This window comes from Hordeum vulgare, chromosome 7H (assembly GCF_904849725.1).
Source record: "Hordeum vulgare subsp. vulgare chromosome 7H, MorexV3_pseudomolecules_assembly, whole genome shotgun sequence".
In the NCBI taxonomy this organism is placed as follows: domain Eukaryota; kingdom Viridiplantae; phylum Streptophyta; class Magnoliopsida; order Poales; family Poaceae; genus Hordeum; species Hordeum vulgare.
The window spans coordinates 54,149,346-54,221,434 of NC_058524.1; the positions used below are offsets into that span (position 1 = coordinate 54,149,346).

Here is a 72,089-nt window from a genome sequence, read left to right on the forward strand (position 1 = left end):
CAACTTCTTGGAAATCATGTATATTGCCACTGAGGGCAAGAAATACATTGAGGAGTTGGAAGCTCATCTTGAGGAGCATGAGGCCACCATTGAGACAATGCAAGGTCATGAGCGTGATTACGCTAATGAGATCGCAGAGCTATCTCAAGCTCTTGATAATGAACAAACCACCAAGGAATCTCTTGAGGAAACCTTTGCTCTAGAATTATCTAGATTAAAGGGATCCTATGATAGAGCTCTCGTGGTGGCTAATGGTTTTCGAACTAAAAATGATAAGCTTCAAGTTGCACATGCTAAACTCCTTGAGGACTATGAGCACCTCGGAAATGGCTCAAGGGCTATTAAGAGCTCGCTCATCGAACTCATCGAGTCTCATGCTCAACTTGAAGCTTCATATGCTAAAGAGCTTGCCAAGGTGCCTTCTCCTCTTATTGCTATTAATGATGCTTGTGCTACTAACTCTACTTCTTGTGAAGCATCCATTTTAAAGGAGAATGTTGAGCTAAGGGCTCAACTTGAGTTGCTATCTAGCAATTATGGGAAATTGGAAGAAAGCCATGTAATGCTCACAAGCTCTCATGATGATCTTCTAGCATCCCATAATGTGCTAAAATTAGCTCATGAGGCTATTACTACCAAGGTAACATCGAGTGAGCCTCATGTGGACATTAGCACTACTTCTAGTCAAAAAGCTATATTGCCATGTGCTAGTCCTTGTAATTCATCTACTCATAATGTTGCTACATCTTGTGATGAATTACTTTCCATGCCTTGTTGCTCTAACAATGAAGCTTATACTTCCTCTAGTACTTGTGTTGATACTAACCATGTAGAGGAAATCAAAGAGCTCAAGGCGCAAGTCACTTCCTTGAAGAAAGACTTGGAAAAGAGTCATGAAGGGATGTCCGCACTCAACAATACTTCCTCTAGTCATGAAGGGTTATCTCTTACCCGAACCCTTTACTTATGCACTTTACTTTGTGATAGACATATTGTTTATTGTAATATATCTTGCTATCACTTAGTTGTTTATCTTGCTTAGCATAAGTTGTTGGTGCACATAGGTGAGCCTAGTTGTTTGTAGGTTTTGTGCTTGACATATTAAACGTTAGTTTTATTCCGCATTTGTTCAAGCCTAAACCTTAACTATTTTAAAGCGCCTATTCACCCCCCCCCTAGGCGACATCCACGTCCTTTTCATTGATGCTAGTTGGATTATTTGGTGGAAGAGTTTATGTTCAGATCCTTGATGCTACTCATTACCTCTCTGGTGATGAATATGATTATGCTTTGTGAGTAGTTACTTTTGTTCCTGAGAACATGGGATAAGACATGCTAATAGTAGTCATGTGAATTTGGTATTCGTTCGATATTTTGATATGTTGTATGTTGTTTTTCCTCTAGTGGTGTTATGTGAACCTCGACTACATAACACTTCACCATTATTTTGGCCTAGAGGAAGGCATTGGGAAGTAGTAAGTAGATGATGGGTTGCTAGAGTGACAGAAGCTTAAACCCTAGTTTATGCGTTGCTTCGTAAGGGGCTGAATTGGATCCACTAGTTTAATGCTATGGTTAGACTTTGTCTTAATTCTTCTTTCGTAGTTGCGGATGCTTGCGAGAGGGGTTAATCATAAGTGGGATGCTTGTCCAAGTAAGGGCAGTACCCAAGTGCGGGTCCACCCACATATCAAACTATCAAAGTAACGGACACGAATCATCTGAATATGATGAAACTAGCATGACCAAAATTCCCGTGTGTCCTCGGGAGCGTTTTTCCTCCTATAAGACTTTGTCCAGGCTTGTCCCTTGCTACAAAAGGGATTGGGCCACTTTGCTGCACCGTTGCTACTTTTGTTACTTGTTGCTCGCTACAAATCATCTCACCACACAATCACTTGTTATCGACAATTTCAGTGCTTGCAGATATTTCCTTGCTGAAAACCACTTGTCAGATCCTTCTGCTCCTCGTTGGGTTCGACACTCTTACTTATCGAAAGGACTACGATTGGTCCCCTATACTTGTGGGTCATCAAACACTATGGCCCCCGGGTATATTTTACACATCATATATTCAGATCTACATACAAAAATTCCAAAAATACTTTGTTGCACTTTTATTTCTTTTCACCTTTTATCACCTTCAGATCTCACCTTGCAAGTAATCGTGAAGGGATTGACAACCCCTTTATCGCGTTGGGTGCAAGTTTGTTTGCTTTTGCGCAGGTTCATTGGTGTCTCATCTTGATACTCCTACTGGATTGATACCTTGGTTCTCAAACTGAGGGAAATACTTATCTCTACTTTGCTGCATCACCCTTTCCTCTTCAAGGGAAAAACCAACGCAAGCTCAAGAAGTAGCAGCGACCCACCCGGGACAGAACCAAAGAGGCCCAAGGGTGGCACACCAGCCCTTAGTGGGCTGGTGGCCAGCCCAAGGAAGCCTATTTCGGCCAAGGGAGAAAAGGAAAGGAGAGTGGGCCAAAACCGAATTGGGGAAGGAGGACTCCTCCTTCCAAGTTGTATTGGAGGATGACTCCTCCTCCTCCTCTTGGTTCGGCCGAACCCTAGGGCCTTGCACTAGGGCGCCACCCCTCCCCTCCCTGCTATATATAGTGGAGGTGAGAGAGGCTTTTGGCACCTCAAGCCAAGGTGCAACCCTCTCTCCCTTCACCACTTTGTGACACCCCGTAGCTAGTTCGGTACGACACGACGAAGCCCTGCCGGAGTAGCTCCACCACCATCGCCGCCACGCCGTCGTGTTGCTGGAGAATTCAGCTACCTCTTTGTCTCTCTTGCTGTGTCAAGAAGGTGAAGATCATCATCGAGTTGTACGTGTGCTGAACGTGGAGGTGCGTCTGTTCGGCACTAGATCGGGGAGGATCGTGATGAGATCGCGGGACGGGCTGCGATTTGGATCGCGAAGATGTTCCACTATATCAACCGCGTTATATACGCTTTCGCTTAGCGATCTACAAGGGTATGTAGATGCACTCTCTCCTCTCGTAGATGATCATCACCATGGATAGGTTTTGCGTGTGCGTAGGAATTTCTTACCCCGTGCGACGTTCCCCAATGGTGGTATCACAGCTAGGTCTATGCCTAGATGACATCTCGAGTAGAACACAAAGAAGTTTGTGGGCGTTGATATTTAGATTGCTGCCCTCCTTAGTCTTTTCTTAATTCGGCGGTATTGTTGGATTGAAGCGGCCCGGACCAACATTACTCGTACGCTTACAAGAGATCGGTTTCATCGACTAACATGCAACTTTTATTTGTTTACCCACCGTTTGCTATTATCTCGAGAGAAGTCACTAGTGAAACCTACGACCCCTGGGCCTACTTCACATCATCTATTTGCGATCTCTACTTTGCTATTCGCGTTTCTATTTTATTTTCTCTTTTATTTTTAGATCTGTATTATAAAAAAACAAAAATACATTGCTGCGTTTTATTTGCTATCACTCTTATTTGCATCTATCAATCTATCCTTACTTTACCCACGAGGGATTGACAACCCCTCCACGCGTGGGGTTGCAAACATTTTTTATTTGTGTGCAGGTGCCGCTTACATAGTCTCGTGGGTGTTCCTACTGGATTGATACCTTGGTTTCATAACTTAGGGAAATACTTGTCGTCGTTGTGCTACATCACCCTTTACACTTGGAGGGAAACCAACGCAATTAGCGAGGAGTCACACTACCTCGTGTGGCCTCCGGTCTCCCTCCGAAGCTTCCAGGTCTTCTTTTCATCCAGAAAAAATCATTGAAAAGTTTTGGGGTATTTGGACTTTGTTTGATACAATATTCCTGAAAGGCCAAAAACATGTAGAAAACAACAATTGGTGTTGGGCATTAGGTTAATAGGTTAGTGCTCAAAAATGGTATAAAAATCATGTAAATGCTTATAAAACATCCAAGATTGATAATATAATAGCATGAAATAATAAAAAATTATAGATATGTTGGAGACCTCAGTGTCCACTCCATTCTTTCCTTGAGAGGAATTAGGGATAGCGACACTAGCCAATTCCTTGTTGGAATCGGCATCCGTTTTCGTAGACAAGGAGTTAACCATATCCTTCGGACCAATGGGGAGTTTAAGATTCTCAAGGAATTTATTTAGTGTGTCCTTGACCCTTTTCGCCATGGATGATTAGAGAGAGGCTATGACCTCATTCATATCACCGTGGGTGACCACTGTCTCGATCGTGGCCGCAGAGTTATCACGTTCCTGAGTCTCGTCGTCAACCATACTCTTTGGGCGGTTAAGCCTTTAAAAGAGACAAAGCTCTAATACCAATTGAAAGGATCGATATGGTTGACTAGAGGGGGGCGTGAATAGGCAACTACCAATTTTTAGCTTTTCTTAACAAATTAGGTTTAGCAACAAATAAGTTGTCTAGATAATCGACTAGGTGAGCAACCTATATGATGCTTCTAACAACAACAATATAAGCAAGCAAAGGATACATCACAAATATAGCTTGCACAAAGTAAATGTAAGAAGTAACCACAAGTGGAGCCGGTGAACACGAGGATGTGTTATCTAAGTTACTTCCCTTTGAGAGGAAGTACGTCTCCGTTGGAGCGGTGTGGAGGCTCAATGCTCCCCAAGAAGCCATTAGGGCCACCGTATTCTTCTCACGCCCTCACACAATGCAAGATGCCGTGATTTCACTAGTGGTGCGCTTGAAGGTGGCAACCGGACCTTTACAAACAAGGCTGTGACATTCTCCACAACTTAATTGGAAGCTCCCAACACCACTACGAAGCTTCACCATAATGGATTGTGGCTTCGAGGTTACTTGTTCCGTCTACGGTGCTCAAACACCCAAGAGTAACAAGATCAACAAGGAATTAGTGGGGGAATCAAATTTCTCTTGGTGGAAGTGTAGATCGAGGCTTTCTCCTCCGAAGCCTAGAGCATCAACAAGATTCGATGGCTAGGGAGAGAGACCGGGGGAAAATGAGCTTCGGAGCAACAATGAAGCTTGGGGAAAAGGAGGTGAGCCAACTTGGGGAAGAAGACCCCCCTTTTATAGGGGGGGGGGGCTAAATATTTTCTGCCCACAAGTCACGCATAAGAGGTAGTACCATTCAGGGGAGCGGTACTACCACCCAACGCGGTAGTTCCGTGCTCAGCATGCAACTGACACAAGTCAGGGTCGTGGTAGTGCTGCCGGAGTGGTACTACCGCTCCTGCCAGCGTTGCTTCTGCTTGGCGCTGCATGAAAAGGGGAACCACCGGTAGTGGAGATAGGTAGGGCGGTAGTACCACAAGAAGCGATACTACCGTTGGCTACTACCGCTCCACTTCCGCTCGAGTGGCGAAGGATACGAGAAGCAAAATATAAGCGGTAGTAGGCACAAATGGGGAGGGCGGTAGTACTGCTCCACAACAACGGTACTTCCACTTAATGCTTTGATGCTTAGTGCTTCTGCAGGAGTGGAGCAGTGGACGGAGCCGCAGTATCGCACGAGGGGTAATGCCGCTCTATACTACAACTCAACAATGGCAAAAACACCAGAACCAAAACATAAGCAGCAGTGCCCTCAGCACTCGAGGGCGGCAGTACCGCTGGAGCGGTACTACCGCTGCCAATCATGATACTTCCTCTTAAGTGCTTGTGAAGAATCCTAAGCAGAAGATAGTAGCTTCAAAGTGCCGGGATGGAAGAAGGGTGCAAATGTGTACGTGTTGATTCCACCCTAACCTTTTCAAATGCGGATCCCTTTTGATAGTATGATTTCCTACGACTCAAAACCACCAAAATGAAATCATCGGAAAGTAACCGTCTTCTCTTAAACACTGAAGAGAAATAATCCGTCTCGTGCCATCTGATAATCTCTGAAATGTAAATGCACGCGGTTTGTCCACAAAGCACATTGTCATCAATCATCAAAACCACTTAGGAAAAAATATGCTTTAACACCGACATGGGCCAGGACAGAGCAGACCGACATAACGGTCACGTCCGGACGACCTTAAATTTGTTCCACATATGAAGGGAGTTTGAGGGCACCAGACAACCACAACAAATGAGTTGGGTTTGTGGATCTGGTTGAAGAGCTTTCTTTTTTGCCGAGCAGTGTCCGGACTGTACGTTTGGACAAATAAGGGCGGTTTAAAGGGTCCGGTCGAGATGCTCTAAGGGGTGCCAGGTCTACCCGGTGCCAGGTCTACCCAATGTGGATTGACCAACAATTATGAGTAGCCAGTAAACTGCACTGTCTAAATTTTCCCTTATCATTCCCTTTTTCACATTTATTTGTTCCCAAATGGTTCCGAAGCATTGTTTTCATTGGACAATGATAGGTTGGCTTACACACAAGGTGAGTGCCAAACGATGACGTGCTTGAAATATACATCATCACAAAATTGGCACGTTTAGTTAGTTAAGCTGGGGCATCAATGTTTCAAGAGCCAACTCATTTCCCTTCGAAACTTGAGTGATCCGCTTGCTATTTCATCGCCCCGCGAACCATATAATTGCACACCCTCTGTTTCTATATGTATTTAAATTGTCGAAGCGTCTTATATTTAGGAACGAGCGGGGCCTCTGGCTTTTACATTGGCATACGTAAAAACCTCAAATTTGTGTACCACTAGCAAACAATGCTTGAAGAAAGCGCAATGCTCCTCCTCCTTGTGACAGACGCCTTCGCCGGCTTCCAAAAGACCTGGCGCCTCAAATTTGTCTCCCCTCTGTTGCACTTTGGCACATTTTTCTTTTCAAAAAGGAGAGAGCCCCCAGGCCTCTTTTGGTTCTTTTCTGGTACACATAATGGCGAGCTTTTGTGTTAGCTGGTACACGCAACGTCCAAGAGGAAAACAGCACGGCTTGTTCTGCTCTCGGCTGGTTGGTTCAGTGTCCCTGGCATGTCCTTCAAATTGACCAGAATGCTGATTTGGTTTTTTTGTTTCTCTGTAGTTATGCTCAAGTTAAGCATGTCTCAACCTTCAAATTTGTGTTGTGAAATGTGGTTGGCATGTTCCACTTCTGTTTTGTTGGGTTTCAGGTTTGTTTGTTGTAATCATGTTTCACGTGCTAAGAGCAACTTCAACGGACCGATCCAAACGGACAGCGAATTTGTCCGCTTTTTGTCCGTTTGAGTCGGCCAGCGTTCGCCCTGTTTTAGATTTGGGTCGGCAGTGCGCCCAACGCGTCGATCTATTTCATGTCCGCAATCAATATTTAAAAAGAAAAGGCCCGCGGCCGATCATGCCAGCGGTCATGTCTCATGCCGGCACCATGTCAGCGCCGGCATCCAATGTCGGCTTCAAAAAAATAGCACCACGGTTCATGCTGCGCACTCGCCAGCCGGCCGGCACACATGTCAGCAAACAAAAAGGGCAGGACTTGAGTTCGACCACGCCATCGCGGCCCCGTGGTCATGCCAGCACACCTGTCGGCATCCAAAAAAGATGGCGCTCGCCGCCATAGATCACTCCTCGTCGAACTTGAGCATGTCGGCCTGCATCTTCTCGAACCACAGCCTCTTCTTGGCGACACGGAGTTGAGATCCACCTTCATGATCTCCACCCCGGTCATCATGCTCGCGGGAGCCACTTCTTTGGCATTGGTCTTGGCATTGGCGGCCTCGATCTCTAACATCTTGGCTTGCTTCTCCACCTCCATCTCAAGCATCCGTGCTTGCTTCTCCGCCTCCATGTCAAGCCTCCTCCTTTGTATCTCCAAGAAGGCGTTAATTTGCTCTTCTCTTTCTTGTCGACGCTTCTCCTCCCTTGAGTCCTTCTTGGTGATCAAGCCCTCCACGATTGCGATCAAGGCGATCGATGCCGCATACCGCTTGTCCCCCTTCTTAGAGTTGGTCTTCCCCCGCGGCCGAGCCTTCTCGCCGTCCCCAACCTCCTCCACGGCTTTCTTTCCACCACGCGACTTGAGGGCGGCATATTGCGCCTTGAACTTCTCCTCGTCTTTGATCACCCTAAAGCAATATGGGAGAGGTTGAAGTACTTGCCATTGTGTTGGACCACGAATGCCTCCAAAGCTTGAAATGCCTAAAAATGTATCTCATGCAAGCATATTGGCAAAATGATATGCAAATGAACACCCAAAGCATAAACTTGATGACACAAAAAGAGGGTGGCTTGCTAGCATACCATGTCTTGCACGCCGATGCCGCTCACGGTGCGGGCCTTGACGCTCTCAAGAGTGGCACAAAACTTGTTGCACTCTTGTTGGATCACCCTCCAACGCTTCGAAATGGACACCCACCCGCGCGCGCTTACTATTTGGTACGGCGAAACTTCTCGCGTTCATGGAACTCACGGTGAACACGAATCCAAAAGGTTGAATGCTTTTTTTCGGCGCCCGTCTTGGGGTCTTGCCCAATGTCTCTCCAACACTCGCAAAGAAGCTTGTCCTCGGCCGCCATGTATGCCTTGGTCCACTTGCTCTTGCGCTTCGGCTTCGTCCCGTCGGCTTGGTTGGCGAGCTCGTCCTTAAACAAAGGCTCTGCTTCGATATCGCACTCGTCCTCTTCCTCTAGCCCGTAGTCATCCGGGAACTCATGGTCGAGAGGGAAGTCATTCAGGTCCAGGCCGACCTGATCACGCATGAAGGCGGTCTGATCTTCATTGTAGCCAGCGGACGGCGTGAACGCCCCTCGGCCATCCTGGATTTATGTGCCATCGGGATCGAAGCCAGCGGCCTGCGCACCACCCTCGAAGATCATGTTCTGCATGTAGTCGTCGTCGCCGGTGGCCGGCATTTCGTCGAACAGGTTGCACGCGCCCGGCAGCTAGTCGATTGGCGTCTGCAGCGCGCGTTTCCTCGCGTCTCCGGCTGACGAGCGAGCGGCCACCGGTGTGGCGTTGAGGTCGATGGTCGCGGGCGCGGGCGTGGAAGGCGCGACCATGCTCACCTCGGGCGAGCACTTCCCCGTGAGGCGGGAGGCCTGCAGGTAGACGTGGAAGTCGGGCAACGGGTTGCAAGCCGACGCGCTGGGCGAGTCGGGCAGCATCGTCCGAGGGAAGGCGGATGAGCCGGTGCTGACCGCGGCGGCCACGACGGCGTTGACGAGGCCGTGTTGGCTAGGGTTTAACCCCAGCATGCAGAGCGCCTCCCTCGTTGCCGCCGCAACGCGGGCATTGGTGACCTCCTGCTGCGCGGCGGCCGCCGCGATGGCTTCATCCCTCACGTCCGCCGCGTGCCTTCTTCGGCTTCGGCGCGGCAACCTTCCGGGGGGCGCGAGGCTTGCCTTTGTCGGACAAGGTGAGGCCGGCGGTGGCGTCGAGGTCGAGGTCGTCGTCCATGGTGGGCGTGGGGCGGGAGCGCGCGCGGGCGGAAGGGTTTTGGGGGAGGGGAATGGTGGTGGATGCCACCGACTGACGGGCCCGGGAAGAGGAGTAGGCGGGCGTCTCGTGTCCGCTTCGACGCAAATCCGGCTCAAAATTGAACCGGGAATGGGTCGCGGACGGACACCAAGCGGACGTGCGTCCATTTGGGTCAGTGCGTTGGGCCGACTTTTGTGTCCACGTCGACCCAAACGGACGACGGTGGTCGAAATGGATCGTCTCATTGAAGTTGCTTTAAGCAAACCAGCCATACTTTTTGCGAGTGACTTTGGGAGTTTGGGTGTTTGATGCAGGAGAATTTATGCGCAAAATACATATACTCCCTTCGTCCCAAAATAACTGTCTCAACTTTATACTAGCGCTAGTATAAAATTGTACTAAGCTTAAGACACTTATTTTGGGACGGAGGGAGTACATTTCAAGAAACAAGTACCTATCCAGTGTATGGATACATTTTTCCATCTGCACACTATTTCATTGTGTTAACACTCGTTTGATTGAGTAGTGAGTACAATCCATAGAGCCAAGCCTTTATGGATGGAAATGGACTATATCCGCTGTTTCAGGGAACGTATCTCCACGACGCCTTCCTGCCAAGCATTCCCAGATGAGTTGGTGAAGCGTAACCATCGGCTATCGAAATCGCAACACAAGACAAACTGTATCAGTCCCGTCTCACGGCCCACGGAAATCAGGTCATGCCCTAAGCAGATGTGTGGAGCAAACCGAAAACACAGTGGTCCCTCAAATAGGATAACACTCTAAGCACATGTATTGGTTAAGAAGATACAGTCGTCCTCATTTCCCATATTATCCATAGCACTGTGTCTGTGTGGTTCCATATTTCTGGTGGGAGAATGTTGATGTATAGCACATCCTAAGAAGTACTCCCTCTGTTATAAGAGTGTTTGGATTACTAGAATAATGATCTAAACGCTCTTATATTAGTTTACGAAGGGAATAGTACATGAGAACTAACCAAGTAAAGCCCCTGCAAAAAAAAATCACTATGTAAAACTCACAACATACCGACTCCGCACGAAACCACGAAACAACCAGTGTTCAGAAATGGCATGCTCTTGCACGCTGCTCGGAGTGGCAAATTGAAGTTCACGCAAAATTACAGGCATGCGTTGGAGGACACGACATGTTCATATACCCTGTTATTCATGTACGGGAAGATTATACAACAACTGTATGTACCGTTCCATGTGCAAAAGTCAGTCCCCAACCAAAAAAGAAAAAATTGACCATAGTTATGCTCGGCTGGAGGAATTCTGAAACTGCGGACGGTGCACCGTGGTGATTGGTGAACTTTACGACAGGCACCAATGTGTACGGAACATAGCTTACACTGTGCAGATCACGTTCCAGCAATACCATACGCTGCACAATCAAAATGCACCAATTTTAGATAGAAGCACCACCAGCCACTGCTAAATGCTAATGATGGCCAAAGCCTTTTTCACATTTCTTCTAAGAAAGGTTGCACCGTGTTGATAGCTAATTTTGTCTAGCTGTGTTGGATAGCTAAGTTTTACATGTACCGCTCAGATACATACATATGTAGAGACAGATTGTTACTATCCTTTTTTGATGGCTGCATGCATCGATTGATGCAGAGGCCGGGGGTTTGACCTCCTTTTCTAAAAAAAATCTAACATCTTTCTACGGCATGAATCCCCCTAATTTATCAAAGATGAAGTACTAGACAATATGACAGGTTGGACATTAGGGTGTTTATGGAAAGGATAAATGAGGTACAACTACAGAGTAGTACATCGAGAAAACTGACCCGGATGCTGGATTAAGGCACTACAATGCCGCTCGGCAACTCATTTAAAGCAGGAGAAATCTCTGAAATCCCCATATTACTGAATGCTGGGTTCAGTCGATCATTTGAACTTTCTGCTTCTGCTTCTGCTTCATCACCAGATTTGAGCAACACAATTTTTGGACCATTCGGGTGCTCTTCGGCGGCCTTCTCAAATAGTTTCTGGGTTTCTAGGCTAACTTTAGGATGAAGGATGACCTCCTCAAGGTGTTCGAAACATTCAATATTGATGCCAGAAAAGCCATTTATATCTTTACAAAGAAGCTGAAGCGTGACCAGAAAACACATAGCTCCTTGTTTGATTGTTGGGAATGTCGGATTTTGCAGCTCAAAACAAAGGCATAGAAGCCTGGGCAGTGCCTGAACTTCTATGACGAAGTCCTCAATATCACGGGCAATCAGTTTCAAATACTGCAGGTAGCTCAAATTACTCAGAGCTTCAAGAACACTGGTTGTAAGTTTAGTAGTAGTAGAAAGACACAGCTCCCTGAGACCCCGAAGTGATACAAAAAACTTCGGCAAAGCAGTTAAGCTGCCATGTAGTTTCAGAGAACTGAGGTAGCAGGGTCCTCTTACCAAATCTAGGAAATTTTTAGAGCATTCATCAAAATTAAGGGATAAAGAACGTGTAGTGTCCTTATTTTCATCCTTCTTGTCCTGAATGAACTGTTGAATGGCCCTCGTAAGATCAGTCCAGTCAGTGCTACTTGCAGATGGCTTACACCAAATCTTCACCTTTCTCAATCTATTCATATGACCCATAAGATGAAGAAACCCATCACTCCCATCGGTGACAAATCCTGCTAGAGTTTCGATGTTACTTTTTCCTTCTGAGAGAAACTTCTGTACTTCATTTCCTGTCTTCTTTTTGAGGAAAACACTCTTTTTGTAGACTTTGCCTGAAAGCCTAAACTCTCCCAATATGTGCACTAAACAGGGCAACAAGAAAACCTCCACCGGCAGTATATTTACCTTCGTTCTCCTCACATCAAGTGCCTCCAAATGCTCCAGTTTTACAATATCCTCTGGAAGTTCAGTAACACTGCCCCCAAGGCTCAGATACTTCAGCAGAAGCAGGTTGCATATGCCTTTGATATGATCATCCTTCAAGTCGTCACATTTTTCAAGATCCAGGACTCGCAGCAGTTCATACTTGCTGAAGTCTAGTACAGTTTTACATGCCTTCCCGAAGATTGTTAGAGATCGAACAAGTGATAAATCAATATTCTTGAAACTGTCACCATCTTTAGCATTTTTATGATGGAGAGAAAGCCGACGGACATATTTTTCCTCTTTCTTGTCATCACAAAACAAAGTCACGAAGTTCTGAGAGATGGACAACTGCAAAATGAACTCACGCATCATGCCGTAGGTTTGGCAAGTCTTCACGTTATTGTTATTGCTTACATCGATGGGTTCAATGAAGTTCTGGTCCACAAGTTTGTTGAAATTTTTAGCTGCTAGAGTCAAGGCATCACATGAATCTTGTGTTTCTATGATTCCCTCAGCTGACCATCGCCTCAACAAACTTTTCCTCCTGACAGGATTATCACTCGGGAATATACCGAAATATAGCAAGCATGCTTTGAGTGCATGACCAGGCAGATTGGCGTAGTTACGCATCAGCACACGACGCATTTTTTCAAATGTCTCTTCGGTCTCGAGATGATAGCCGATATTGTTGCATACATCTTCACAGGCAGGTCCTCTCGGCCAACCATTTGATTGCAAGAATTCGCCTATTGTGACAAGAGCAAGGGGCTGGCCGTCACATTTCTTCAGGATTGCTGTCGGATCAGGCTGTTTGTATTGTGAATATTTCTCTGGGCAAGCTTTCTTGGAGAATAATTCCTTTGAGCATTTCTCATCAAGTCTACTCATTTTGTGCACATAACCGTTATCAGAGCTGCATGCATTAGCAACTGACTGAATAGTCGTCGTCACCACAACTCTGCTGCTACCATCATTGTCATCTGGGAACGCTGATTTGATGATCTTCCACTGATTTTGTGTTTGAAGGTCATCGATAACAATGAAATATCTGAAACACAAATCAAGAAGAGAAAAATATTATTAATGTGTTTATGACGCCAACCATATATAATCTGAGTTGACTACACATTGCATCTGTGTTCACAGGACAGCAAATTCCCACACCATTTATGTACTATTGCAAAGAGAATCCTCTCTTTTTCAACCAATAATGGTGATTTTGCACCTAATAAAACAGTTGAGGCATTTGGTAATTCACTGGATGCACCTATATAAAAAAAATGGTACATCTTTCCTTTTTGGAAGATTAGAAGCCCTAGATCAATTCATGCTGAAGAATAAATCTCAGAAACTTCCTCGTTTGTTTTTTGCTTTGAGGTTGCTCATCACATACGCCATGTGGTCAGAAACTCCGTCATTAATCAAAATAACAGATAAAAGTGTGGTAGACTTATTTTTGGGGAGCTTGTTTACAATACGGCGGAGTAATTAAATAATAAATTTCAGATATCATCATTGTACAGAAAACAAACTACGCTATTTAGCAGTGGTGGATAAAAAATTAAGATCTTTCATTGTTAGTGGTCTAAAAGATCTTATATTAGTTTACAGAGGGAGTAAAGAAAATATCCTTACGTTCTTTTAGACCACTACTTTAGTGGTCTAAAAGATCTTATATTAGTTTACAGAGCGAGTATATGTTATTACAGTTGTAAATAAAATAAAATTACTCTGTGCTGTTGGATTAAAATGTACTCCCTCCATAAAGAAATATAATAGTGTTTAAATCACTAAAGTACAGTATAATGTATAAGAGCATCTCCAACGGCCGCGTCAAAAGACGCGCGCGCGGTAAACCCAGCTTTTAGCGCGCGCGGGAGGTTTTGGCGCTCTCTAGCGGTGGCGGGAAAGTCGCACGCGCGGAAACCGCTTGCCCGCGCGCGAAAAGGCGGCAGCTCACGCATCATTTTTGCCGCGCCGCGTCCGGCGCGCCTATAAAATGCGGCGCTCGCCACGCGCGCCTCCACCGCTCCTACATCGGTCCTCTTCCTCTTCCTCTACCTCCCGTGCCTCCACCGCTCGAGCGCCCCGCCACCGACGCGCCAACGTGCCGCCGCACCGCCGAGGAGCGTCGGGCTACCGTGGTGTCCGTCTGCGCCCCAACGGCGGGTACTACTCCGAGATACGCTCCGGCGATCTCCGGCTCAGCCTCGGCACCTACGAGACGGCGCATGAGGCCGCCCGTGCGTTCGACGCGGCGGCGTGGCGCCTAGGCAGGCCGCGCCGGCAGATGAACTTCCAGGACGTCTACACGCTCCAGCAGGCGCTAGACGTCGCCCCGCCGCCTCGTCTTAACTCAGCACAAGACCGTGCGGAGCACACTGCGCGGCAGCGCCGCCTCCTCGTCGCCCAGGAGGACGAGCGGGTCATGACGGAGTGACGCCGGCGCCACCCGGAGGACGTCGCATGCGAGCAAGACTACTGGGCAAGGCGCCGCGAGGAGGACACGCGAAGGCGCCGCGAGGAGCGGTTGGACAGGCGTCGGCGGAAGGCATTGACGAGTGCGCAGGCCGATCTCGTTGCAGCAGGCGGGAGGTCGTTCTTCACTGAAAACGACGATCGTTGGTTGGACATATGGCTGTCAACCTCCGACGACACCAACGACGATGATGATGGTGATGATTGGAGCGACTGGGAGTAGTTTCTAAGTTTTCGAACTACCTATCTACTTGCACCGTACTTTTATCTATGTTTTTGAACTATCTATCTAGTCGCACCAACGTAAAATAACTTTGTATCGTTTTTTATTTTATGCAATCTATTTTATTTTGCCGATTTTGCAATCTATCTGTAGTTGTAAAATGTTGTGCGCGTGCGCTGCATTTTTGCGCGTTGCTGGAGCGGCGCGCGCGCTGCATTTTAACGCGGCCGTTGGAGCCAGCGCCTATCCACACGTTAAACCAGCCGAAGCGCGTGCGGCAAACACATTTTTAAGCGCTTCGCGCCTGTTGGAGATGCTCTAACATATAGAAAATATCCTTATGTTGTTGTCATGGAATTACAAGGGAGAATCCGCAACTCATCAGTACTTGGACCCCAATTCAGTAGATTAGCTCTTTCTAAGTAGACATAGGAACTTGAGCAAGGTATAATACTAGCAAATTGATACGTTCGTGCTCAAAACATTCTGGATCTAAAAGGCAAGCGCAAAATGAATCAGGTACAGCTAAGTTCTTCTTACCTCTTCTTCACCAACTTTTCTCTGACTTGTACGCAGAGCTGCCCGACATTGGAGGTATTCAGCACATTTCCCAGACAAGAGTGGTCGTCGGAGCTAAATCCTCTGAGAAGGTCCATTAGCACCTCCCCCGGGCTCCTGAGGGCGGCACAAACCCACGCGTGCTTGTCGAATCTCTCGCTGCCGGCCTGGATCCTGTACACATCCGCGGCAAGAGCGGTCTTCCCCGAACCCCAACACCCTACGATGGAGACCACCTTCAGCTGCATCGGCTGCCCCTCGGCCGCCGCCGCCAGCTGCTCCAGGAGCTTGGCCCGGGTCTCGTCGACTCCGACCAGATCCGCATCCGTGAGGCGCGGATCGAAAGAAGCAGAGGAGGGTGACCCGTCCGCCTGGGCAGCAGAGGCGGCCTGGCTGGGCCTGGGGACAGGGTACCTCTGCCTCCGCTCGTGCGCTTCCGCCACCAGCTGCTTCATCCTCTGCAGCTTCTCGGCGAACTGCAGCCCGGTGAGGAGCGCCTTGGGGGACTGTAGCCGCCGGCGGAGCAAGGAGGACTGCTGCTTCCAGCTCGCGCGATACACGAGGCGGTCGATGCAGTCCTCTATCCCGTGCGCCAGTTCGCGCAATTCTTCCATCGACAGGAGCAGTACGGCTCCACGATCCTCGTTCGCCGCGCCCGCGCTGAGCTCAGCGTCGATGGAACGGAGAATCATGCCGAGCTCCTTCTCGAGGAACTTGATGTCCCTCTTGATGCCCTTGTGCAGATTCCAGCTCTTCTCAACCAGCGAGAAGAGCTTCGGCAGCATAACTTTCATGGTGCCGCTCAGAAGAGCGGCCTCCATCTCCGCGTCCAGCTCCTGCCTACGCGCTCGGCCGGCGATCGACCGGCTTCACCAGTCTGCCCGTTGTATCGGCCGTGGTTGACCTGAAAAGAGGATACCGGCGCCGGCGAGAGGACACCAATCCGTAGCCTTTCTCTATAGTACATCTCTTTTCCATTTCAAAATACTCCTACTATTTTCCGTCCGAAAATAACCGTTGAAGAAACAATATATATATATATACTATTAAACAAACAAACGACAACTTTTTTACGTGCACCCAGCAATTAGTATAACAAAATAAACAAAGCAATCAGCACCACACAATTAATCCCATAAATCATAATCCAACAGCCAGCATTTACCTAATACATCTATGTGTGCACTTAGCAAATTTCCATGACTGACCGTGCTCCACCTTCACCACCCATCCTGCAGCACGTAATCCCACTCCAAAATTAACGCGCATCGTGACCGCATCGGGGTGTCGCTCCGCTCCTGTCTCACCTCGCCGTCGCTGCCGGCCAAGCCGTCGTCGCCCCCGCCGGCCATCGCTCCTCAGGTCCGCCCCGCCCCGCCCCGTCAGTCCCTCCCCACCCCGCAGTTTGCCCCGCCCCACCCCACGACGTCGTCGCCGGCCTCGGCGGTGCTGGAGCTGCTGCCCTTGGTGCCCTCCAGCGGGCCGTCGACGTAGGCCAGCGAGTCGTTGCCCTGGCACCGCGGGGGCACCTTCCCTCTGAGCCGGAGACGGGCAGACCCCCGGCCAGCTGGGACGGCGTAGAAGAGGCCGATTGAGCCACGGAGGGCCGAGGCGACCATGAGGTTCCCGACCCCGCCGCCGCTGTGGCGGGGTCGCCGCAGCGAGCAAGCCCCCCTGAAGGAGGCGGCGCCGATCTGCTGCAAGCCCGGGGGCCGCGGAGACACGAACCCGGACAAATCCATCCCCTCCTGCACCTGCACCTGCACCTGCACCTGGCGTATCAGAGAAGAGAAGAGACGCAACCTAAAATTAGGATTCAGGATAGGCGGGCGGCATTATTAGATACTGTAGATAGATAGACACGGAGCACCGCCGGGTGGCCGGGAATGGCGCTCTTTGAATCAGGCGGTGGCGGGTTCTAGACGCAGGAAAACAAAATCCCCCCAAAGCAAATGTCGGGCGGCCGTGGATTGGAGCCGAGCAGCGCCCCCGATGGGCGGGCGGGGCGATGAATCCGGGGAACCGACCAACGGGGGGAGAGAGGAGGAGCGGCGACGCGCTTACCGGTGGAGCACCAGGGGCCGGAGGCGGCCGTGGGGTTGGAGATGGGCGGAAGAACCAAGGGGGAGGGGAGGAGGTTTGTCAGGAGAGGGGGCGCCTCATTTCGACTGTGGCTCTGGTTGTGGGTCTCACTCGCTCTTTGGGGGCTGGGAGGGCCGGCCGCCTCCTGTCTTGCCGATTGATTTTCTCAGTCTCGCTCGCTGCCTTTGCCTTTGGTTGGAGCGGAGGAGACGAGGGTGCCTGCTGCTGTGTGCACTTCAGCAGATTAGCCTACCGTGCGTGCGGGTTGCGACCTTCTCCGATTCCTGTGGGCCACCAAGCCAGTAAGTTTCCTCTGTTCGTCGCTCACCTTGATGCATGTGCACCGGCCACGACACAGGTGCCAATGGAGCTTCACGCTACGGTCTAGACAACACCAAGGTACTAACTGAACCGGATAACCCGTCTTTATTGAAAACTAGTCGCAAGTCTGCTATCATCCTCGCGTTTTGGCGCCTCCGCACAACTGATCTCTGTATCCACAAAGCTGCAACATGTAGCAAGCCTGCAGGCAATCACTTATTCAATTTGGTCCAGCTGATTAAGTAAGATGGCTGCTCGCTTGCTTCTTTTGCCTACAATTTTTATAACAGCATGATCTAAGGGTCGGATTGTGGTTCTTCTAACTGATTCAGGTAGCTGCTTGTTTGCTTTTTTTATGCTCGTTCAGTTGCTTTTTTTTATCTCACGATGCAAGCTTTGTGTGTACCAAGTTGTGAATTAAGAGGACTGAATTCTTTGGGCATGATTTAGTTACAGTGGTAAATAGAGGACCATGTAAAACGTAAATGGGCAATGGAACAAGTAGGACACATACACCAGATTGTATGCAGACTTGCAGAGCAGAGTTTCGACGTGCTTCTTTAATTATTTTGGAATTGGAATGGATAGAACGGATACGTGACGACATAGAACATATATAAAAAGCTTCAACGTTAAATTCTGAAGCAACTAATTTTTCAGTTTGATGTACTATCAATAGCATTTTGAAGTCCATATTCACTGTTCGATCAACTATGTAGTTAGGACTTTAGAGTTTCTATTGACTTGATGGAGTTCGAGTTTAGGGTTTTTATTGATAGAACTTTAGATGGAGTTGAAGGAACATAAGCATTGCACAACAATCGTTATGAACAAAGCATGCTTCCATGTGTCATTTCTCACCTGGCTCACGACCTAGGGTTCTGCATGGTTAATCATGGCCCGGCTCCGTTAGTGTCTTGCAGCCGACCCCTAAAGCTCGACGTAATCTTTGAGCTCGATTTGAAGAGACCACGACAAAAGATCGATTATAATTAGTTCAGTGTTCTGACAGATATGTGTAGTTAGTCTTCAGAAGTTGGCCTCTAACTTGTTTTATAATTATAAGAATTGATTGCACCTACGTCCATACCTCTATAATTACATGCTCGATGCCCTGGGTTGCTAATTCTAATGTTTGGTTGTGCAGATTTTTTATCAACCTTTTTTATGTAACTCCAAGCAAACTGCAGATTCGTTTGTTTGTGCAGATTTTCTTATGTCCACAAGGTATTTGATGACAATCGAACTAGAATGCGGATGAAATGGAGTATATGGAAAATTCTGGTACAATATAAGATTGTTTTTTTCTCTAATTTCTATGTGAATATCTAAGGAGAACCCGATAGTCATATTTAAAGTTATTTATCACTACCTTGATCCTGTCATATAACGTGTCGTATTTTCTGGTCATGGAATGAGAGATTGCATTGCTTGTACAGGAGATCTTGGAAGCGTTGGAATATTATTGACATGTTTTATAAATCGTTTATAGGTAGATACAATTTTCACTAACATATTCTAAAGATATTTGGATCGGACTATTGCTGCCTTTTGATTTTATTTTTAGACAAATGTCCATCTGTAATGTTAGAGCAATTTCTTTGGTACTAAATCAATCCCAATAAGTGGCACTAATGTGTGAAAATAAAATGTGATTCTGATATTTTAATTTTCTTTTGAACATGATTATTATGCCATTTTCTAAGTTGTTGACATTCTATCCTATCACATGTAGACTGGGAGACTTCACTTTTTTATGGACTCTAGATCTAAAGAAGCATAAGCATGTAGAGAGGAACTGGTTCGTCCACCTTACCGGTACAAATGTATTACCCTATTTTATACATGGGTTTGATTAGGTGATATTTGATGATTTGAGCATTGTGCTGGTGGGATTTTCACAACACTACTTATGATCTAAACATTGACTGACAATATTTATCAGAGTATTCGTTTCAAACAATTAATTTTGCAAAATATGGTGTGGAAATTCAACATTGATGTCGTCTATGCATTCTCACATTGCAAATTCAACATTGATGTTGCCTTGTTAGGCATATATTTGTAAATTCTCTTGGAATTAAAGTATAAATTGCAATTTGCTATATTGTCCCCAAAATACATGAGTTTCAGACATATAGTTATCTATTTCTGACGTTTGTGATCAACCAAAATGCTCAGAGTTTTTGAAATACCAACAATGATCTGTATTTATATAGATATAAGTAATGAAAAAATCACATTCAACAACTTTAAACCTAACTCTGAGTGGACGTAAGTGCTTGAAGATATGGTCTTTGACCTCCATGCTAACTTGGAAAGTATGGTACCATGTCATCTGATGAATGTATTGTTTTTTGTTGTTATTTTCTTACACTAGCATCACGAACTATAAGCATGTGGTAGTATGCATGAGACCCACTGGCAAGATGTATTTTATTGGGAGTAGATCTATCTATGAAAAATGTATTTGTTAAGACGTGCGTTGCACGTGCAAGCTTACTAGTATATAATTAAAATACATCTTGATGCGTTTGTTTTTTAATAGGAAAAAGATTATCTTCTACCGGTTGATCGTACGCGGCCATCCACCGGCTCCACGGCCGTTCGATCATTTTCCTGCAACTCGCGTCTTGTTTTAAGATAGGTATTCCTGATACTGGATATAAGTATAGGTGTTTCGGGGTTCGTTTGGCTGTGAGGGCAAGCGACTAGATTTGGAATTTTTTTCCTGCAACATCCTCCTTGTTGCAAGAAAAAATTCTGCAACATTAGTTATGTTGCAGAACACTTTCGGTAACACCAATATAAAGTTGAAAATAAAATCTACAACATTAGCTTTGTTGTAGAAAAATTCCTGCAACAATATCTATGTTGCAAAAGTTCCGCAACACGGTCCCTGTTGCAAACATCCGAACACAACATTATGCTTGTTTGCAAAAGTTGTCTGCTCAATCTGTTGATCACCCCGTATTAAATCTTTATGACAGAACAACTTATATAGTCGTCTGTAGCTCTATTGAGGCCGAAACAGAGCGATTGTTTCCGCAACTGATTTGTTGTTTCAGGAATTAATGTGTTGAGGGAGATGACCGAGTCACGTGTGAGGACTTAGATCGGATGGCTGCGGACTACTGCGCGCGCGGAGATCCAGCGGTTATCGTGACAGTGGATGTTTATTATACATCTACCGATGGATGCGTAGCACTCCCCTTTTTAATAAGTACTATTTCCGAACGAATGAAATACTCACTCCATAAATAAATATAAAAGTGTTTACATCACTACTTTAGTGATGTAAACATTTTTACATTAATTTACACAATGAGTACATTATTACCTTGACCAAATGATTATGATTATTACATCTTCCATTTTTATTTATTTCTATATATTAGCTTTGATTTGGACCGAGTTTGCAGAAAATCCAGAAATAAGAATCGTGGAAGAACTGCAAGCTCCTCAGAGCTCAAACAATTTTGGTCGTCCGATCGTCTCCTTGATGCGTTCCTGGCCGTTGGATCTCAATCCCGGACGATCTGGACCGCCAGATCGAACAACCGTGTGTAGTGCCCTCTCGTTCGTGCCACCACGCGTAATTCCAGTGACCCGCCGAGGGCATTTCCATCTTTTCACGCGTAGGCATATAAAAAGCAGTCGCTCCCATGGAGATGACCTAGCAATCGCCTCCTCCCACACTCCCTCGCTCGCACGTGCCACCTCCTCGTCTACGCCGCCTCCTCCCATTCCCTAACCCTAGCTACTCCCATCGTCGTCGTCGTATCCTTCGCCCGGATCCCCGCTGTCCACTTCCTCGGGAGCATCGTCGTCGTCCTCGCGTGCACACATCAGGAAGAGTCGGTGGCCTAGGGTTGGAGGAGCTTTCCTTCTGATTCGTCTCGTCACCGCCGCCGCCACATACCAGTCCTCCACCTCGTCGGCGCACCACCACTACCACATCTCCTTAAGCTGCCACATCATCTCATTGCGCCACCGCGATCATAGCCAGATTCACTCCACCCCGCCCACGCCTGGCCTCCCCACCAACACTTACCGGGAGGAGCATGAGGCGTTTCATTTTTGATGCACTCTGCTCAGCTCCGGTGCCGAGCTTGCCTCTCGCCATCCCTTGGAGGAGAGTGACGGACGACACCATCGTCGTCGCCCCGCTAGGCACCATCGAAGGACTGCTCTTCCATGTTGTCTACTGCTACTGCAACAAAAGACCTTCCAACGACGCCAAAAATAGGAGTGTTGCTTGATACTCCTCAGCAACGGCACCAGGAATCCTTCAGCTTCGGCTACGCCTTAAGGGACTTCCTAGGCAAGTACGCAAAGGATTTCCCCCGTGGCCTTGGAGCCTTGCGTTGGTGTTCCCTCGAAGCGGAAAGGGTGATGTAGCGTAGCGGTGGTAAGTATTTCCCTCAGTTTGAGAACCAAGGTATCAATCCAGTGGAGGAGTATCTCAAGATCCTGCACAAACACAAAAGCTTGCACCCAACGCTATGAAGGGGTTGTCAATCCCTTATAGATTGTTTGCCAAGTGAGAAGTGAAAGCAACAAAGTAACAAAGCAAAGTAAAAGCGGAGGTGTAAACGATGGTTGTGAATAGACTCGGGGGCCGTAGTGTTTACTAGTGGCTTCTCTCATGAAAGCAAGTAGACGATGGGTGAACAAATTACTGTCGAGAAATTGATAGAACCATGCAAAGTCGTGACGATATCTATGGCAATGATAATATCTATAGGCATCACGTCCAAAACAAGTAGACCGATACTTTCTGCATCTACTACTATTACTCCACACGTCGACCGCTATCCAGCATGCATCTAGTGTATTAAGTCCAAAAGAACAGAGTAACGCCTTAAGCAAGATGACATGATGTAGAGGGATAATCTCAAACCAATGATGAAAACCCTATCTTTTTACCCTTGATGACAACTACTTAATGTGTGCCTTGCTGCCCCTATTGTCACTTGGAAAGGTCAGCACGTGGTAGAACCCAAAACCAAGCACTTCCCCATCGCAAGAATCATAGATCTAGTTGGCCAAACAAAACCCAAGACTCGGAGAGACTTACAAGGATATCAAATCATGCATATAAGAAATCAACAAAGACTCAAATATATAACATAGATAATCTGATCACAAATCCACAATTCATCGGATCTCGACAAACACACCGCCAAAGAAGATTACATCGGATAGATCTCCACGAAGATCATGGAGAACTTTGTATTGAAGATCCAAGAGAGAGAAGAAGTCATCTAGCTACTAACTACGGACCCGTAGGTCTGAAGTGAACTACTCACGAGTCATTGGAGGGGCGATGATGATGATGAAGAAGCCCTCCAACTCCAAAGTCCCCTCCGGCATGGTGCCGGGAAGGGTCTCCAGATGAGATCTCGCGGAAACAGAAGCTTGCGGCGGCGGAAAAGTATTTTCGAGGCTCCCCTCATTTTTTGCTGAATTTTTGGGAATATATAGGCCAAGGATCTAGGTCAGGGGGCGGCCAGGGAGGCCACAAGCCCTGACACTGCCGCCTCCCCCTGGTGGCGGAGTGGGAGCTTGTGGGCTCCCTGGAGCCCACCTGGCTTGGCCCAGAGGCCCCCTGATCTTTTTCCTTTCGGGAAAAAATCATTTCGGGATTTTTATTCCGTTTGGACTCCGTTCCAAAATCAGATCTGAAAAGAGTCAAAAACACAGAAAAACAGGAACTGGCACTTGGCACTGAATTAATAAGTTAGTCCCAAAAAAAGATATCAAAGGTACATAAAACATCCAAAGAAGACAAGATAACAACGTGAAACCATCAAAAATTATAGATACGTTTGAGATGTATCATCTACCACGGCGTGCACACTACGCCGAGGCCACCGCGGTCCTCGCTGGCCGGGAGCACCAACCTCTTGTTGCCTTCAGGGTGGAGCACTAGTAGATCTCGCCGGTCGCGGCGCTGGAAGGGATTCAGTGGGTGGTAAAGCCCCTAACGTGAGGGAACCCATTGTGCTAGCTTGCCGGCAGCTACGGCTACGCTGCCGACGGTGAGCTCGGGTATGACATGGCGTACGAGTATGACCCTCTGTTCGAAGAGTTGTTCTTGAATCTACCCGCGGTGTTCACCATCGATGGGAGGAGGCCAGACGGAGCGTGTCGTCGTTGTGGTCGCTTATTCGTGCCTCCTCCTCCTGCTCCCCCACCAGATCGATAGGAGGAGGCCACAGAGAGGCGCATCGTCGCTACCGACTGACGCTTCATTGGGAGGAGGCTAGACGATGTGTGTTGGAAATATGCCCTAGAGGCAATAATAAAGTGGTTATTATTATATTTCCTGGTTCATGATAATTGTCTATTATTCATGCTATAATTGTATTAACCGGAAACCATAATACATGTGTGAATATATAGATCACAATGTGTCCCTAGTGAGCCTCTAGTTGGCTAGCTCGTTGATCAATAGATGATCATGGTTTCCTGATCATAGACATTGGATGTCATTGATAACGGGATCACATCATTGGGGAATGATGTGATGGACAAGACCCAATCCTAAGCATAGCACTAGGTCGTATTGTTCGCCTGCTAAAGCTTTTCTAAATGGCAAGTATCATTTCCTTAGACCATGAGATTGTGCAACTCCCGGATACCGTCGGAGTTCATTGGGTGCATCAAACGTCACAACGTAACTGGGTGATTATAAAGGTGCACTACAGGTATCTCCGAAAGTATCTTTTGGGTTGTACGAATCGAGCCTAGGATTTGTCACTCCGTGTGACGGAGAGGTATCTCTGGGCCCACTCGGTAATCCATCATCATATTGAGCTCAGTGTGACTAAGGAGTTAGCGACGGGATGATGTGTTACGGAACCTGAGTGATTGAAAGTGCGTTATATCGACTAGAGGGGGGGTGAATAGGAGATTTTTAGAATTTCATCACTGAGGAAATTCCTTTTGAGGAAATTCCTCACTGATGACTAACTTACAGCGGAAACAGTAAAGGATCAGACGTGCAAACGTTCACATCAGCAGTATTTCAGAGTGAAGAATGTGAAAAAAGATTGCACAATAAGCAGGCAAGCGGAATACATATGATGATTAACTATTGTGAAGAATTTGGGATTGAGGAAATTTAGAGAAAGTCTTCACCAAATTCTTCAAACAGTCACAGTGAAAGTCATCAACACATAATACAGAGAAAGTAAGGAGTTGAGGAATTAGAACCCGATTCTCAGAGACGACAGTCGTTGATGACCCAGTTCCAACTGCTGTGACAGTTGTACATCTGGTTTGGAGCGGCTTGGCATTGAAACCAAAGGACACCCAGTCCCGGAACACACAGTCCCTACCGTATTCTCCTTGAGCTAAGGACACACAGTCCTCGCCCAACACTCGTGGTAAGTCTTCAGGGCAGACTTCCAAACCCTCACAAACTCGGTCACCCGGCGATCCACAATTGACTGCTGGATTGCTCTAGACCATGACGCCTAACCGTCTGGAGAATGCACAGTCCTCAAAGGTAAAAGGCTTCAGTCCCACACAGGAACAACTTCTTCAGTGATGCTCAATCACTAGGTTTGGTTTGTGGTTTCGGTGGGTGGTGTATTTCCTCACTGATGCTTTACTCTCATAGGCTCTGAGGAATTTGGGTTGCTCTTATGACAAGTGTCAGTTTCTAACGGAGCAGCCAACCAGCTAGTGGTTGTGGGGGGCGGCTATTTATAGCCTGGGAGCATCCCGACATGATTTGACATTAATGCCCTTAAATAATATGACTGTTGGAGTGGATAAGACCAGTGACTTGGCGTGGCTATCGAAACGGTCGGGACCCTCAACTGTGAGAGTCCTCATGTCACTCATATTCCTCACTTGAGGATTTTGGTAGGATTTGGCTTGGGTTGAGCATCATGAGGAAATCCATTCCATAGTGTTACTTTGACCCCCTTTAACAGTACGGTGTTCCTATTCATCAAATACGAAGAAAGTAAAATAGAAAACGTAAATCTTCACGCTTCAATTTCTTCAAAATGATTTTCTTCAAGAACCACCGATCTTCTCAATATCAATATCTTCATGAGGAATATCAATTTCATCGCAGATTCTTCGCGATTCATTTCTTCAGCTTCAGACCAATTTCTTCAACTGAAGACATATATTTTTAGGGGTCGATATTCTTCAAATATCTCAAACTCCTCAATGACTTATAGATCCTGTGTACACTTATAAACACATTAGATACTTAACCTATAAGTCTTCAAACCACCAAAATCACTAAGGGGCACTAGATGCACTTACAGTGATCCCTTCAATGCTTATTGAACCCGATCGATGCGAGCTAGACTCATATGCGTGTACGTAGTTTGTTGCCTCGATCGATCAATGTGTTGCACCAAGCCCCCCGCCTGCATATGCCATGTTTTTATTTGTCTTGATTGCTTTGATTGTTGTGAGCTTTGATACGTCTCAAACGTATCTATAATTTTTGATGGTTTCACGCTGTTATCTTGTCAACTTTGGATATTTTGTTTACCTTTTATATCTTTTTTGGGAATAACTTATTAACTCAGTGCCAAGTGCCAGTTCTTGTTTTTTCTGTGTTTTTGACTCTTTTCAGATCTGATTTTGGAACGGAGTCCAAACGGAATAAAATCCCCGAAATGATTTTTTCCAGAACGGAAAAAGATCGGGAGGCTTGAGGGCCAAGAAAATGGGCCCACAGGGGGCCCACAAGCCCTGTTGCCGCGGCCAGGGGAAGGCCGCGGCAACCAAGCTTGTGGCCCCCCTAGCGCTCCCCTACCCTAGGTCTTTGGCATGTAAATTCCCTAAAAATCCAGAAAAAATCAGGGCGTCCATGAAAACACTTTTTCACCGCCGCAAGCTTCCGTTTCCGCGAGATCTCATATGGAGACCCTTGTCGGTGCCCTGTCGGAGGGGACTTTGGAGTTGGAGGGCTTCTTCATCAACATCATCGCCCCTCCAATGACTCGTGAGTAGTTCACTTCAGACCTACGGGTCCGTAGTTAGTGGTTCGATGGCTTCTTCTCTCTCTTGGATCTTCAATACAAAGTTCTCCATGATCTTCATGGAGATCTATCCGATGTAATTCTCTTTGGCTGTGTGTTTGTCGAGATCCGATGAATTGTGGATTTGTGATCAGATTATCTATGATATATATTCGAGTCTTTGCTGATTTCTTATATGCATGATTTGATATCCTTGTAAGTCTTTCCGAGTCTTGGGTTTTGTTTGGCCAACTAGATCTATGATTCTTGCAATGGGAGAAGTGCTTGGTTTTGGGTTCATACCATGTGGTGACCTTTCTCAGTGACAGAAGGGGCAGCAAGGCACGCATCGTGTTGTTGCCATCAAGGGTAACAAGATGGGCTTTTATCGTAGATACGAGATTGTCCATCTACATCATGTCATCTTGCTTAAGGCGTTACTCTGTTCTTTTGGACTTAATACATTAGATGCATGCTGGATAGCGGTTGACGTGTGGAGTAATAGTAGTAGATGCAGAAAGTATCGGTCTACTTGTTTTGGACGTGATGCCTATAGATATAATCATTGCCTTAGATAACGTCACGACTTTGCGCGGTTCTATCAATTGCTCGACAGTAATTCGTTCACCCACCGTCTACTTGCTTTCATGAGAGAAGCCACTAGTGAACACTACGGCCCCCGGGTCTATTCACACCTATCATTTCCACTTTCGCTTTTACTTTGCTTGTTTACTTTGTTGCTTTCAGTTCTCACTTGGCAAACAATCTATAAGGGATTGACAACCCCTTCATAGTGTTGGGTGCAAGCTCTTTGTGTTTGTGCAGGTACTTGTGATACTCCTTCACTGGATCGATACCTTGGTTCTCAAAACTGAGGAAAATACTTACCACCGCTGTGCTACATCATCCTTTCCGCTTCGAGGGAACACCAACGCAAGGCTCCAAGGCCACGGGGGAATCCTTTGCATATTTGCTAAGGAAGTCCCTAAAGGCGTAGCCGTAGCAGAAGGATTCCTGGTGCCGTTGCTGAGGAGTATCAAGACAAGAATAGTCTCCCGTCAGCACGCTTGTTTCTGGCGTCGTTGGAAGGTCTTTTGTTGCAGTAGCAAGCTTTTGAGTACATTCAAAGTACTCACCTAGCTTATCATGCCAGATGCAGGAGAAGTTGTGCATGGAGATATCGACGACCCTTACTTCACGAACTAGGTGATGTCCAAGCAATGTCCCTATGAAATGGAGACCCATCTCTCCGTTGTTTCGCTGCCTTTTAGTATTCCACTAGTAGTATCGAGGCTCCCGAGTTGTTTCATAAATAATGTAGATATTTTCACTGCACGTGACGTGCCGTTTGGCCTCGCAATCTTATGTACCCCTGAACCTTTGTTCATGTATCATATTAATGAAATGTGATTGTTTCTATTCTAAGTTATTGTATGTTGTCAAAAGACATGATCTGATTGGTAATACAAGGTAACCGGTTGCTCTCACCTACGGTGCCACATGAAGTTCCTAATGCATTGGTGGTGAATCATCTGCAACCCCATCATGAAGTTTTGTACTGCAGTTCACCAAATGGAGACAAGGTGGCCATTTCGCTCGTCAACCATCAAGATTGTAGGTGTTGCTTCTTGTTATTCTACATGTTCATTAATTCATTCATTTCACACAATGTTGATGTACACATTGTATAGTCTACATGCCTAGTCATGACGTACTACATTACTGAGGGCAGACTATTCACGCACATATATTGTTGGATGAAGCTTAAGAGGCACTTTGCGTGGGACTACATGTCCAGGTTCTGACTCTAGTATCGCTGAATCTGTAATAGATGATTTCGAAAAACTTGTTGAACATCAAGTTATCTCATCGAATTTGAACTATTGTTGTACGAAGAGATATTTGCACAGAAGAATTGCACTGTTTTCTATAATTACTTTGAGTATTGCGGGCTTGGTTTAGTAGAACAAATGGAATGTCGTTTGTTTTATGCAAATTATGTCCGATCGTTACTTGAATTACTTCATGTTTGATAAAATCGTTTGATTTACTGAAATATTGGTTGAAATGCATGTGGATAAGTTTGGATAATTGACACCCACAACAATGTTCGCGGAATGGATCCATGGATCTACGGACAGATACAATGTTCGATTTGGGATGAGGGTTGGAAATCCCCTAACTCACTTTATGTGATTTCCAACCGAGAAAGAAAACGATCTTTTACATGTGTACTTTCTCTGTTTTTAAATATATTTTTTTACATTTTAATAGAAGACTACATATGATATAAAATAAATAAATTTATATTTTAAAATACAGTATATATACATCCGTATGTATCAATAGTAGAATTTTTTTAAAAAAAACTTATACTCAAAAACGAAGGAAGTATAAAGCACTCAAAATCAACGGTCCTATCAGGAGAATGACGTTTTGAAGGCCGAGCTTTATGAAGGCCTTTATTTTTGAAAAATTTAAATTCAAATTTTTATGGTTCAAAAAATTCTGAAAAAAATATGCATGTATGTAAGGATGTAACCGACGTGTGTGTAAAATTTCAGGTCAAAATACTTAAAACGTGATCTGTATAAAAAAGACAAATTTATGATCTGAAATGATGAATAGTAACATGTGTTAAAGAGCCTCAAATTTGTCTTTTTTGCACAGTCCTCATTTCAACGTATTTTGTTCTGAAAATTTACACACTTGTGTATTATACCTTCATTTATCTATGTAATTTTTTTTAGAATTTTTTGAAACATTAAAATACAAATTTTCATTGAATTTGAAGTTTGAGTTTAAAAGCCTCCAATGAACTCGGGAGCCAAAAGCAATATTCATCCTATCAGGGCTTATAAAGAAGAGGAGGAGAAGTAAAGGAATGGCATTGATTAATTTCATCCGCTCGTCGGGTCGTCTCCTCTCCAAAACGCAACGCACCAAACAACATCCCCTGCCGCGGCATTTGCTTCCACCCGAATCCGACGTAGAGGATGGACTCGGATGCCTCCGAGCTCTTCAGCGATTGCGGCAGCGATTACCGCGACTCCTCCACTTCCGATTCCGAGCCGTGCAGCAGCGACGTCGACGACCTCTCCGTCACGTCCGGTGCCGCCTCGGGCATCCACCGCCTGCTGCTCTCCTCCGGGGTCGAGTCGCCCGACGGCTCGATCTCGGCGCTCGTGGCGGTTCTCGACTCGCCGAAGGCGTCCGTGGACTCGCTCCGCCGCGCGGCCATGGAGCTCCGGCTGCTCGCCAGGCACAACCCGGACAACCGGATTCGCATCGCGGAGTCCGGGGCGGTGCGGCCGCTCGTCGCGCTGCTGTCGCACCCCGACCCGCTGGTGCAGGAGCACGGGGTCACCGCGCTGCTCAACCTGTCAATCTGCCACGAGAACAAGGTCATCGTGGTCGAGGCCGGCGCGATACCGCCGCTCGTGCGCGCGCTCAAGTCCGCCACGTCGCTCGCGGCCAGGGAGAACGCCGCGTGCGCGCTTCTCCGCCTCTCCCAGCTCGACGGCGCCGCTGCCGCCGCCGTCGGCCGCGCGGGCGCTATCCCGTTGTTGGTATCCCTCCTCGAGACTGGCGGGGGGCGCGGGAAGAAGGACGCGGCCACGGCCCTTTACGCGCTCTGCAGCGGCGCGCGCGAGAATCGCCTGCGCACCGTCGAGGCCGGTGCCGTGACCCCCTTGCTTGACTTCATGTCGGACCCGGAGTCCGGCATGGTGGACAAGGCCGCCTATACTCTCTACTCCCTGCTGGGTTTTGCCGAGGGGCGCTCCGCCACCGTAGAGGAGGGCGGCATCCCCATCCTGCTGGAGCTGGTGGAGGTCGGGACCTCGCGGCAAAAGGAGATCGCTACCCTCTCCCTCATCCAGATCTGCGACGACAACGCCGTGTACCGCAACATGGTTGCCCGCGAGGGAGCCATCCCTGCCCTCGTCGCCCTCTCCCAGTCTTCCTCCGCACGCCCGAATCTCGTAACCAGGGTACCAATCGCAGCTCCTCATCGAACCACAATCTTTATCATCACACTCTACAGTTTGCATCTTCGGTGGGTATATATACCTCGGTGGAGTACTAATTTCTTTTGCAAGTGAGGTATCCCAGATCGACTACAGCATCCACTAAACTACAGTAAAATCACCCGAGTGATATTAGGCCCTCTCCAAGGGCATCTCTAATGCTAAGTTGCTAACCCCCAAAAGTACTCCGGACGCAGGTATTTAGACCCCTATGCCATCCAATGACGACCCCATTAGTTCGCAGAGCAGCTCAGATCGTAATTTTTCATTTTTTAAAGGGAGATCGTAGTTTTTCATAAACGGGAACCAAACAAGAGGGGCTTTGCGAAAGTTCGGCCACAACCCACATAGAACTCCAATACTTCAGGCCCACCCAAAAGTAAGACGGAGCCCATACTTTCGTAGCTTGACGCCTGTTTTCGCGAAAAATTCCCACTCTTCTCTTCCATCTCGCAGCTCTCCACCTAATTTCCAGCCCCTTTCGCAGCCGGTGACGCATGGACCCACACGAGAAGCCGCCGAAGCTGGTGGTGGTGGAGGATCCAACGATCATGCTTGGCCGAAAGATCAACTTAGAGACACGCAAAATTACCGTCTCAAAAGTAGGCTACGAGATGCAAGTTGAATTCAGAATCACATGCTGAGTTTCTCTACATTCTCTTTATTGATAGAGCACTGCCCAGTTTCTCTCATTGCCTAGAGCTATTTTAGGTAATGATTCTAAAAATCCACTCGTAAGTATCTATGCAGTTCCTCAATATCAGATGGGGTTTTAGAGCCATCCCCATAGTTTGGATGACAAAAGCTACAAGCTACAAATATTAAGTTTATTTCCAAAAGATGCTTTCATATGCCAGGTTATACATATTATGTTGATCTGCTCAAAGTATGTTTGATCTCGTATGCATGTTTGTTAATAATCTTATGTTGATGCTTTTCATTTACCAGGTAAACGAATTTTTGTTCCTTCTGCGCGATTCAAATAAGCAGAAAATGTGAGAGAGATAAGACTATAAATATTCCAACTTCATCTTGCTATTAGTATTTCTGTAAATACTACTCCCTTTGTATCTAAATAATTGTAGTTAAAAAAAACTAGTCTAGTTCTTCTCAACTACAATTATTTAGATACAGAGCGAATATTTTCCTTGCTGCTCTTCCAAGAAGAGTAAACTTTATTGATTGCCCCCTATTGTCACACAATTGGTTGCCTTGGTTATTTGCTTTGTCTTGTATGTGGCCATGTTTTAGATTTCAATAATTTAGTTTTCTGATTAAATATATTTGCACGTACATATATGAAATCATAGCAAATAAATATTTAGATTTATCATTCACGTATCATTCACGGCTCCTCTTTGCTTTGACATTCAAAATTCGTCATATAAGTTTGACTTGCAAATAGCTTTCTGATAATCTGGGGCCATTACAAGTCATGAATAACTACAAACCTTTAATTTTGCATGGTTTAAAAGTTCTTAGCATAATTTCGAACGATATTACATCATTAAGTAATACGTACATTGTTGAAGATGGCTAAACATCGTCTATGTATTTTAATACTCCCTCCGCCAGACCTACTTGTCGCAAAAATTGATTAAAATGAATGTAGCTAGAATTAAAATACATCTAGATATATCCATTCCTACGACAAGTATTTTCGGACGAAGGGAGTAGGTAACTGTATTCAAAAGTCAAGGTACAAAATCAAATATCCTATATCCATTGTTCTTCCAGGTCCACTAAATTCATTTTGTTTCTTAAATAATCTGCCGGGCCTCCACAATGCAGAAACTTTTCATATCTATATAGATTTAGAAGTATTGCTTTTTATGCTAGTATAAGTATCTTTACGAACCTTTATATTTTCTGCCAATTATGAGTTGAGATGACTGATCGGAGACCTCGTGATTTTGTTACAGAAGTACACATATGGGCGTTGTGCATGATGCTGTTAATGAGGTCCTCAGCTCCAAGATGCTAGCAGGTACTGATGGTACATGCTGCATCATTTTTATATTATATGTAGGTGAAGTTATTCTAAAACAACTGAAATTGACTATATTGCAGATAAAGGAAATACAAAGCAAGCCAACTCTGAGGTGATTTTTTTCTCTTCCATTCTGAAACGTGTTGGGTACTCACAAAATAATGGCCAGCTTTACTAGAATGTTTCAATGCTATTTATCTGTTGGGGCGATAGCCCAAGATGTTCATGTCACCTCAATATATGTCATAATCAATAAGTTAGTTTATGTTACCTGAAACTAAAAGAAACAATAATTCATTACGGCCTATAAAGATTCCTTACGTCAGCGCATCCAAATTTAAGCATGCTAGTAATGGTTTGTTTGGTTTAATTAGGCTGGTTGTAATGGGTAGTATCATATACTAGTATCATGCATATGATACTTGTGTATGATACCACAACCCTAATGCATAGTACTTCCTCCTTTCCGGTTTATAGGCTCATCTCAAAAAAATTAGATTTTCATTATGTTAGGCTCATTTTGAGTCTAATTGAGTTAAAGTGCTTTGAGTCCCACGCCATATTTAATTCATAGAGTTTAGAGAAAGGAAATGAGTGGCTATGAATGCATCATTTTCTATATCCATCATGCAAGTCCAATGAGAAGGAGGATGCTACATTTATTGCCTCAGAAATTGAATGTGTGAGAAATATTTCATTGGCTAGTTAAAACTAATGTCATCCACTCACGATTCACCTTGGTTGATGAGATTCAGATTTGAGCCCTATAAACCGGAAAGGAGGGAGTATCATGTGTTAGTATCATAGGATGACTCATTTATTGCCATGCAAGACACATAGTAGTACTTCATTTAATATGATACGGTATCATGATATGATACTCAACCCTCTCTTTCTTCATTTAATTCTATGTCACCTCATCAAAATTGCTTAGTTGGCATGCATGATACTACCTATGGTACTCCCATTACGGGCAGCCTTAGCATCTAAAAACAAATCTGCAGTAGCTAATGACCCATTGACTACTATTGATGTACTGGCAGTCATTTGTGTTCCATGCATGTTGAAGAAAAATTACATTCTTCATATCTAACTTAAGATGTAGGTCTCTATGAGAGCATTTACAACCGGACGATCCGGCATCCTATACGCGCCCAGGCGAGTCCGTTGACAGAGACCGCGCAGTTCCCAAATTGACGTGTCCACAACCGCGTATCTCATATCTGGCACTATATATCCATTCAAAATCATACAACATACTACGTAGATCATCGACCGACCAAAATTGACAGAAAACGGACATATAAACCGATAGCAAACGGGCATAATTCACATAACATCACCAAAAGATCACCAAACTAACATAATTCACACGGTTCAACCGTCTGGCAAATTCTAACTAGATAGTAGGGGCTAGATTATATAAACACATAGAGGGTCGTACTTCACTACTTCCTCGCCGACCCTTTCGTCGCCGACCCTTTGCCCTTCCAATCGCCAGGGCTATTGTAGGCATCCGCGACAGGAGGTGGGTCAAAGTTGGAGCGGTCGTTGTCGTCGCCGTTGTCGAAGGAGGAAGAGGGGATGACGATGTAGCCCTTCAAGCGTCGGACGATGAGGCCCTTGTTAGGACCGAGAGTATATCGACTAGAGGGGGTGAATGGGAGATTCATTTTTTTCGAAACTTTGAATAATTCGCAATCACAACAGCGGAATGAACTTAAAAAATAGATCACTGAGAAAAATTAATACGGTACATGCGAAGGTTAACTTCGATGGAGTATTGAGCAAGATTCGCGAAGAAGAGGGTGGTGATTTCTTTTGCATAGTAGCTAATGGCATTCATGTAGACAATAGTAGCAGAGAAACATATCATGTCAAAGTGTAAGTGCATCTAGTGCCACCCCTTGATGGTTTTGGAGTATTGACAACAAACATGGTTTGGGGGTGAATGTGTTTGTGAGACTTCACGGGATAACACAGATAGAAGTCCCTGGAGATTCGTTTTAACTACAACCACCAAAAATGTCCGAAGACATTGAAGACGGTTGAAAAAAATGGTGGTTGCTAGCAGTCCCCGGCAACGGCGCCAGAAGAGAGCTGCTTCCAGTTGCTCAACAATTAGCAATTGTCTTGCAATGGCCCACCAGCGTGTGGGATCGCGGCAGTTTTTGAGGGTAGAATATTCAACACAAATTTGTTGGTTCGACACGATGGGAGTGAAAGGATATTCTCCAGTATAAGAAGTTGAGTCGTCGGTTCAACCACACCTGAAAGATTAGTATCTGCAAGCAGGATATAAGAAGCAAAGGTAGTATGATAGCAACGGTGCCAGAAACGATCTGATGACAAGGCAGACTATTCCTAACTGAAGTATCAATGGCGCCAGAAAAGTATTGTAGCAGGTAGTAGCAGTGTAACGAGTGACAGAAGTGGCAAGGAACAACAACAGTGACAACAGTAGCAAGTAGCAACAGTAGCAAGTAACAGTAGTAGCAACAGTAGTGGCAGCAGCAACATGACAAAGCAAGTAACAATAGCAGCAAGTAACAGTAGCAGCAACAGTAGTAACAACAGTAGCAGCAGAGCAAGTAACAGTAGCAGTGGGACAAAGCAAGTAACAGTAGCAACAACAGTAGTAACAACAATAACATCAAAGCAAGTAATAGTAGTAGCAACAGTAGTGGCAGCAGCAGCATGACAAAGCAAGTAACAATAGCGGCAACAGTAGTAACAACAGTAGCAGCAGAGCAAGTAACAATAGCAGTGGGACAAACTCGTAGGCAATGGATCGGTGATTTGTTGGATGACATTCATCATGCAACAGTTATAACACGGAGAGATATGTGGCTAGCTCCCGTTCATCAATGTGATGTAGGCATGCATTCCGTGTGTAGTCATACGTGCTTAGGGAAAAGAACTTGCATGACATCTATTGTCCATCCCTCCCGTGGCAGCGGGGTCCAAATGGATACTACGGGATATTAAGGTTCTCCTTTTAATAAAGAACCGGACCAACGCATTAGCACTTGGTGAACACATGAACTTCTCAAACTATGGTCATCACCGGGAGTGGTTTCGGTTATTGTCACTCCGGGGTTGCCGGATCATAACACATAGTAGGTAACTACAACTTGCAATATCGGATCTAAAACACACAAATATTGGTGAGAACATAATAATTTCAGATCTGAAATCATGGCACTCGGGCCCTAGTGACAAGTATTAAGCATGGCAAAGTAGTAGCAACATCAATCTCAGAACATAGTGGATACTAGGGATCAATCCCCGTCAAAACTAACTCGATTACATGATAGATCTCATCCTACTCATCACCTTCCAGTGAGCCTACGAATAGATTACTCACGAACAATGAAGAGCTTCATGGAATTGGAGAGGGAAGAAGGTTGATGATGACGATGGCGACGATCTCCTTGATCCGGAGCCCAAAACGGACTCCAGATCTGCCCTCCACGGAAAGAACGGGATGTGGCGGTGCCTTTGGATTGTGAAACGCGATGAAATCTTCTCTCTTGATTTTTTTCCGGGATGAAAGGGAATAAATAGCGCTGGAATTGGGGGCGGCAGAGCCACGTGGGCCCCACAAGCTTGGTACCGCGGCCAGGGGGGAGGCCGCGGCTACACAGCCTGTGGCCCACTCGCCCGTCCCCTCTGGTGGATCTTTGCGCAGGTATTTTTTTCATATTTTCCAGAAATATTCTCCGTAAATTTTCAGGACGTTCTGAGAACTTTCATTTCTGCACAAAAACAACACCATGGCAATTCTGCTGAAAACAGCGTCAGTCCGGGTTAGTTCTATTCAAATCATGCAAATTAGAGTTCAAACAAGGGTAAAAGAGTTTGGAAAAGTAGATACGATGGAGACGCATCTGTGGTGCGCGAAGATATACACATGAAGATAATGAAACGCGAAGACAAAGTCTTTTTGTAGTTTCTTTTATTCTTTCTTGAGTCATAGGGACCATTGTACTGCCAAGTGGGGTTGAAGTGATCGAAGTCAGAAGCTGACTTGATGCTCAATCCATACACCTATGTCTTCGAGTGAAGACAATGAGAGGAAATCTTTTCTAGAGTTGGCTGAGTCAGCATTACTTGTAGCCCAAGTAATGTTGCCACACGATTCTTTGAAATATGACTGTTGTGACACGTCTCAGTTGTCCACTGACCCAGGGTCATTTCGGTCATATCATGTTGGGCTGCATGTTGGCTATAAATATCCCACCCCTCCACCAAAAGTTGATGGCCGCTCACAGTTATTATACGACTCTGTCATTTTGGAGCAACACACCTCAAAGATATTCAGCAAAAGAGCTATCCTGCAAGAATAAATCCAAACACGTAGAGCCAGAGTGTTTGAGCATCACCGAAGTCTTTCCGTTCTGAGAGAACTGAAGACTTGTTATACTTGAAGATTGTGATCTTCCAAACTGTTAGGCGTCATGGTCTAAAACACCCAAGAGTCATTGTTATACTTGAAGAATTGTGAAGCGGCGTTTGTTTGCTCGTCTCTGTGTGAAGACATCCACTTGATTGCCATTTAACTTCATACTACCTCAGTCTATCTTCGATACATCTTAGCTTGCATGATGACTAAGCCTTACTTGCGATCCTGTTTCGCTTCCGCATACTTTGAAGACATGGATTGTTTCAAAGCTTTTTATAAAAATTGCCTATTCACCCCCATCTAGTCGATAACTAGCACTTTCATAACCAACATGGCAGAGCAACATGTAATAATGGCAAATATGCAACAGAACATAGGCGTACAAAAAGAGATGTTCATAATATATATTGTCACAAGCCACAAAACAAATGGTACAACTAGAAAGTGAATAGCAGTCAAGAGCACGGGATAAAGATAACCATCGCAGAGCACAGACGTAAAGAGAATAGAGAGAGTGGACCAATTGTGCTCGATGGTGGTAGTTGATTTGGTAGACGAGTTCACTCTTCTGCAAAAGAGCTACGTCTGGTCGGAGGGAGTTGTGATTGAACACGGGAGAAAATCTGTCTTCGTCCTATTCTCCCTCATCTCAAAGCTGATCACACTCCTGTTATTTTCACTCATGGTAGATGGTTGTCAGCGATCTCCAAAACTTCGACACACTTACTCTTCGATGACCACAGTTACTCTTGGTCACCAAGAAAACCACAATGACTCTTGGTTGCCAGATAGTATGACTCGAGATGACAACTTATCTTCGTCACTTGAGCCGACACCTTTTTGTCTAGAGAGTGTGCAACTCCCAAAAGTTAAAGGTACAAGAACTCTAACTCAGATTTGTTGTCATGCTCAACAATTATCTAACTTTTGGTTCTTGATTTTCTCTCAATGGATTCTAAACTCAAATGACTCAGAGAGCGGTTGCTCAAACAATCTTATCAGAATCTCAAGCAGAGCAGCCGACGGATAAATGCTGGCGTAGAGTGGCTATTTATAGTTGGAGCCTTCCGTGTAGGGAAACGACCAAATTGGATACGCACCCCAGCCAACGGCCGAATGAGATGTTTCCAACGGTTGGATTTTGAGCGCAACAGTAACATTACTTGCGGAACAAGCAATGCTAACTCCTCGGTATGAAAGATATCTCCTGCAGAACCAAAGAACACCGTCTTCAATTGACAGGTAATCATTCAGAACAAAAAGAGATTTCTCTCAGTCACATAGGTCTTGAGCCAAACATCATAGTAGACCTAAGCTTCGAGAATCTATGCCCCTCTTAATAGTACGGAGGTCCTACGAATCAAAAGAAAGAAGAACTATGAAATGAATGACACGTCTTAGTCTTGTCTTCATGTTCTCGAAAGCAACCGTTCTTCTTCGGGCACATCAAAGAAATATCGCTTCACGTCAGCGATAAATTTTAAGAGGGTCGATTTCTTCACTTTAATCCTCTCATCTTCATTTCCTCTCAAAATGTACCTCTTCCTTGTCTGCTATGCACATTAACCTTTGGCGAAGTTCTTTGAACTCCACAACGAACACAACATTATTCTCAGACTTGCGTGGACTATTTCTCTCTGTGTGCACTAGCAAACAAATCAATCCGTGCTTGTACTATTTGACAACATTCTACAAAACACACAAGAGCAATAATTGCAGCAAGAGTCCTGCTTCCACTTGAGCTTCTCCACTCTCGAAAGCTCTGTCGCCGCCTCCGCTGCCTCCCACTTGGACTGCTCAATGTCGAGCTGGAGCGCTTTGGCATTGATCATCTAGAGCCCACGGGCGTCTATCTCCATTGTCGCAAGTGATCGAAGACATACACGCTGGAGGAGCCGCTCATCCTCGTCGAGCATCGCCAACATCATGCAATGATGATGTGACGACTCTCGTGCATCGTTAGATGCGGTCGCCATCTCCCCTGCCCTCTGCCTCTTACAGCAGGTGGCGCCGGTGGAGCAGTCACTAGAACCCACCGTTGCCCGCGAGGAGCAGCGGATGGAGGTGGAGGGGCCTGACGGACGGACGACGCCGATTGAGCTTCCCTCGGAGATCCACGCACGGGGCGTGAAGGGTTGGCATCAACGTCGCTGCGGCAGCGGTCGACACGCAGTGTCACACCAGAACCAAAGCTGACGTACGTGTCCACTCGCGAGCGCTCGAGAACGATGCCAAGGGCCAACTCGTCCTCGTCTCCGGCACCATCGCGAAGGAAGGTCTCCTAGTCGTCGTCGTCGGAGCCGTCAGAGTGGTTGTCGGTGCAAGACATGGTCGCCGGCGCTCGGGAGTTGATGAATTGGGAAAAGGAGGATGGAGCAAAGTGGAGTGAAGTGAGGCTAGGTTTCGATCCGGATGGAGATTTTATGGGGACGCGGTGGGCTAGAGGTGGGTCGGGTGGAACTGGCGGACGCGAACGGGCCGCCTCATATTTGTCCCATATTCGAACTGAATATGAGGGTTGCCGGTCAGTCATGATGTTTGAGGCTGGTTTGAGGCGTTCGGGTAGGTATTTTTTTGTGACCGGTCCGTCCATCCTGGTGTTTGAGACGGGTTTAGGCCCCGACTGTAAATGTTTTGAAGTTGTATATAGCTTCCAGTTTTTTCTCTCACTATTTCATTTTTGTCTTTGCATGTTTGAATTTTTCATATTGATGTTCTTCATTTTGATTATTCTAAAGGGGATATTTCTGTTGGAATTATGCCCTAGAGGCAATAATAAATGTATAGTTATTATTATAATTCCTGTATCAAGATAATAGTTTATTGTCCATGCTATAATTGTATTGAATGAAGACTCATTTACATGTGTGGATACATAGACAAAACACCGTCCCTAGCATGCCTCTAGTTGGCTAGCCAGTTGATCGATGATAGTCAGTGTCTTCTGATTATGAACAAGGTGTTGTTGCTTGATAACTGGATCACGTCATTGGGAGAATCACGTGATGGACTAGACCCAAACTAATAGACGTAGCATGTTGATCGTGTCATTTTGTTGCTACTGTTTTCTGCGTGTCAAGTATTTATTCCTATGACCATGAGATCATATAACTCACTTACACCGGAGGAATACTTTGTGTGTATCAAACGTCGCAACGTAACTGGGTGACTATAAAGATGCTCTACAGGTATCTCCGAAAGTGTTAGTTGAGTTAGTATGGATCAAGACTGGGATTTGTCACTCCGTGTGACGGAGAGGTATCTCGGGGCCCACTCGGTAATACAACATCACACACAAGCCTTGCCAGCAAAGTAACTTAGTGTAAGTTGCGGGATCTTGTATTACGGAACGAGTAAAGAGACTTGTCGGTAAACGAGATTGAAATAGGTATGCGGATACTGACGATCGAATCTCGGGCAAGTAACATACCGAAGGACAAAGGGAATGACATACGGGATTATACGAATCCTTGGCACTGAGGTTCAAACGATAAGATCTTCGTAGAATATGTAGGATCCAATATGGGCATCCAGGTCCCGCTATTGGATATTGACCGAGGAGTCTCTCGGGTCATGTCTACATAGTTCTCGAACCCGCAGGGTCTGCACACTTAAGGTTCGACGTTGTTTTATGCGTATTTGAGTTATATGGTTGGTTACCGAATGTTGTTCGGAGTCCCGGATGAGATCACGGACGTCACGAGGGTTTCCGAAATGGTCCGAAAACGAAGATTGATATATAGGATGACCTCATTTGATTACCGGAAGGTTTTCGGAGTTACCGGGAATGTACCGGGAATGACGAATGGGTTCCGGGAGTTCACCCGGGGGGGGGGGGGGCAACCCACCCCGGGGAAGCCCATAGGCTTTGGGGAGACACAGCAGCCCTTAGTGGGCTGGTGGGACAGCCCCAAGGGGGCCTATGCGCCAAGAATAAAGAATCAAAGGAAAAGAAAAAAAAAGAGGGAGGAAGTGGGAAGGGAGGGGGACTCCTCCCACCAAACCAAGTCCAACTCGGTTTGGGGGGGGAGTCATCCCCCCCCTTGGCTTGGACGACCCCTTGAGGGTCCCTTGGACCCCAAGGCAAGGTCCCCCTCCCTCCTCCTATATATATGGAGCAATTAGGGCTGATTTGAGACGACTTTCTCACGGCTGCCCGACCACATACCTCCATAGTTTTTCCTCTAGATCGCGTTTCTGCGGAGCTCGGGCGGAGCCCTGCTGAGACAAGATCATCACCAACCTCCGGAGCGCCGTCACGCTGCCAGAGAACTCTTCTACCTCTCCGTCTCTCTTGCTGGATCAAGAAGGCCGAGATCATCGTCGAGCTGTACGTGTGCTGAACGCGGAGGTGCCGTCCGTTCGGTACTAGATCGTGGGACTGATCGCGGGATTGTTCGCGGGGCGGATCGAGGGACGTGAGGACGTTCCACTACATCAACCGCGTTCTCTAACGCTTCTGCTGTACGATCTACAAGGGTATGTAGATCACTCATCCCCTCTCGTAGATGGACATCACCATGATAGGTCTTCGTGCGCGTAGGAAAATTTTTGTTTCCCATGCGACGTTCCCCAACAGCGGCATGTTACTACCCTCGAGCCTCTGCTCTTAAATATGAGTATAAACATATATAAATACGACAACACCCGTATAGACATAGGCCGCGCACCTCGCGAGGCCTACTAGTTGTTATCTCAGGCCAACTCCAATGCACGACCCCAAATGGAAGTCCATTTCGTCCGCTTTTTGTCCGTTTGGGGTGGCAATGGAGCCGCTTCCGCTCGGATTTGTGGATGCATCGGCTGTGCTCCCAATGCGCGAACGCATTTCAACCGCATCTCATCCGTTCGAGATCAACATGCAACAAATAGTTGAAGCAAACATAGCAACTAGTTCCACATCTGAAATAGTATTAGTGCAACCCATTCAAAATAAACACAATATCAAATACTCTTACAACCCAGTCAAAATTTGTTTTAATGAAAAGAAATTAAATTGATAGATCTACTAGTTGCCAACGTGAGTCCACATGTGCTCAACCTAGTCATTCACGAGCTGGACATGAGTATGCCATTCACACAGTTCATGATGAAAATGGAAAAACTGTTCGAAGGTTGAAGGAGGTGCCTGCTCAGGCTCATCATTTTCACCCTGAAAATCAAACCCTTGGTCATAGATGTTATCATCACGCTCATCTTCCACGATCATATTGTGCATAATCACACAAGCAGTCATCACATCCCAAAGCTACCGCATGCTCCATGTCAATGCAGGGTTTTGAACGACACCCCATCGAGACTGAAGCACACCGACGCTCCACGTTCTTCCTAGCACTCTCCTGCAAACCTCTGTCTCTTCTCTCCTTGCGGACCAGGTATGGTCTTCAAAGAGTGGACCACTTAGGATCGATACCATCAGCTAGGTAATCTCCCTTGTTGTACTGGTGGTCCTTGACCTCAAAGTCGACCTTCGGGGAGAGGCCTTTGCAAGCCTTGCAAAAAAGGGAGAGCACTGACGAACACTGCTATCATTATGAGAACAAGCCATGCCGAAGGAAAAATTCCATATCCCCAGATCTTGTGGAGTCGCCGCTTCAAGTATGACATTGACACCTTTCACATGCCCCATGTACTGCCCCTGCCAAGCAAATGGATAGTTCTTCCACATTTAGTGCATACAATCAATACTACCAAGCATGCCCAGAAAACCCCTCTCGGCATCCCTCTCTGTATCAGCGACAATTGGCTCTCTCGGGTACTTGTGGTCGAACACTGCCACCACGGCCTTGCAGAAACTATACATTGAGAGGAGACATCTAAACTCACTAATACGCACATACTCATCCACAAGATCACCGAAAATTCCATATGCAAGTATGTAAATAGCCGCAATGCATTTCTGGTAAGAAGAGAAGCCAAGCTTGCCAAGGCCATCCTCCTTGCACTCAAAGTATGGGTCATATGCTACCACTCCCTCCCGAATACGATTGAACACATGTCTCGACATATGGAAGTAGCAGCGAAATTTATATGCATTGAAGAGTGCGCTATTCTCGCTATTCTCAAAGTAATCGACATAGAGAAGTGTGTGACCTTTTTCCTTATTGCGGTTCAAGGCCGAAGCATGGCCAGTGATTGATCCCCTAAACCGAGACGCATCCTACTAATGTGGTCATGGACGACCAATGCAGCCGCCACAAGCTCTTCATCATCCGAGGATGAATCATCCGATGAGCAAATGAACTTGTGAAAGAAAAACTCATCGCCGCTATCCATAATACCTTGTGAGAAAATTGTCGAACACCTTGTGTTCGTGGTGGAGACGCGGTCGAAAAGAACAAGTCCAGTACGCAAAGCGAGGTTGGTGTTAGTGGGTGTGCATCCTGTGGCGCTGAAGTGACCACTAGTAGAAAACATGGCTTTGGTCCTGGCCTGATAAGAGCATTAGTCCCAGTTCTAGCGGCCAGGACGCCGGTCGGGCCTTGGCGGGCACCAATCCCGGTTCTTCTAGGACATTTAGTCTCGGTTCCAGTCACAAACCGGGACTAAAGGGTCTGGCTCATGGCGCAACACCTTTAGTCCCGGTTCGTATTTGGAACCGGGACTAAATGGCTATCTTCAGTCCCAGTTCTAGACACCACGCGGGACTAAAAGATTGCCTATATATATGCTCGTCCCTGCCCGCTCAGTCCTCTCATTTTTGGCCGGCCATCGTGTGCAGGTGTGTGGCACTCTAGTTCTCACCTCCTATGCACATGAGGTGTTTGATGAAATGCCCGAGCCACACTTAAGCTTTCTTTCCTCTCCAAGCTCGACCTCCAAGCTTCATTTCCCCAAGATTTGTCTAGGTTTGGCGGTGCACCAACTATCCAAGTGTTCTAAAAAGGTTAACAACTTCATCCTCATCTCTCCCTACTAGTTTAGCTCATTTCAAATGCTCTAGGGGTAGTGTGGTTTGTGGGTTTTAGTGGAGTGTATGTGTGAGTTCATTTGATTTAGATGCACAATTTGATCTGTATGTTGTTTATATACTTAATTATATAATGCACGCAAATGAACCAACAATGGATGTACGGTGACCGACGCACCTCCGACTACATTGACGACCTGCATAATTTTCTCGAAGTGGCTGGGGCAAACAAGCGAATGGTTTTATGTATTGTCCATGTACTGTATGTGGGAATACGAAGGATTACTCTTCCTCGAAAACCCTTCACTTGCACCTTCTTGAGATGGGTTTCATGCCACACTGTAATGTTTGGACAAAGCACGGAGAAAGCGGGGTTATGATGGAAGACAATGAAGAAGAAGAGGATGATCCTATGTTCCCTGAATACGGTGGTACTGCAACGGGGGAAGCTGAAGATCAAGAGGAACTAGATGTGCCCGTTGATGATGATCTTCGCCGGGTCATTGTTGATGCACACAGAGAATGCGAAAGTGAAAGGGAGAAGTTGAAGTTCGATCTCATGTTAGAGGATCACAAAAAAGGGTTGTACCCAAATTGCAAGATGGCAACACAAAGCTCGGTACCACACTGGAATTGCTGCAATGGAAGGCAGAGAATGGTATATCTGACAAGGGATTTTAGAAGCGACTGAAAATAATGAAGAACAAGCTTCCAAAGGATAACGAATTGCCTGACAGTACGTATGAAGCAAAGAAGGTTCTCTACCCTCTAGGATTAGAGGTGCAGAAGATACATGCATGCCCGGTATGCGGTGCATTGCGGTATAAGATCATATGAGATGACCCTCGTGATATTGAGGGCCAACATCCCGGGAAGAGGGTTCCTGCCAAGGTGATGTGGTATGATCCTATAATACCACGGTTGAAACGTCTCTTTAGAAACAAAGAGCATGCCAAGTTGTTGCGATGGCACAGAGAAGACCATAAGAAAGACGGGATGTTGAGAGTACTCGCCGACGGGTCGAAGTGGAGAAAAATCGAGAAAGTGGGGGGCTTTGCAGATGAGGCAAGGAACGTATGGTTTGGTTTAAGTGCAGATGACATTAATCCTTTTGGGGAGCAGAGAAGCAATCATAGCACGTGGCCTCTAACTCTATGCATCTATAACCTTCCTCCTTTGATGTGCATGAAGCGGAAGTTCATTATGATGTCGATGCTCATCCAAGGCCCTAAGCAACCTGACAACGACATTGATGTGTACATAAGGCTATTAGTTGAAGAACTTTTACAGTTATGTGATAAAAAAGCATATGTGTGTGGGATAAGCACAAACAACAGGAATTTGATCGACGATCGTTGCTGTTTGTAACCATCAATGATTGGTCTCCTCTTATTAACCTTTCAGGACAGACAAACAAGAGATACCACACATGCACACACTGTTTATATGAGACTGAAAGTATATATTTGGACAAATGTAAGAAGAATGTGTACCTGGGACATCGTCAATTTGTTTCGAGCAGGCATCACTTAAGAAAGAAAGGCAAACATTTCAAAGGTGAGGCAGATCATCAGAAGAAGCCTGTCAACCGTACAAGTGATGTTATATTTGATATCGTCAAGGATTCACAAGTTATCTTTGGAAAGGTTCATGACGGACAATCTGTTTCGAATGACGCTGAGGGACATGCACTCATGTGGAAGAAAAATCTATTTTGGGACCTACCTTATTGGAGAGACCTGGAGGTCCACTCTGCAATCGACGTGATGCATGTGACGAAGAAATGTTTGTGTGAACCTGCAAGGTTTCTTGAGCGTGTATGGAAAGACAAAATATACACTAAAGGCATGGGAGAACCAGCAATGTATGAACGAAAAAGACGGAATGCATCCGAAGCAGTATCAAGGTCCTGCCAGTTGAGTGTTGGAAGTTGTTGGGGTCGATGGTCGGCGTCGGCGGCCGTAGCTTCTCTCCCACCGACAGCAAGGAACCACGAATGATGTCACAACCCTAGTTTACCCTTGCACTTGGTTTAGTTATGTGTGTTGCATCATGTTTAAATTTTTCTTAAACTTGAAATGGGGACTATAAAAAACCCTAGCACTTCATTGGAAAACCAATTCCAACAACTAAATTTTTCAATGAATCCAAAATTGCCTTCACAAATGTTCACCATTTTCGATAAATGTTGGAACAACATACCAGAGGTGATGCACATTTAACAAAGTCATTTGGCATCTTAAATAAATAAAAAAATCCATCTGAAAAATGACCTTTAAATTGCTATAAATATGTGAGTAGCTTCAAAATTTCCCAAACTTATTATGGGGCTTGGCGATAATGTACTTATACTCTAGAATTGTTTTCAGGTTTTTTCTTTTTCTTTAATACCCTAAATAATTTAAAACACAGGGCAAATCTAGAAAACATAAGCTAAATACAAAATCGAGAAAGACAAAGGAGGCCCGCTAGCCAGCCTAGCTGGCCGTGCCAGTCGTCTCTAACCTGTGCCAGTAGGCAGAGGCGAGACAAGGCACGGCGCTCGTCGGCCGAGCGCCACACGAGCTGCCCGCCTGCCTCTCTCCCTAGCCAGTGTGATGGGGGGATAAGCGCCCTAGTGTAGCCCCGAACGAGCCCATGTCTGTTCCCTCCCCCCCTCTACCTCCCCTCGCTCTCTGCCTGCCATGGCCGCAAGTCTCGAGAGCTCGCCGCCGTGAACACTGTATTCACCGCGCCTCCCTCGCCTTCCTGAGCCATCCCTGAGCTCCGCCTCAACGTCTTCATATTCCTCACCGAGCCATGCATCGCCAGACGCCTCCGAACGCCGTCCCTGACCTCGTGTGCATCCTTCGACCGCCGAGATCGCCGACGACCGCATGTCGTATCTAGGCCATCCTCGAGCCCGCTACAACACCCTCTGCAACCATCATGAGCTCCAACTCCTAATCCCCCTCTTCCTCGTGTTCATTGCGAGCTCTAGCCCTCGATTCCACCAGCGCTCGAACGGACCGCCGCAAGATCTCGACGCCGTCGACCCTCCGATGCTTCTCCAGTCTGTCTGACACATCCATCGTGTTCGTTAGGTCACGTAGCACACGTAGGAGCCAAGAACACCTCGCCCCTGCTACCTTAGCGTTAGACCCGAGCTCATCCGAGATCCAGCGTTCGCAACGTTGTCACCGGCGATGATTCCATCCACCCCAGCCCCTCGGTTTGCCCAGTTAGATGCGCGTGAGCGTGCCCGTCACGTAGATGCCATCCACTGTTGTTTCGGTTGCCGGAGCAGCGTTTCTGATTCCTCCCCCGCGTCTGGATGCTGCCGGCGGCTAAACACCGGCGGGTCTGACCCATTTGTCCAGGGGCTTGACCTCCCCTTGGTCAGTGACGAGTTTAATTATTTGCTTAATTAGTCCAAATAGACACTGACATCTGGGCCCAGCCCACTGACACACTTAGGTTAACTCTAATCAGGGTTAATTGTTTTAATTAACCCTATTTAGCTAACTGGGTCACTAACCAGTCGGACCCACTAGTCAGGTTTGGCCTGAGCAAGTGACATTGACCCTTACGTTGCATTGATGTCATGATGACGCAGTAAACCTATTTCTTGATTTATTTTAATTCAAATACAATTAGGTAATTTTATAAAATAATTAAAACTCCAAAATTCATATGAAATCAACCATAGCTCAGATGGAAAAGATTTATATATGAATTTTGATCATAAAAACCCAATCTATCCATTGGTACCATTATCATGCATTTTAGACCAAGTTATACCTGCCTATCAGGTCAAATCAATTAAATGGTATTTAAATTACCATATATGGAGTTTGAATTTGAATCTTTGATTCAAACCAACTTCAACCAATCTGATTATAGATGCACTAGTTCATCCAAATCCATTTTGCCATGTCACGACCATGCATCATGTTGATGCACTTGTCATGTGTTGATTGTTCCTCTGTTACTGTATTGCGGTAGGTTGTGCTTTCGAGGATACATGTGAGTATCTAGCTGAAGGGCAGTTTGCTGCCACCAACCTGCAAGGCAAACAACCCCTTTTGAACATTCTGATACAATCCCATGCTCTCGCTGCTGCTCTCATTTATTGCATTAGGACAACAACATTTTCAATTGTTACTTGCTTCGGTAGTTGAACCCATTCGTCTGCATTACCTGTCATTGTCACAGTAAATAGCTAAACCAAGCAAGCTAGCATACCTGGTAGATGCTTGAGTCGTGTTGTGCCATTACCCCGCTATGCTTGCTATGCTTAGAGTTGTGTCAGGTCTTCATCTGGGTGATGAACCAGAGTGAAATGAGTGTATTTTAATGATGAATGTTAAATGTTGAACCCGTTTTGATAAAGGTAGCGTGAGTGGCCATGTAGGAGTACATGACGGGGTAACCTCATTGAAACCGCTCTTAGGAACCGAGTTCCGTATTTGTGATCCAAGACTAGCTACTACCACACATTGAGCTCCAGGCGCTCCAAGCTCTCTCGGCTTATTAATCGCCTCGTACTCTGTCCAGGAGTTGCAAGTAGTTTCTGATGTTTGTAGATTATGTTGGCGGCCGTGCGTAGCGCTGACCTCACGGGTGGGCTATGACGCAGTAGGCAATTGGCACGGTGTACCAAGTGACACCCGAATGGTGGGCTTGTGAACATTGCTCACATCGTTTGAAGCCGTAGCGGAAACTTCGGCCGGACTTCCATGCGGATTCAGTTTCAAATAGGCGATGTCGACGTGGATTCTCTGACATATGATTGCTAGCGACACATTCATATACGTGAGTCAAAAGACGCAAACGGTCCCGACCAAGATAAGATGGCAGCCGTGGGGATTACCTTGTGTGAGACCATAAAATGATATGATGTGTTACATGCTAGATTTATATGGCTTAGAATCGGGATCCTGACACCGGCAAAAGGCTCTACCGAAACGGGGCCGTGGGCCGTGTATGACATGACGTGGTTGTGGAGCGGACGGCCTCGATGGAAGGCGATGCGGCCAGGAATAAGGGCGGCGATGAAGATGGCGGGGGCGATGGGCGAAAGGCGAGGGGAAGGGAGTGTTGGAGGAAAAAAATGGTTGTGTTCCCGACGGCAGGCCAGGGGAAGAACAAGGGGGCACGTTTCGCCCGTCCGTTATGTCCGTTCGCCAAAACAGCTCAAAATTGAATGAAAATGGATCGGAAACGGATAAAATCATACTCCGTACATTTGTTCGTTTGCTTCTGTTGGGCGGTTGTTTTGTCCGTTTACTCAAACACACGCGGGGCCGTTCGCGCGTTGGAGTTGACCTCACATGCGCTCGCGCTAAGTCGTTGACTATCTGATCCACATTTATTGATTTCTCCATTGCTGATCTTTCCCTCTTACAGAGTGTCCTCTATTCCTCGTTCACAGTAGTATTTGTTGATTTCAAGATGATGGACACGTTCTCTATGCTTTGATTTCTTTCTCCAGGCAGAGACGAGTTCTTCGCTGGCCGTCACGAGCGCCATGGATGCTCCGATGAGTTCTTCCCTTGGTGCCGTGGGGCCCCTTCTTAGGAAGCTCGACTCGATGCTGCCTCCCGATTACCGGCTGCCAAAGGCACTCAAGGGCAAAATCGAGCTCCTCAAGGCAGATCTGGAAGAGATAAGCGTCGCCCTTGTAGAGCAGTCAACGGCAGATTCCCCCAACGAGATGGCAAAATACTGGATGAATGAGGTGCGTGAACTCTGCTATGACATCGACGATTTCATCGACAGTATCATGTCGACGCATGCCGATGCCAAGATGAGATCGGTGCACAGCTACAAGGTTGGCCGTGTCAAGATTGCTTGGCTTCCCAAGACGCTGAAGCCGTGTACAAGGGCCGCCAAGATCTCAGATCTCAGGGCCCTGGTGCGGGAGGCGATCCAACGACATGAAAGGTATCTTGATGGTTGCACCTCGAGCTCTAGATGTGTGTTCACTGGGCACGGCCGGATTCCAGCAATGTATGCAGAGGCTGCACACTGCCTTGTTGGTGTGGACGACGCTAAGACAAAGCTTGTCAAGAGTCTCATCGATGAGGAGCAGCAGCTGAAAGTGGTGGCCATAGTTGGACCTGCCGGTGTAGGCAAGACCACGCTTGCAAAACAGGTGTACCATGAACTCGGGGAGCGATTCGAGTGCCGAGCTTTCGTCCGGGCATCCCGGAAGCCTGACATGAGGAGATTACTTGGGGGCGTCCTCTCTCAAGTTCAGGAACACCGACGCCCCTCTGATTCCTGCACGGTGCAAAACCTCATCGACAGTCTCACCAAACATCTCCAAAACAAGAGGTACTGCATTGCCAGGGCCTTGTTGCTCACTCTTTCAGTTGGGGTTTATGGTTTTCGTTTGCCAAATAAGGTTCAGTCTCTACCTAAATATTGTGAGGTCAAATTTGTTTTAAGATACTCTCAAAGTCCATAAACTTTGGAAACATAAGAATAAGTTCATTTCTGCATGCATATTTGTGTAGCGAGTTTATATCCATGGTAAAATTTATCAAATTAATATCATAAAAAATGGAGTGTTTATGCTGGCATTTTTTTTTTCATTGGTTCAACATGCCTCGACCTTTCTATATAGTCTACTTATTTACAGCAGGGTAACTCTGTTATTAAAAAAACCTTTTTAGGACTCACTCAGGATTCCAAAAGTGCAAAAACATGTAATAGAAGTTGTTTGGTTGTGGTTGTACCATATGAAAACAATGAAACTTTCCTAAGGATAGTTGTTTCCCATAGTCGTCATAAAAAATCATGACTTAAAACTGAGTGGAAAATCTACTTTATTCCTAATTATTGTTATTATAATTTTGTATGTTTCTTTTGCAGATATGTTGTCGTAATTGATGATTTGTGGGAAACAACAGCATGGGATATTGTTACCAGTGCTTTCCCTGAAGGTACTAATTGCAGTAGAATAATAACAACGACAGAAAGTGAGGGCGTAGCTCAGGAATGCTGTGATTATCAGTCTAATAATATTTTGAAGATGAAACCCCTTGGCAGGGAAGACTCTGGGAAACTGTTGTACAACCTGATTTTTGGACCTGAATGCATATTCCCTGAACAATTAAACTTTGTTTCTGAGTCAATCATAACCAAATGTGCTGGTTTGCCACTAGCAACAATTTTTGTAGCTGGTCTTTTAACAAGCCAGCCTGACAACGCTGAGCTATGGCAGCACGTGCAGGAATGTTTATACTCGAATTTGAGTACAACTTCTACTTTGGAAGAGACACTGCAGGAAATACTAAAGCTTAGTTTCAATAGTCTTCCTCGCTATTTGAAGACATGCTTGATGTACGTTAGTATGTATCCGGAGGGTTACACAATGTGGAAGATTGATTTGATTAAGCAATGGATAGCAGAAGGTTTCATTGGTGCAACAGAAGGAACAGACACATGGGAGGTTGCATATGGCTATTTTGGAGAACTTGTCAACAGGGGAATGATCCAACCCGTGGAAATTAACTACAGTGGTGAGGTGCTGTCCTGCACACTGCATCATGTTGTACTCGATCTTATTAAACTTGAATCTACTGAAGAGAGATTTATCACTGCATTAGATTACTCTCAGACCATCAGAGGGCATTATAGCAATTTTCGTCGGCTGTCGTTCCACTTCAGCAATACCAGATATGCAACGAAACCAACTGGCCTATCACTGTCAAAAGTTCGATCAATTGGCTTTTTTGGAATCCTTGAGTGTGTGCCTTCAGTTGTGGAGTTTAAGCTTCTTCGAGTTCTAATACTTGAATTTTGGGGTGATCAACGGGGGAGCACCAGTCTCAATCTCGCAAGAATCGGCAGTTTGTTTCAACTGAGATATTTGAAAATTTTATGTGATCCCAGTGTGGAAGTAGAACTACCAACCCAGATGCGAATGCTGCGATACTTGGAAACGCTGGCAATTGATGCAGCAGTGTCTGCTGTTCCGTTGGATATTATTCATCTGCCGGGTTTGCTGTATCTCTCTCTTGGAGATAAGACAGATCTACCTGATGAGATTGGCCGCATCATTTCTCTGCGTACATTACACTATTTTGACATTGGCAGTAACTCTGAAGACAATGTATTGAGCCTTGGTGACCTAGTGAACCTGCAGGATCTTCACCTCACTTACCATACCAAGGACTCAGATGAGCATTGTACAGAGGAGTCCAGTGAGCGTATGAAGAGAAACCTGGCAGCTCTGGCCTCTTCACTGGGGAAACTGGCTAACCTCAAATATGTCACTCTGGCCCCTGGTGTTTCAGGCATGTCAATTTGTCATGATGTATGGAGCAGCATGTCCTCTCCACCCATCTTTCTTCAGAGACTCGAGTTGTTGCCCCCCATTTGCATCTTCTCCAGGCTTCCAGAGTGGATTGGTCAACTCGGGAAACTATGCATTCTGGAAATTGTTGTTAGTGAGATGCTGAGGAAAGATATGGATATACTGACAGGATTGCCTGCCCTGACAGTTCTCTCACTGCATGTCTGGCAACCTATGGCAGAAAGGGTGATCTTCAAAAGAGGGACATTCCCAGCTCTCAAGTACTTCAATTACACGTGTGGCGCAATATGCCTATCCTTCCAGGAAGGAGCGTTGCCCAATCTTAAGAGGCTCGAGCTAAGTTTCAATGCTCACAGAGGAGAAGATTATGATCATTTTCTTGCTGGAATTGAGTACCTATTAAACCTCAAGGAGATTGCTGGAACAATTGGGGCTGCTCCTGGAGCCGAAGAACTTGACAGGAGGGCTGCAGAGTCTGCATTTAAGGATGCCATTTGCAATCATCCAAGGTTTCCTAGTTACGACTACGTAAAAAGAGCAGATTGGATAGAGGAAGAGTACAATCCTCAAGAGAAACAGCATTTGATACAATACAAAGACTCGTTAAGTGAGCATGGAAGTTGGGAGAAAAGGATCGTCGAATATATAAAGCAAAATCCCGATATGGACTTAAATGAGTACGAGATGTTCTGTCGCAGGTATGGCTTCTTAGTCTTGATTCTGCACTTGCTCTCTTATTTTATACGAGGGAAACCGACCGCTTTAATTAAGAAAAAAAGTTCAGTCAACATTCAGCGAAGGTCTTAGACGCACGAAGTTCATGCTCGGTGGTCACCGATTTCAGCACTCTGGCGAGCGACTGTGGCACCGTGACCAGCGACTCCAGCTGCATGGACAGCGCTGACTCAGGGTCCGGGGGCGCTGCTGGAGTGAGTGCCTATATAGTGGAATGTGCGGCATTCTGGGGGCTCACGTCAATTTCTGGCGGTTCGCAGGAGAATTGTGACACGGCTGTTGCCGTGCCACGATTTTATGGCTTGCCGCTCTTCCTCACGGGCAACTCGATGGTTGATGGGCCTTATCCCATGTGGTTTCGCCTTCCTGCGCACTTCTTTGCTGTATACGATGGCCACAGTGGCCCGCAGGTACCCCGAGTCCACCATGAATGACAATAATAAGAGGCGAATTAATTTCATGTCCCAGGAGAAAACTGTACGCACAAATCAGATAGTTTTTTTTTTATAGGTACCTTAGTGCATTCTGCTTGATTCATATTCAGGTTGCAAATTACTGCCGGGATCGACTCCATGCAGCGCTGGTGGAGGAGCTCGGTAGGACAGAGAGGACCTTGTCTGGTGTTAGCTGGGGAACTGTGGAGTTCAAGAAGCAGTGGGAAAAGGCGTTTGTGGATGTCTTCTGTATGGTGGATGACGAGGTCGGGGGCAAGGTGACGAGAGGCCTAGCTAAGGCAGCGGAGGTAGAACCTCTGGCACCTGATCACATCGGTTCGACAGCGGTTGTTGCTGTTATCTGGTTTTCACATATCATTATTGCCAATTGTGGAGACTCACGGGCAGTGCTCTGCCGTGGCAAGAAGCCCGTGCCATTGACAGTGGATCACATAGTAAGCTCCCGTGCTCTGTGAGGCTTCTGTTCTTTATTCAATTGTTTACCTTGAACTTCTGGTTCAGGCTTTTTTTTACGTTGATTAGATGTAAACCATGTTGTTCTTGTTTGTATTCCAGCCTAACAGGGAGGATGAGTATGCAAGAATTGAGGCAGCGGGTGGCAATATCATACAGTGGGATGGCTATCGAGTTTTGGGTGTCCTTAGCGTGACGCGATCAATTGGTATGTTTGCTATTCCTTAACCCTAAACCTGTAAACCATCAAGAAACAGAATGACTACACTTTAATGAGAAAATCTGAAGAGAAATGTGCGTACATGAACGGCGGGCTCACGCTGGATTCCGTCCCTATGACTAGAATTCAAAAAAAATTATCTCTTAAACTGTTAATTTGATCGATGATCCATTTTCGTCTTTGATTTTGTTTCAACGAAATCTTCAAAAACTAGGTTCCATGTCAACATGTTTCGATTACTTTTTTTTTCTCGTACTCACCACATTTATTGTACTTACTTGTCATATCAATAAGTATTTACTTGTCTGATAAAAAATAACTTAATTGCCATATTTTTAAAAATTACGCATAAATATGACATCTCGACATAATCAAACTGATAAATACAAATAACTTGTTTTAGGCCATTACGCGTAAAATTATGACAAATCAACATATTTAAAACCGGTGATCACAAAAAATCTTTTTTGATCATCATCTGTAAATATGACAACTCGGCATAGTTAAACTAACAAGCACAAAAAATAGTTTTCTGACAAAGTTGTATGTAAATATTACAAGTTGGCATATTTTCAAATTGGCAAACACAATCTATAACATGCTTTTATATAATGTATAATGAAAACTGCTACAAGACTTTGTACGAAACAATATTAAAAAGTGTCAATCAAGTTATTTTTTTCAGGCAAGTAAGTGATTAATAATATGGCAACTCGATCAAAAAATGTGGTAAGTATGAACGGAAAAAAATAGTTGATGAAAATGTCGATATGGGATCTAGTTTTGAAGAACTCGTCGCGAGAAAATCAATGATGAAAACGGATCATCGATTGAATTAACAGTTTTGTAGATAAATTTTTTTGAATTCCAAACATTAAAGGGAATCTTGCGCATAGGTCAAACCTAAAAAAAGTACATCGGACCCAACTAGCCAACGGATCTGCATGCACTAATCGGTTCCAACGGCCGTCGCACGGTAACACCGCTGCCTAGTTAGGTCCCACTTTAATTTAAAAACAAAATAAAATGGCTTATGTATTCTACGTGCCTAGTCTTTTCTGCTTTATTGTTTTTGGAGTGATGCTACATGTGGTTTTATGACCTCTTATATTTTTGACTGATGTTTTCCCTAGAAATTTTCACTTCAAGGCACAACACTGTATTGGGGCTTTGAATCTAAACCATAAACTCTAACTACACATGATTGACCTCAGCTACGCAATTAAGAAAATTTGACATACATGTTCCTAGACTATATTCAATATTGTCACTCTATTTCCCCTCCTCCACTTCTCCGCCTTCTCAGCCCTTCTCCTGACGCATCGGGTTTTTGCAATATCAATGCGGGCTAGGTAACACACAGGTCACCCTGACACAAAAGCTGCCCCTCTCATAATTGTATAGAACACTAATTGTGTAAATTTGTGTATACAGTTATTCATTTTTCTAAATAAATTAACTTTGGTATTTGGTGTCAATCTTGCACAACATAAATGTAAAGGAATGTTGTTGTTAGTATGTTGCCTTCTATTTGCAGAGCATCTTAGTATGTTGTCGTCGGCTGGTACACAAGATGACAATCTGTCATCCCAAATACTTAAAAATGCAGTTGTATTTTTTAATTTTTAACAGTCTGCATCCATCTCTGATTCCACGCACATGCATTTATTACTCTTCAAGATTTTTTAATATCCATAACTTTTGACTCGTCTTTCAAATCCGTTTTTACCATTGTATCGGTCGTGATGAATACTTTAAAACTAGATCCCATATGGATAGATTCCAGCGAACTTTTTTTTAAGCAACTTTGGGGTGATATTGAGATAACTTTAATGCTAAAAAACAACTTATTATTAGTGTGCGTAGTATGATATGCTAACAACAAAATTTTCTTCAAAGTTATCTATCATGACTAGAAGGTTAACTAACTTCATCTTTTAGCGACCGCATGGCAGATGTCGTCAACTATTTCCAAACTGAAATGGTTAAATTATACGGTGGATGTGCATGCTCAGCTCCTTATGCGTTGGATGTGCATGCTCAGCTCCTTATGCGTTGGATGTGCATTAATTCTTCTAATTTTTTTAAAAAAACTAAGCCGTGTGTCGGAATTATGATAAGGTTTCATCGTTAGGTTTCTTGTGAGGAACTCTTCAAAACGAGATCTCATATGACTATGTTTTGAAGAATTTATTTTAAAAGAAACTTCAATGATAGATGAGGCAACCTTAATGCTAAACAGAAGCAACTTTGATGCTACATGAATTGCATCATGTGTATACACATGAGTTGCTTATTGAATGCATTGAAGTTGAGCAAAAACACGCTAGAAGTTGCTAACTTTTTTGTGATACTCGAGTGCAATTATGATAACTATTTACGAATAGCAGGTAACTGGGCATCAATGATAGGCACTTGACCATCAGTAATAGGCAGCTGAGCATCAAAATCGAAAAAAGTTACAGTATTTGTAGGCAACTGAGTATCAACCATAAGCAACTGAGCATCATTAATAGGCAACTAGGCATCAATGTTTGGCAATTTCATAGTATTTGTAGGCAATTAAGCATCAACCACATGTAATTACTCGTACGTAGCACTAAATGTGTCTCATGTTTTGTGTGATTTTTTCTTTTTTACAAAAAAAAAACCAAATAGGTAGTCAACTAGGTCAAAAAATAAGTTGCTTTTCTATAACACTAAAGTTGGCTTATTATCATTTAAAGTTGCCCAAAAAGAAGCTTGTCAAAACATATTCATATGGGGTCTATTTTTAAAGATCTTGTCGTAAGAAAGCCAATCGTGAAAATGAAACTTAATTCTAATGCTCGGTTCAAAAAATATATCTTTAAAAAAAACAATGAACGTAATTAATTACACTGAAAGAGGGAACCAGGTCGTGTACTTTTATGGACTGTCCTTGCACACGCACGACTCTGTCCTGTTTTGGGAGTGCGCTCGTGCCCACAAACGGGCGCCTTTGAGCTGGCGAGCCGCGTCCATCTTTCATTTGTTCCGCTGCGTGCTGTTTGTGATCACCAGCGACAAGTATGAAAAAGCAGCAATTAGTTATGATTGCATTTTGAATTATATGGGAACTCAAAACACGTGAATAAGTAAAAGAAGCTTTCTGGTCGTCCCTATTCAAGGACATATCGAAATTCTATCTAGAAATTGCATATGCCATACTTCTGGAGACCGAAGAAATTTCCACAAGGCAACCTGATGCTAAAAACCTAATGCAAACTATATAGGAAGGTTGTAGCTACCTTGACTCCTGCAATCCAATAGGCTTTGTAGGAACAACAATTTATGGGTTGAAATCCTTCAAAATCCAATAAGAATCTTCTAATTTCCTAAATGTTTATGGCTGCCTACGTTAGTTACTCGTTGCCTTTGTTTCTTCAATTGTTTTTCCTTGGGCTGGACATACACATGGGTTTGTAGATCTTCCAGCTGGATCTGACATTCATCTTACGAAACCACATGATTTCACATATATTGCTAACATTCTTTTGTCAGTTACCTGCCTCTTGCAATCAATATGTATTCTTATCATAGATAGACTAACGGTCGATGTACCATCTCTTACCATTCATTACAGTCACTGTTAGATCTGGTTTTATAGTAGATCCTAGTTTTGTTGTGTAATTCAATTATGTCTTACTGTATGAGTTTAAGCTACACAACTTATGGCGTCTTGTACCTGCTGCAGGTGACAGATATCTCAAGCCATGGATAATTCCAGTCCCAGAGGTCACAGTTGTTCCTCGACAGGCGGAGGACGAGTGTCTTATTCTTGCCAGCGATGGCCTCTGGGACGTACTGTCAAATCAAGAGGTGTGTGATGTTGCTCGCCAAAGAATACTTCTGTGGCATAAAAATAACAGCATAGCTTCATCGTCGGCGGAACGAAGCGGTGACTCATCAGATCCAGCCGCTCAAGCGGCTGCTGAATACTTGTCAAAGCTTGCTAGGAGGAAGGGGAGCAAGGATGACATCACAGTTATTGTGGTCGACCTCAAGGCAAAGAGGAAGTTCAAGAGTAAACTTGGAACGCCTGTTTGATGGACGACCACCAGAAAAAATTGCTTGGAAGTGATAGATTTTGACGATCCAAAATCGACCACTTTTAAGCCCCGCCGCCTTAGCAGTTAGAACGTTACTACTTAATTCTGTCCTTTTTGCCAACTTTAAAGCCGGATCATCATGTCTTTGAGTCTTATACTTGAGTTTTCTTAAGCCCATAAAAAGATGTACTACCAAATTAATTCTCTGGGCAGTCCCTGTTAAAAAAGGAAAATGTTTAACATCCACCGGCTGATCTCTCCTTCTTGTAAACCGTCTCCCTTGCTCGACATGTGTCTGGGGCGTGTCCACCACCCCACACTTTCAACCTTATCTTTCTCTATGGGCCTTTCTTCTCCACTCGTTTCCTATTCGCCGCGCTGGCCACGGGGAGATGCTCCCGGCAGCGACCACTAGATGCAAAGGTTAAGCAGCAACGCCATATGATTCTATGGAGTGGTCGGAGGTGAGCGGCCGCGCTACTGCAACGCTACAGGGAGTGGTGAAGGGAATGGGGGTTGCTGCAGGGGCTCTGCCGTGATGCGCGAGCACCGCGTTGTGCTACAGGAAGGGTCGACACAATGGAGCATCACTGGGCCAGCTGGCGGACCTAGAACGTATTTTGACTGGGGGCAAAGTATTTGAGTGGGGCATATTCATTCAAAATTCAAAGAATTTTTAGCATATTTTCCAAAAGGCACAACCAAATATCATTAGAATTTCAAATTTTGAGTGGGGGGCTGGGCCCCACTCACCTCAATGTAGGTCCGCCCATGGGCCAGCGTACCATAGCAACTGCAATGGAGCATCCCCGGGTGACCGCATGGTGCTTAGATAGTGCTGCATTGGAGCATTGCCGGGGACACTGGAGTATCATCGGAGCTGCAATGAAGCGTCAACAATGCTGCATTGGAGCTACCCGGGGCCACCGGAGTTGCATTGGAGCTTCACCCACGCAGCCGGAGCATCGTCGGTGCTTCAATGGAGCATGCCATCGCTGTAGCTCTTGCCATGCTAACGGGAACGGGGATGCCAGAGACGCTGCGGGATAAAATATCAGCATGTTGGGATGGAAGGGAAGACATGTTCCATGCGCGGTCATGTCATCAGGGATCGAGTGGATCAAATTGCATTGTACGTGAGAAAATCAACGGTAGGCTAGACGGTTGATCTTTCGTTAAGATCAGCGGTTGATTTGTAGCACCGCCCACTAAAAAATGCATTGCCTATCTTTTTCTTTGGATGTATTGTCAACACTTTTGCTTGAAAGTATCTATGCATATGCGTTCACTACTGGGAAATTCGTGACCGGCATCAGAAGGAGATACAGTTTGCATAGTTGGGTTATGCGATATCGACTCCATAAATCATATATCTGTCCGCATGCAAAAAGTGTCAGAGTTGTGTCGAATATTATTGTACAAGGTAGGTTACAGTTGGACTCTGAGTAGTATTGTGTTTAGACAGGATATGGAGTCGTGTCCTGATAGGACACATGTATCCTAGGCCTCTCATATATAACGGGGGTAGACACATGATATAACCTATGCCAACAGAATAGCACAGGTACGCGGGGGGAGCCGGCGACGTGTGCCGGCGCCCGGGCGGCCGAGGTGCGGTATTGTGACGGTGTCATGGGGAGGAGCGCCCGTAGTCCGGCCCCGGGGATGTAGCCATGTTGGTGAACCTCGTTAACAAATCTCGGTGTCGTGCTCGTATGATTGCTTGGTCCTCGGTAGATCGACGGATTGTCTCGGATTATTGTAACAAGTGGTATCATGAGCAAGGTTCGAAGAGGTCGTGGTTGTTGATCTTGAGGTGGAGTAGAATTTGTTGAGATGGATCATTCGTGGTGGATGCTTGGCGAGGAAATTCTACGTTCGATTAGAAGTAACCGGAAGAGCAGACAACAGCAACGGCTCACGGAGATGCGGACAGCAGGAGGATCAAGGTGTTTCTCGGAATTGTGCAAGCATGTAGGGGCGTCGGCGGCTCGATGGATCACATTGATTCGAAAGCATGAGGCAACTGGCGACGGCAATTGATTGATGAGATCTCGCGATTGGTCGTTTGGCAGCGCTCGGTCGCGGGATCGCTGCGGGCTAGGGCAGGCGGTGCATACGCGCTTGGTGCCGAGCAAGGCAGCATGCTAGTCGGAAAGACCGAGGCGGCGGGCTGCTGTGTGGGAGCTGACATAGGTGGAGGTCGAGGCATGCCTATGCACGTGTGTCGCGAACAGGGGAGAGACGTGTTCCTCTCCTGCGTTGGGTTCCCAGTTCAACGGAGCAGCAGATGGGCTTGGATGCTTGTGTCCGTACATGTATCAGGTTGGTAGATTTGTTAAAGAAAAGAGTTAGGTACGTGGAGAAGCTAATAGCATGGAAAGAAGAGAAGAAGAAATTGTGTAGAGAAAGGATCTAGCGTGGTCAAGTTTTTGCACTTTGCTAAGGAGCTTCGAGCATGTACGGCAAGGATTGACGTAGAAGTCTTCGAGGAGGCGAAGTACATTGTACAGGAATCATGTATACAAAGGGCGTCAAGCAGTGCATGGATGTGTGCGGGCGGACATGACGCAAGGTGGAGCATGGTTGCAACAGGATAATTTTCGGCTGGGTCAGACTGGACAGTCTGACGGATCGATGGGGATGTCGATCAAAGCAGAAGACGACGGTGATTTCAGCGACGATGACATATGAGTGTGATGCTGATGATGGCTAACTTGTGAGGTGTGGAAACACGTGGTGCAGGCCCGAGGGCTTGTGCGGCTTCAACAGACTATGGCGTAGGTTTGATTCAAGGCAGTGCAGACATGAGAGCTTGAAGTCAACAGGGCGCGGGGTAGCAGGGCCAGCTACATGGAGTCATGTTGAAGGTGGAGCTGGAGTCTAGCGGAAGACTTCACTCTGTGCTGATGGAGGGGCTACGGCATAAATGCATGGAGAGTCGAAGCCTATTTCAGCGGATAGCGAGAGACACGTGGATCGGACTGGGTACCAGTGGTCTGATGGAGACGTGATACTCGGCATTGGTCTGTGATGATCGGTGGTTCTCTAAAGTTGGGGTTGAGGCAGTGTGGACTAGCTACTCGAGAGACTCGACCAAGACAGTAGAGACTCGACGCGGTGACAGCGGCGAGGCGTGCGGTAAGCACGGGACGCAACGACAGACCAATGCACTAGTGGTCAGACATATTATCAGACAAAGTGTGTAAAGGGTGCTGAAGCAGTGTTGACGAGTACCAGATTGAAGTTGGTGACTGGGTCTATCGGTGCTAGTTGATGGACAGGAGTTGACCATGAAAAATTTGAGAAAGTGACGGAAAGTCTGAATTGTCATAAGCGAAGAAAGTACATGCCCGCATATGTTGTGGTGTTTAGTGCACATGGGAAGGTGCATATGACAAGTATAGAAGGAGGCGGAGTGTTATAGCTTTGGGACATGTCAGAGATTATCCAGGAAAAGGATGAGACAACTACGAATTTGACTCCGGGGTGACACAAGGCGACGGTGAAATCCCTTCAAGTTTCAGACGGACGGTCAAGAAAGAGCAAGGATGTTGAGTTCAGGTAACTCTTATATGTGGCATTCAATATGTGGGTTGTTTACTTTCACGCAGGTCAGTGATCAGTGTGTAATGGCGTTGAGCGGATACTCCGGAAGTTGGAAGCACAAAGTAGGGTAATAAGTAACTTAACTTTGCTCGAGGGTTGACTGTGAAGAAGAAGAGAAGGGACTACAGCTGCAGGTGGAGTCACATGAAATCTGGGAGTAGCAGTGGTGCTCATGGCGTATCTCAAGTCCAATGTACATGGAAATTTGACACGTGGATGAATCCAAGATGGTGGAGAATATTCGCCAAGGTGGAGTTTGTTAGAGTTGTGTCGAATATTATTGTACAAGGTAGGTTACAGTTGGACTCTGAGTAGTATTGTGTTTAGACAGGATATGGAGTCGTGTCCTGATAGGACACATGTATCCTAGGCCTCTCATATATAACGGGGGTAGACACACGATATAACCTATGCCAACAGAATAGCACAGGTACGCGGGGGGAGCCGGCGACGTGTGCCGGCGCCCGGGCGGCCGAGGTGCGGTATTGTGACGGTGTCATGGGGAGGAGCGCCCGTAGTCAGGCCCCGGGGATGTAGCCATGTTGGTGAACCTCGTTAACAAATCTCGGTGTCGTGCTCGTATGATTGCTTGGTCCTCGGTAGATCGACGGATTGTCTCGGATTATTGTAACAAAAAGAAATAATCAAATTTCTTAATGAGTTATGAGATCACTTCGACAGGACATGCGCCTTGAGGTCCTTCCTACAGATGAGAGAATCAAACAGGAATGAAGTAAGGAACAACTGCCAATGTGACAATGTTGATTTTCGGAGCTACAAACTGCACATTCAACATGGTTAGAATCATGTTGAAGCACTGGAAATATATTTTTCTCCAGAAAACTTATAGGAGCACTAGCTTTCAATTAAGAAAAATAGTTCTAGTTACAAGTCAGTATTTTCTTAAAAAAATGGTACCAAGTCCAGAAACACATTCAACATGATTGGTTTTGTGGAAGTTTGCGTGCTCTGTTGGGAGCCGTGCCTTTGTGTTATATAGCAGGGACTTATCCCTGATACGCATACATGTAGTTCGTGAGGATTGCAACTTGAGATTAAAAAAAGAATCTAATGAGAGGACAGGGGTGACAGCTAGCTACGGTTACAAGATTTCCTATAGCTAACAACTATTCGTGACCAGCCCAAGTTGTCTCCTCCGTGTCAACTAACTATTATGGTTTAACATCCTTTCTTAATCACAAATTTCTTAAGTTATGATTACGCTTGAACTCTTCAAAGCCTTTGGTAGGCAATGCCTTGATAAAGCCATCTGCAATCTGATCTTTGGAGTGAATACAACAGATTTCTAGTTGTCTGTTTGCTACTCTTTCTCTAACAAAATGAAAATTTATCTCAATATATTTAGTTCGTGCATGAAAGAAAGGATTTGCAGACAGATATGTAGCTCCAAGATTTTCACACCATAAACAAGGAGCTTGGGTGCATTTTACCCCAAGTTATCCCAACATAGATTGTACCCATATAACCTTTGCAGTTGCATTTGCCAAGGCCTTGTGTTCTCCTTCTGTACTAGACGTGGACACAGTGGCTTGTTTCCTTGCACACCAAGATATTAGATTAGGTCCAAAGAAGATTGCAAATCCACCAGTGGACCGTCTATCATCAAGCCATCCTGCCCAATCTGAGTGAGAAAAAGCACTCACAAGTGTAGATGATGACTTATTGAAAGTAAGGCCAACATTCATAGTATATTTCACATATCTGACTATGCGTTGGGGAGCTGTCCAATGAATAGTTGTGGATGCATGAAGAAACTGGCACACCTTGTTAACAGCAAAGGAAATATCAGGTCTTGTAAGTGTCAAGTACTGAAGTGCACCTACCAGGCATCTGTATCTCGTGCTATCTTCTTGATTCAAAGGCTCTCTTTCTGCTAGAGGTAACTTTTCAGTAGTGGACAAGGGGGTTGGAATGTTTTGCATCCCTGTAACCCAACTCTTCTTACAAGATTTGCCGCATATTTTTCTTGAGAGAGATGAAGACCATCCTCATGTTTCTTTACCTCAATACCCAGAAAGAAGTGCTAGTCTCCTAGATCTTTGAGAGAAAATTCAGCACTTAGATCTTTTAGGAGTCTTGTTACTGCTTCATTGTATGAGCTAGTGACAATTATATCATCAACATAAATAAGCACAAAAATTGAGGTGTTTGACTTATTGTAAATAAACAAGGGCTAATTATCCTTTTGCCCTTAGTGGTGTCTCTGTGCTCAGTTTTGCCCTCAGTTGTGAATCGTGCTCAGTTTTGCCCCTAGTCTGTCCGCACCGACTCGTTCCGTGGACACTGTCGTCTCCGTCAGGTCAACGTTTTGACTCGGTCCTTACAGGTGGGACCAGGTGGCACAGACGCACTATGTGATCAGACCATTGCTCTCATGGCTTGTGGGACCCAGCAAAGAGTCGTGGGTGTAATGTATAAAGCAAATTATAAAGGAACAATTCAAATTCCATTCATTTTTAGGATATATTACATCGATTCGAACGGAATTTTATAAAAAAACCTAATCTAACCCTCGTCCGTGAGGCCGATAACCGCCGCGTCGCCGCCGCCGTCGCCCCCGTCGTCGTCACCGTTGCCGCCGTCACCGTCGTCGCCGTTGCTGCTCAGAAGCCAGTCGTCCTCCTCCGCAGCCGCCTCCAGTGCCACGACCTGCTGCACCGCCGCCACGGCCTGCGCTTCGTCCAAGGCTTCCTCCACAGCCGCCCGTGCAGCCTCCTCTGCCGACTGCGCCAGCGTTGCCAGCAACCGAGGCGTGTCGGCGGGGTCGCCGTCCTGGTGTAGCGCCGCCTGCTCCGGCGGGAGCGGGACCTCCGGCGAGGTAGGAGGGCGGCGGCGGCGGGCACGGCTGCGCGGTGACGGGAAGGGCCAGCCTCCCACGGGATATTCCCGGCAGGGAGACCACGGGCGACGCGCGTGAACGCCCCGACGACATCGTCAAAGTTTTTGCCTGTCCAGAAGCGACGATGACCTTTCATGTCGTACCGGCCACCGGGGTGCCTCCGGAGCTCCTCCCTCGACGTCGGTGGTCCAAGGGTTGGGTGGCCGTCGGCGAAGGTTCGCCACAGCCACGGCAGCTTTGCCGACGGCGGCACGGGCAACCCGAACCGGGCCAGATCTTCGGTCTAGGCGACGGTCAGGCTGGACGGCCAAACGCCACCCGGCGCCACACTGTCACTGTCGGAGTCGCTTGACATGCCGACCGTGGCAGAGAGAATCGTCGCGACAAGGAAGAGAGGAGGAGCGGTTGGTGCTGGCCGGGGCGGGGCCAACATCAGCTTTTATAGCCCCGCGGGGGCAGGCGAGGCATCGGCCGACCGAACCGTGCCGTTAATGCGCACGTCAGGCGAGGCGTAAGGCGGACGAACCGCGTGTTACTACGTGTGGAAGCCGAGGCGTCGGGCAGCCGAACCACGACATTACTGCACGCGACAGCCGAGGCGGCCGAACCGTGACCGGTCAACGCACGACAGCTGAGGAAGGAGGCGGCGGTGCGAGCGCGCGACAGCCGAGGAAGGAGGCGGTGGTGCGAGTGCGCGGCAGACAAGGCGGCCGGCTGGTCAACGGGCGTGGTAGTCAAGGAAGAAGGCGGCGGTGCCATCGTGCGGTAGTCGAGGAAGAAGGAGGGGCGCGGCAGGCAAGGCGACCGACTGGTCAGCGAGTGCGTTAGTCGAGGAAGAAGGTGGACAAGGAAGAAACCCCTCCCGCGTATGCATGCCCACGTCCACCTCTCGTGCATGCATGCCTGCGTCCACCTCCCCCGCATGCATGCCCACGTCGTCGTACTTCCCATGCATGCAGGACTGGAAAGGCATTAACAACGGTCACATGCCCGGACAGCGTAACGGCCCAACGGTCCATCCAGCGCGCCCATTATGTGTGTTGAGAAAAAAAATCGCACAACCAATAAGATTGTATCTCGCGGATCGCCCTCCTCCTCCCCGCAGATTGACGATCTTTGTTCGGCGCTAGGGTTAGATGGACGGTCCTTGTTCAGCGCTAGGGTTAGCGGGGTTTGGGAGGGGTTTGGAGCAATCAAAGATAGGTTTTGACCAGATTCCAAATGAGCATAATAAATTAAATAAAAATCATAAAAATGAAAACCATCGCACATAGTATTTTTATGTCATATACTAACGATTTAAGTTGATAAACAAGATCTACATACATTTAAACGAAAACTTCATGTGTCTCATGTGATATCTCAAGTATATCAAACTCTCTTATATGAAGTGAAGAGAAGTGTTTTGGGGAAATGAACATGAAAATTTCAAAAACCTCACCACAACTTCATTTTGGAGTGACTAAGAAGGATCCAGGGTTAGTTTTTCATTTTCATGTTTTAAACTTGTTTAAATGTTGGTCAATGTTAGGTTTGATCAGAATTCAAATGGGCATAAAAAATAAAAAATAAAAAATAAAAAACAGCGCACATAGTCTTCTTATGTCATATACTAGCAATTTAAGTTGATAAACAAGGTCTACGTAGATTCAAATGAAAAAATTTGACGTATGAAGTGAAGAGAAGTGGTTTAGAGTTTGGAACATGAAATTTTCAAAAACCTCACCACAGCTTCATTTTGGAGTGACTAAGAAGGATCCAAAGTTAGTTTTTCATTCTCATGTTTTATACTTGTTTAAATGTAGGTCAAAATTAAGTTTGACCAGAATTAAAATGTGCATAAAAAATTCAAAAAAAATAAAAAAAAATAAAAAACCAGCGCACATACTCTTCTTATGTCATATACTAGCAATTTAAGAGGGTGTTTGTTTCGAGGGACTTATTGGTTTTGGGACTTAAAAAAGTCCCTGTAAGTCCCACCTAAACCAAACAGAAGGAACTTATTGGAACTTATAGTAGTCATTTGGGACTTATCAAAAAACACTCTGAGGGAGGAACTTATTGTGACTTATCGCGGCCCGCACCTAGCCCACCTCGCTCCGCCTGGCTCTTACCCCTCGTCGCCCCACTTCGGTCGAATCGCCGCCGCCCCGCATCGCTCCAGTCGCCACCGCCCCACGTCGATCCAACCACCGCCGCCTCGCTCCTTTCCCCGCCTTGCGTTGCTCCGTTCCAGCCGCCCCAATCGCCGCCCCCGCGTTGCTCCTTCCAGCCGCCCCCGCCTCGGTCCGTTCCGCGTCGCTGCAGTCCCCGCCTCGCTCCGTTCCAGCCGCCCCCGCCTCGCTTCGTTCCAGCTGCCCCAATCGTCGCCCCCGCGTTGCTCCTTCCAGTCGCCCCCGCCTCGGTCCGTTGCACGCCGTTGCAGTCCCCGCCTTGGCCCGCGTCCCAGGTCACCGCGCCATGGCTGATGACGATCCCCGCATCCCAGGTCACCGCACCATGGCTGATGATGAGGAGGAGCAGATGCCTTTTTTCTCCCAATTCTCCTCGCATCAACAGGCAACATGGACTTATAAGTCCCTGTAAACAAACATGTAGGGACTAGGGATTTATAAGTCCCTGTAAACAAACAGGTAGGGACTTATGACTTATAAGTTGGGACTTAAAAAAGTCCTATGACTTATGAAACAAACAGGGCCTAAGTTGATAAACAAGGTCTACATACATTCAAATGAATTTTTTTGAGTATGAAGTGAAGAGAAGTGGTTTGGAGTTTGGAACATGAAATTTTCAAAAACCTCACCACAGCTTCATTTTGGAGTGACTAAGAAGGATCCAGGGTTAGTTTTTCATTTTGATGTTCTAGACTTGTTTAAATCTTGGTCAAAGTTAGGTTTGACCAGAATTCAAATGAGCAAAACAAATTCATAATAAAATAAAAAAAACAGCGCACATAGTCTGTATATATAGAATATATATGTAGGAAAGTTATTTTGCTGATTTAGACAAGGTCGAAAAAACCTTGCTTAGGAATGAGTTCGTTTACCCTTCCTATGGAGATCTTTTTAGCACATTTTTCATAAATGTGAGTTTACCCTGCCAAAGTTTCGAAAGAATTACAACACTCAAATAGCATGTCATATTTGAAGTTCTAACATAGGTCCAACATCATTCAAACATAGTTCTAACATAGGTCCAACATCATTCTACATCTGTGATAAAATAACCCTACAAACCAGAAAGCAATAAGAACCTTGATCTTGAATTTAACAGCCTGGATTAGATATTAGGTACCAAATTAGATGATCCAGGTTGAGACACGTCACCGCTCAAACACTAAAACTTCGAAACCCTATACCTTTTTTACCTACTTCTCTGATTGGTATGACACTTCAAATTGTTCATTATAGCCGCTAATGTTCTGTCAACATAGAAAATCATGCGCTTTAAATCATGACCACTGATACGTCCATTTTACATCATACTTTCATGTTAACATTTATTGCTTTATGGGTTGTTGTATTACTTTGTGGTACCATATTTATGCCTTTTCTCTCTTATTTTGCAAGGTTTATTTGAAGAGGGAGAATTCAGGTAGCTGGAATTCTGGACTGGAAAAGGAGCAAATCTTAGTCCACTATTCTGCACATCTCCAAATGCCCTGAGAAGTTACGTGGATTTTTTTGGGATTCTATAAAAAATACTGGGCGAAAGAAGTACCGGAGGGGGGCTGTCAGGGCGCCACAAGCCCTGTCACCGCTACCCCCCTGGTGGCGGAGTGGGGGCTTGTGGGCTCCCTAACGGCCCATAGCCCCCCTCTTTTGCTATATGAATGGTTTTGGTCCAGAAAAAAAATCATTCGGGAGCTTTTTTGTGGTTTCGCCGCCACCACGAGGCGGAACTTGAGCAGATCCAATCTAGAGCTCCGGCAGGACGATCGTGCCGGGGAAACTTCCCTCCCGGAGGGGGAAATCATCGCCATCGTCATCACCAACACTCCTCTCGTCGGAGGGAAGACATCTTCATCAACATCTTCATCATCACCATCTCCTCTCCAATCCCTAGTTCATCTCTTGTAACCAATCTCCGTCTCACGACTCCGATTGGTAGTTGTAAGGTTACTAGTAGTGTTGATTACTCTTTGTAGTTGATGCTAGTTGGATTACTTGGTGGAAGAGTTTATGTTCAGATCCTTGATGCTATTCATTACAACTCTGATCATGATTATGATTATGCTTTATGAGTAGTTACTTTTGTTCCTGAGGACATGGGATAAGTCATGCTGATAATAGTCATGTGAATTTGATATTCGTTCGGTATTTTGATATGATGTATGTTGTCTTTTCCTCTAGTGGTGTTATGTGACCGTGGACTACATAACACTTCACCATATTTGGGCCTAGAGGAAGGCATTAGGGAGTAGTAAGTAGATGATGGGTTGCTGGAGTGACAGAATCTTAAACCCCAGTCTATGCGTTGCTTCGTGAGGGGCTGATTTGGATCCACTAGTTTAATGCTATGGTTAGACGTTGTCTTAATTCTTCTTTTGTAGTTGTGGATGCTTGCGAGAGAGGTTAATCATAAGAGGGATGCTTGTCCAATTAAGGGCAGTACCCAAGCGCCGGTCCACCCACATATCAAACTATCAAAGTAACGAACGCGAATCATATGAACATGATGAAACTAGCATGACAGAAATTCCCGTGTGTCCTCGGGAGCGTTTTTCCTCCTATAAGACTTTGTTCAGGCTTGTCCCTTGCTACAAAAGGGATTGGTCCACTTGCTGCACCGTTGCTACTACTTGTTACTTGTTACTTTTTGCTTGCTACGTTTCACCTCACTAAACCATCACTTGTTACCGCTACTTTCAGTGCTTGCAGTTATTACCTTGCTGAAATCCATTTATCAGAGCCTTCTGCTCCTGTTGGGTTCGACACTCTTACTTATCTAAAGGACTACGATTGATCCCCTATACTTGTGGGTCATCAAGACTCTTTTCTGGCGCCGTTGTCGGGGAGTGAAGCGCCTTTGGTAAGTGGAAATTGGTAAGGAAACATTTATATACTGTGCTGAAATTTATTGTCACTTGTCACTATGGAAACTGTTCCTTTGAGGAGTTTGTTCTGGGTATCTTCACCACGAACGGAAGCACGAGGAGTTGTTCCTCAACCTTAGGTACCTACTGAAAATAGCTTTTATGAAATTCCTTCGGGTATGCTTGAGAAACTGCTGGCTAATCCTTTTAGAGGAGATGGATCTTCACATCCAGACTTGCATCTAATCTATGTAGATGAAGTTTGTGGTTTATTTAAGCTTGCAGGTTTGCCCGAGGATGAGGTAAAGAAGAAAGTCTTTCCTTTATCTTTGAAGGATAAGGCGTTGACATGGTATAGGCTATGTGATGACACTAGATCATGGGGCTACAATCGGTTGAAATTGGAATTTCATCAAAAGTTCTATCCTATGCATTTAGTACATCGTGATCGGAACTTTATTTGTAACTTTTGGGCTCGTGACAGGGAAAGCATAGCTCAAGCTTGGGGGAGGCTTAAATCAATGCTATATTCATGCCCCAATCATGAGCTCTCGAGAGAAATCATCACTCAAAACTTTTATGCTCGGCTTTCTCATGAAGATCGTACCATGCTTGACACTTCTTGTACCGGTTCTTTTATGAAGAAGGATATTGATCACCAGTGGAATTTATTGGAGAGAATCAAACGCAACTCTGAAGATTGGGAGCTGGAGGAAGGTAGGGAGTCAGGTATGAATTTCCAGTTTGATTGCGTTAAATCTTTTGTTGAGACAAACACTTCTAGAGATTTTAGCGCTAAGTATGGACTTGACTCTGAGATAGTAGCTTCTCTATGTGAATCTTTTGCTGCTCATGTTGATCTTCCCAAAGAGAAGTGGTTTAAATATCATCCTCCTGTAGAAAGCAACATATCCAAAACCAATCTAGTTGAGGAGAAAGTCATTGCTTTTAGTGATCCTGTTGTTCCTTGTGCTTACACTAAGAAACCACCATACCCTGCTAGGATAAAGGATTATTCTAAAGCTCCAACTGTGATACGTAGGGGTTACATTAGACCACTTGCACCCCCTGAGGAGATTAGAGTTGAACCTAGTGTTGCTATTATCAAAGATCTCTTAGCCGAAGACATAGATGGGCATGTTATCAAATTCTGTGAGGACTCCACTAGAATTGCTAAACCTCACGCTAAAGACAAATACGGACCTGTAGTTGGCCTGCCCGTTGTTTCTGTCAAGATAGGAGATCACTGTTACCATGGTTTATGTGATATGGGAGCTAGTGTTAGTGTAATACCCCATTCTCTATATGCTGAAATCAAAGATGAGATTGCACCTGCTGAGTTAGAACCCATTGATGTCACTATTACACTAGCTAATAGAGACACTATCTGCCCTCTGGGAATTGTGAGAGACGTAGAAGTGTTGGAGAACGTCGCATGGGAAACAAAAAATTTCCTACGCGCACGAAGACCTATCATGGTGATGTCCATCTACGAGAGGGGATGAGTGATCTACGTACCCTTGTAGATCGTACAGCAGAAGTGTTAGAGAACGCGGTTGATGTAGTGGAACGTCCTCACGTCCCTCGATCCGCCCCGCGAACAATCCCGCGATCAGTCCCACGATCTAGTACCGAACGGACGGCACCTCCGCGTTCAGCACACGTACATCTCGACGATGATCTCGGCCTTCTTGATCCAGCAAGAGAGACGGAGAGGTAGAAGAGTTCTCTGGCAGCGTGACGGCGCTCCGGAGGTTGGTGATGATCTCGTCTCAGCAGGGCTCCGCCCGAGCTCCGCAGAAACGCGATCTAGAGGAAAAACTATGGAGGTATGTGGTCGGGCAGCCGTGAGAAAGTCGTCTCAAATCTGCCCTAAAAGCCCCATATATATAGGAGGAGGGAGGGGGACCTTGCCTTGGGGTCCAAGGGACTCCCAAGGGGTCGGCCGAGCCAAGGGGGGGAGGACTCCCCCCCAAACCGAGTTGGACTTGGTTTGGTGGGAGGAGTCCCCCTCCCTTCCCACTTCTTCCCTCTTTTTTTTCTTTTCCTTTGATTTTCTTTCTCTTGGCGCATAGGCCCCTTTGGGGCTGTCCCACCAGCCCACTAAGGGCTGGTGTGTCTCCCCAAAGCCTATGGGCTTCCCCGGGGTGGGTTGCCCCCCCCCCCCCGGTGAACTCCCGGAACCCATTCGTCATTCCCGGT

At 45.9% G+C, this 72,089-nt stretch overlaps 2 protein-coding genes across 4 annotated transcripts; one reads left to right on the forward strand and one right to left on the reverse strand.

Annotated features, from left to right (window-relative positions):
- Window positions 1-10,385: 10,385 nt before the first annotated feature.
- On the reverse strand, window positions 10,386-16,459 carry LOC123412699 (disease resistance protein RGA4-like). Its single transcript, XM_045105639.1, has 3 exons — window positions 15,393-16,459; window positions 11,120-13,199; window positions 10,386-10,710 (listed from the first exon to the last, which is right to left on the reverse strand). The coding sequence occupies exons 1-2, from the start codon at window positions 16,229-16,231 to the stop codon at window positions 11,132-11,134; spliced, it is 2,907 nt and encodes a 968-aa protein (XP_044961574.1). The 5' UTR covers window positions 16,232-16,459; the 3' UTR covers window positions 10,386-10,710; window positions 11,120-11,131.
- Window positions 16,460-29,715: 13,256 nt separating this feature from the next.
- Window positions 29,716-58,709, forward strand: LOC123412810 (disease resistance protein RGA5-like). 3 transcript variants are annotated; one of them, XM_045105756.1, is made up of 10 exons: window positions 29,716-30,804; window positions 31,789-31,835; window positions 32,763-32,827; window positions 32,911-32,942; window positions 49,619-50,463; window positions 51,004-53,148; window positions 53,235-53,595; window positions 53,730-54,074; window positions 54,196-54,301; window positions 58,029-58,709. In XM_045105756.1, exons 1-10 carry the CDS (start codon window positions 29,809-29,811, stop codon window positions 58,379-58,381), a joined length of 5,295 nt encoding a protein of 1,764 aa, XP_044961691.1. In that variant the 5' UTR covers window positions 29,716-29,808; the 3' UTR covers window positions 58,382-58,709. The 3 variants fall into 3 exon arrangements, with proteins under 3 accessions (XP_044961691.1, XP_044961692.1, XP_044961693.1); XM_045105757.1 differs by having other exon boundaries at window positions 53,295-53,595; XM_045105758.1 differs by lacking the exon at window positions 31,789-31,835 and having other exon boundaries at window positions 30,717-30,804.
- Window positions 58,710-72,089: the final 13,380 nt, after the last annotated feature.

Bases quoted from the DNA above. Each gene is read 5' to 3' on its own strand.
- LOC123412810 (XM_045105756.1), top strand. From the start codon at position 29,809: ATGGACTCGGATGCCTCCGAGCTCTTCAGCGATTGCGGCAGCGATTAC. The intron at 32,828-32,910 runs GTACTGATGGTA...ACTATATTGCAG, and splicing joins CAGCTCCAAGATGCTAGCAG to ATAAAGGAAATACAAAGCAA. The intron at 53,149-53,234 runs GTATGGCTTCTT...AAAAAAGTTCAG, and splicing joins TACGAGATGTTCTGTCGCAG to TCAACATTCAGCGAAGGTCT.
- LOC123412699 (XM_045105639.1), bottom strand. From the start codon at position 16,231: ATGGAGGCCGCTCTTCTGAGCGGCACCATGAAAGTTATGCTGCCGAAG. The intron at 13,200-15,392 runs GTAAGAAGAACT...TTTGTGTTTCAG, and splicing joins GAAAAGTTGGTGAAGAAGAG to ATATTTCATTGTTATCGATG.